This window comes from Lepidochelys kempii, chromosome 2 (genome assembly GCF_965140265.1).
Source record: "Lepidochelys kempii isolate rLepKem1 chromosome 2, rLepKem1.hap2, whole genome shotgun sequence".
Taxonomy (NCBI): Eukaryota; Metazoa; Chordata; order Testudines; family Cheloniidae; genus Lepidochelys; species Lepidochelys kempii.
The window spans coordinates 129386976-129459064 of NC_133257.1; positions in this window are offsets into that span (position 1 = coordinate 129386976).

Consider the following 72089-nt stretch of genomic DNA (forward strand, 5'->3'; position numbering starts at 1 on the left):
TTAGCTGGGCTTGACAAAGTTTTTTGTAGAAGGAGGGAAAAGTAATATTGCTATGCCTGCCCTGGCCATGGGGTTCTAATATATCACCACTTCTGTGCTTTAAGGGACAATGGCCAGTAAATCCACACATAGCAGTCAATCTGGTCTTGTATCTGCTCCTCCATTGCAGCGCCCGGCTGGCCTTGCAAAACCTCACTGTGTGGGAACACATAGGGCCCCATCCCATCACAGGCAGGCTCCTTGCACTGCCTCCCCAAATCTTGCCCTTTCCTGTAAAGCAGAACTGTGCTGCTTCTGTGCCCAGACAGAAGGGGAAGGAATTGCTTCATAATGCTATTCAAGGTTAGGAAGATGATTATTATAATGTATATTAATGAATGAGAGAGACAAGGTGGATGAATATCTTGTATTGGATCAACTTCTATTGGTGCAAGAGACAAGTTTTTGAGCTACACAGAGCTCTTCTTCAGGTCTGGGAAAGGTACTCAGTATCACAGCTAAATAAAGAGGTTTATCTTAAATAGTCAGCAAATATTCTAAGGAACCATTCAAGGTGAAGTGGCCTATTAACACCTCTGTAGTCATAAGACAAAAATGTGGGGTTAGTAAGTTACAGATTGTTGTAATAAGCCATACATCCAGTGTCTTTATTAAGATCATGATTTCTAGGGCTTGTACACACAATCACCTACGTCAGTATAACTTATGTCACTCAAGAATGTGAATAAGCCACTCCCCTGAGTGATAAATTACATCAACCTAAGTGCCAGTGTGGACAGTGCTATGTCAGTGGGAGAGCATCTCCCACCAACATAGCTACTGTCTCTCATGGAGATGGTTTTATTATTCCAACAAGAGAGCTATCTTCACCAGATTGTGCAGCAGCATTGGTGTAGGGCTTCTAGTGTAGACTAGCCTTTAGTGTCTAGCAAAGTTATCACTTTCAGCTCCTGGTTTGATCTTTTGAAGGTGATGTGCAGATTTCCTTTGAGGATGAGGATTGAGCAGTCAGATATGAAGTGATCGTTTATTCTGGAATAGCTATTTCAGTAAAGCCCCTGTGTGGACCCTCTTATTTTGCAATAAGAGTTCCTTTTTCTGATTTAATAGTGGATTAAGCTAAATTGGGAAAGGTTGTTCTTATTCTGCAATAAGATTTTACATCAGGCCTTAAATCTAAATAAATAAATAAAACATCTGAAATAATTATTTTGGTAAATTTCCAATGTACACAAACCTTTAATTATGAGACTTGAACCTATTTTTCCTCCCTTTTACATGTCACATTTAAATATAGCCCAAGACAGGAGGCTAAGTAATTAAGATATATGGTATGTCAACATAATGTGGATTTATAAACCACTTTCATAACCAGAGCCATATTTCTGGAACATTTATGTGTAATAGGTTAGAATATGGTCAAAGTTTTGTATTGTATGAGTGAAAATGCATCAAGCATTAAATGTGGAGAAAATTCCTAACAGTAGACTTTTGTTCATACTCTGATAATCTTAACACTATAAATCATAATGAGAGTTCATTCTTGGCATAATTCCATTGTGAGTAGGTTTTACCTCCATTTTGCAAATGGAAACACATGGCTATGTAAGTTAGGCACCTAAATCCATACTTAGACACTGTAATAAGTGACCTGAACTTCAAGGGGGATGAGCACCTGCAGATCCCATCAGTGTCATGGAAGACTTAGTTGGTCAGCACATCTGAAAACCACGCTATTTACTTCGGTGCCAAATGTATGCAACAAAGTTTGAAAATCTTGTCCTCCTGGAACTGGCATGAGTCACACAGAAGGCATGCAGGCATTGTGCAGGTTTTCCACATGTCTCAGTCTCGATGTGATGCTTAACTCTTGAGGTTCTAATTGCAGAATGCTCTTGAGTAGAGACATGCTGAATGTGGCTATGAAAGGAACACAGAGAAAGACCCTAACTCATTTAATGTACATTTCTATTTAAGCGGAGTGTACTATACTACCAGGCTACCTAGCCCACCCACCATACTATAGTATAGTAAATGCATCTTACCACCAATACACTTTCCCCATTAGATTACAGTATAGTCAGACTCAAGATGGACCTAAACCGAGAAGTTCTGATCAGGATTTTAGAGCTGGGAACAATTTTTTTGCTAATATTTGTGTAAACTTCTTAATGAATTTGCTATAGCTGTATTCATGCTCCTTTTATTTTCACAAATATACCTATGGGTGAGTTTTAAATGTGCTTTTTTGTGCACATTCCTGCTAGAAACCTGATTTAAGGTTATGCTCATCCAATCAGGGAACAGTAATAATATACTCTGATTTGTGTGAGTAGTCCCAACCAAGTGCCTGCATAATCCAAAGGGCAAATGTTTGAGTAAGCGCACTTTATAACACATTTATAGTGAAATTTTAAATAAAAAATAAATTTTAGAAAGTGACAGTCCACAGATATTCCAGAAACAGAAAGAAGCAACATATATCCAATGTATAACTTATTACAAATTGCTCACTCAGTCCTACAGAATCTGAACTTCTTCAGATCCAGCATTTGTTTGTTTGGATACAATCTCTGAGAGCAAACACTTGGCGAACAAAGACCAGATCCAATGTCCATTGATACAAATGCGTGTCATTCCATTGAACACAGTGGGCTTGGGATCAGGTCCTCATCTAGTCTGGTACCTTATATGCTAGTTTTCACCTAATTTTAAAATATTTGCAATTTACTTTAACATGTTGAAATCCACATCTTCACTAATCTATGTTATCCATATCCTGTGCATTTGTAGAGTAACAGCCATAACAGTGTTGTTGCCCTATTTTATGAGGCAATCATAGGATTCTAGCTAAGTGAAAATGAAGGCAGAAAATAAAAGGATAAACGTCCAGGAAAATAATCTCTATTATTTCCCTTGTCCTGACTCTTTGTGAGGGAGCTGATTTAGAAACCATTTTCAGGAAGGGATGCAGGGAGGGGAGGAGAAAAAGAAGGCAAATGTGAAACAAATACAATATGACTCTGAAGGGAACCACTGGATGGGAAAAGGTGAAAATTACATGTCATAAATTCCTAAAGACTCATTTTCTCCAGTGCTGTTTCCAAACTCTCACTGCTTGTTAAAAAAATAGAGAAACAACAACTTAAAGTAGCTGGAAGCTGTCTCTGCCAACAAGGATGCCCGTAATGTTTTTAGAATGGTCTCTTACTACACCATCAGGCTGGTGTGAGTTTGAGGTCCAAATACCAAACCACATGAGACCACATTTGTAACCGAGACACTTCTGAGAATGATAGAATCATTTTTACATTATTTATGTGGTAGATTTTTTCCCACTCTTTAAAAAACAGATTTTTATTCAATGGTTAATAGTATTTAAATTAGCCGGCCTTCCTTCCCATTACCTCCCCAACCCACCATTGGTTGGTACAAATTGATCTTCAGCTGTAAAGGACTTTAGTACCTTGTTTGGAAAAAAAATAGTTGTGACGTAAATGCTTCTCAGATTTATGGGTCAAATGGGAAGTTTGTGTTTTACATGGTGAGTCTAAGAACAGTTCCTAACCAATGCGAATGTTCTTCAGCTGGAGTGCTGAACTCCTGACAAACTGAAATACAGGGAGTGACTTGAACATACCAGCGCAAAACAAATAATGTGGATAATTTAGCAGCAAGCCTCCTCTCAGAAGAAGAGAATCACCAATAGTGCAGGGAAATGAGCTGGCAGAATAATTATGCTCCAGAATCCTGAAAGTTTGACTAGAAAGTTCTTTCACTTTATCAAAGCAAATAAACATAATGAACCTGATAAATTTTCCTATTAGAAGAACTGGGCCATTCAGGGCTAGAATGTGGCACTGAGTAGCACCACCCCACAAGACAACTGGGGTGGCTTTGTGCCTGAGCTCCCCAGCAGGAGTGGCACAAGTCCTAAAAGTGTGGGAGCCATCGCTGCCCAAACCATGGTCCCGCCCCCACACTGCCCCTTCTCCCTGAGACGCTGTCATTATATGCCCTTTCCCCCTTTGTCCTAGGCTCCTGTGCCTACTCTTCCCCTCAAGATCCCACCCCCCCAACTCACTCCTCTCTGCCCTCTCCCCCCTCGCTTGCCCTTACAGCTGGTAAAAAGTGGGAGGACACAGCACCCCATCTTTTAAAAGTGAGGGGCCATAGCCCCCCACTCCTCTGGCAACCCTATTCCCCAGTATACAGGAAAAAACATACAGGGTAGACATCCCTCCTTGACTTAATGTAGCTTGCTCCTCTCATTGTGACTAGTCATCTTCATTGACAAGCTTGGTGGGGGTACAGGATCATGATCCTGTCTCCCTTTTGCAACAGAGTGAGAAGTCTCTGTCCCCAACCCTGGTCTAAGGGCAGTTGTCCCTAGTCCTTGTGTAGGGGAAGATTTTTTTCCCTGTACATTAGAGAAAGGTGAACCAGGTCAGAAAAAACTAAGTCCCCCCCCCCGTCTTTGCATGGAAACATTTTACAGATAATCTGTCATTTTTGTAAGCCTCTTCCTTCTGGATTTCTGCCACAATCAGAGCCAGATGTGCTAAAATACTATGTGAAGCACATCTCATGGTTCATCTGATCTGACTGGAAGCAGAGAAAGATGCAGGAAATAAACTAAAAGAAAATACACAAAGAAAACTTGTTCTTTTTCTGAAGCAAGTCAAAGAGCCATGAAGACATATATGGATGATAAGAAGGAAAAGGTCATTTGGGATCCATAGAGTTGATATTGGTGGCTAGTCTGTGGTCAGAATGACTCTCCATCTCTACAACCATATATAATGGTTACTAAGTATATTTTGGGATTGTGACAAGATGACTAATGTTAGTTTGGTAGGTCCTGCACTTTTCTTGGCAGGGAGCTAAGCTACCACCCCTTGCCCCTGTTCTTGGGGCATCAATGGCCCCACTAGTGGCCCAGGAAGGAGGTAAAGGAGGGAAGCAGGGGAGGGGTCTGGGTTTGCTCCTCACTTTGAGCCTCAGCAGGTTCTTACCTTCTTTCCCCTTGGGTGGGGTACCTACAGTCCTTAGATGCTGGGGAAGGGACTCTCCCTCCCCTACTGGGGCAGGATCCCCCTTACTTCACGTCTCTGATTTTCCAAGTCTTACAACACACCTCCATACTCCAGTCCTCTCTCTCCTTCTCTCCTGGGTGGGGGGGAGTAATTAGGTTCCTAACAGGGCCTTAATTGACTGCCGGTGCTCCAATTAACCTGCAGCCACCTTCCCTAGTCTGCAGGAAACCACGCCTTAATTAGCCTTGAGTTTATATATTTCCCCTCTAGCACTCTCTCACTGTTCCCTGGTCCTCCAGTATCACAGGATCCATAAGCTTTTGTAGCCAAACTATGATGGGTATGGTCCTCCTGTTGCCTGAAGGTGCAGGGAAAATCCCCTCGCTACTTCTATAAGGTGGCATTTTGACCATGAAGGTGGCTGGTGATGTTTCCTATGTTCCCATTTAGTCTTGAGATCAGATCTGAGGTATTCATTGAACCAGAGAGAATTTATGAGTGTTTTAAGATAGAGAGAAAGAGGAAATTAATCTTCAGGTTTTTGTGTCTGTGTCTCTGTTGCTGTGGATGCTGAAATCTCCCAGGATTGCAGAACTTCACTAACGTAACTGTCTTAGTCAGCCCCTTTTAAAAATCCATTGGTCATCAGGGGTGTGACTGCTGGCAGACCATGTGCCAACTTGTGCCAAGGTCCCTGGCCTCAACTGAACAGAACATAGCTGGAAACCACTCTGGCTCAAACATTTATTAATATTCTCAGAATAGATGTTAAGTGTATAAGACTTTGTTTGGTGTTTAGACTTTTTGAAATGCTTGTAAGTTGCTGCGTGTGCTAATCTCACTTATAATATCTGTATCCCATGTTATATAAGGTAATATTTATGTGTTTGCTTTGTAGCTGTAAAACAACCAGTCCAGAAAGAAGCATTACCAAGTGTAAAAACTCTAGTTTTCCACAGGAGCTGTTATCTCCTCTCCAACAAAAGAAGACCCATAGACCCCCAACAAACCATTGTGGAACATCAGAAGAAAAAAGACTGTTAATTGCCTCCCCACCCAACTACAAAGAGGAGAGATGCACATGAACTTGTCCCATCATCTTGAATTCTGGAGGAAGGGACTAAATATCCCTGCAAGAAGAAATTGTTTCTCTGTGCTGCTTTGATTTTGGGAGAGCAAGGTTCTAAGCGTAAACAAGGGATCCCCTGTTGCTTAGCCTGGGTTACCCCTAGAGGACATATAAAGAGCATATAAAGCTTGCCCATTACAACAGTTTCTATTATATTTTGAAATCCTAAGACTGTAACTCATTTATGTGTGTATGTTTATCTGCTTTAACATGATAAATAACTCTGGGTTTTTTTCTTAGGTAATAAATATTTAATTAATTTAATATAGGGGTTATCTTTGTGTAAGATCTAAAGTGCCATTGACCGGGGTAAGTGATTGGTCCTTTGGGACTGGGAATATTCTGAATATTGTTGTGATTTTTGACAATCTATCATAAGGTAAGTTTGCCAAGGTGGCAAGATAGTCCAGAGTACCCAAGAGGACTGTCTGTGACTTCCTGGTTAGGCTACTAGAATGCCTGAGGTGTTTATGCTTGGGACTTGGTTGGTGACATTTAAGTATAGAATTCACAACCAGTTTGGGGTTTGTGCCCTGCTCCTTAACAGTCTGCCCTGAGGTTGGTACTCACACTCGTCTTGAGCCACTCCAGGTAGCTTACGGGAGGGTGGAGGTGGTGGTTGGGGTGGTCGTCTATAAGTGAAGCAGAAAATTCAGATTCCTTTTTCCAGGTTAAATGTAGGAATTCCGAGGATTTTGGAGTTCTTGGTGTGCCTCTTAATTTCAGTTTGGATTGTGTGGCTGAATCTCATAAGCAACTTTGGCTATCTCAACCACTGTTAATAAAAACTAAGTGTGCATGCTTCTTTGTTCTTTAGACAAAGAAAAAAGTTCAGTCCCTTTGTCAAAGTGGTTACAGTATAAAGCTCCAGTCCTCAAGCTACTGCATGTGGGTTAGCCCCAGAACCAAAGTGGAAACTCTTTCAGGATTGTCAGTCTGTTACATTCAGTTGTTTTGAGATCACAAAATACATCACTTTTTGTACTAATTTTCCACTGGGTCAAATTCCACTTTCAACTTACAGTAGAGTGTAAACCTAGAGTAACTTCATTGGCTCAGCATATTCATTCTGAACTTACAGTTGTGCAACCCACAGCAGAATTAGGCTGATTGCTCTGCTGGACTTCCAGGCCTTATGTATACAGAAGCATAGAAGAGAACATGACCCTTATTTAGTTATTGTACTTAATGTAAACTTGCGTATAACAGGTGCATGAACTTATATATAAAATTATATCAACCTTTTTGGAGTAGTGATAACTTGGTTTTGGACAAACCATAGGGTTTTCTATGCCTCTCTATTTGTATATTTGACAGTTACCAGTAGTGACTTTCCAGTTTTAGTAACTACTAATAAAATGAACATGTTTGCCATGCATGTATTGAGTGTATATTTTTCATGTGCTGTGGCTAGAACAAAATGAAATGAACTTTTCCTATTTGAGGGAAGTTTTAAAATATGTATGGTTGCAGATAATGTTTTATGACAGTAATGAGCACTAAAAATAAAACTGCACACTGACAATCCCAGATCAAAGGGTATTAGGCTCATCTTCTGGGAGAAATTCTTTCAGTTTTGATTGCTTTAGGGTGCCTTTCTAAAATAAATACCAGCTTTGCACTTTACAGTCTATAAAGTCAGTGAGAGAGTAGCACGGTCTGTGGCACTGAGTACCCAATCAAAGGAGGGTGGGTGCTCACACAGGTGTCATTGAGATTTGAGCACAGCAGCAATCAGAATCTGCTGTTATCCATAAATTAAGTTTCTCAGGTCAGGGACCATGAGTAAGTACCTTAGCTGGTATACATTAGGGCAGCTCCATTGAAGTCATTGGGGATCTGGTCCATTAGTGTCGCTTATTTGTCTTTTAAAGCACCCTTATTGTGCAGTATAAATAAGTATTAAGATGATTTCTGAACTAATCTTAGTCCAGCATTACATCATGTTTTATGAGTCAGTAATATAACTACATGTATTACTCATGCACCAACCTTCTGGTACACGTCTGTGATAAAGCCAGAAAAAGAAACCAGATGGCCTGATTCTCAGAGCATGCACTAGCAGCAAAACAATCTAACACCATTTATAGTGAAGTAGAATGAAAGTACTGAATTGCCAATACATCCCAATGTGGAATTGCATCCCAGCTATAGTGGGTCTTTGTTTAATGTGGAATTGTACTTTAAATAAAATAATTTTACTATAAGAAGGTTACATTCTCTCTATATACTGTATGCATTATAACCCACATTATTGAGATAAGAAATTGATTAGGGAAGAAGGCAGAGAGAGATTTTTTTTTCATTCATTCTCTTCTTCCTAAGTGTTAACTCAATATTTTGTAGTCTGTCAAAGCTAAATAAATAAATAAATTTGGTCTCTCTCTCTCCCTTCCTTTACACTAGATGGCACACCTTCTCAATTAGTGAGGAACTGTGGAGAAACCCTTCTATAAAATTTCTGCTTTTGTTCCATGGGAAGTTTATTTTTGCTTCATTTACCAAATGTATTAGGCCAATTTAGTATCAATGGAGGGTCCAGCAATGTCAAAATTGTCTAATGTGCACCAGATTATGAGATCAAGGTGTTTAAAATAAATGTGTAATATGTTAAGACTTAGTGAGAATGAGAGTCCTTTACAATGACACTTGTAATTGCAGGATTAGTTAAGGGGTTGTCAGATTTTCATTATAACTCAGCAGAAGTTTATAACTCAGCCATAAATATTTCTACAGTACACCGGGTTTCTAAAATATCGGGCAAGAAAGAAATTTTTCACTTTCACAGTTACGAAAAAATCCTGAGAGCAAAATCCTTAGTTAATTTCTTACACACTGATCCTGTTTCAACAACAGTCAATGACATAACTCTCATAGACTTCAGTGCCAACAAGATTGCACCCTAAAATTTTATCATCTCCTGATTCCTTCCTCATGCCAAATACTTTTTGGCTTCACAAACTTAAATGGAAGTTCTGCCAAAATAAGAATGAGGGATATGGCCCATGATTTCAACATTTGTATATCAAAGGGGAACACACAATCTACTTTCCCCCCGCACCTTATCTGTCCAAATGTCCTGCAACTGCATTTTCAATGGAAAGTTAACAGGGAAGTCTTGGGATGACAGTGCAAATGTACTTATTATTAGCTGTTCCACTGCTATCATTTTAGGATCCAGCTATTTGTAGCACTACGAAAAGAACATGATCAGATTATCACCACTTATTTCACAATTTAAATTCAACCTAAATAGGGTGAATCAAGGAAGAGATTTCAACCTCAAATTGGAATTTCATTGGTTTTACTGGTCTAGGGTCAAGCCTATAACATTATCTTGAACACAGCCCCTCTGTGTGGCTTCACTTTCTGAGCTTTCATCTTTGCTTCTTCAGTGAAAATTGTTTTGGGAAATTTAGAGGATTATAAGACCATAGAGCAGCAGCCAATAAAAAACAACAAAGAAACAGCCTGGTATCTCTGATAGAAGATAGAATTATGAATATGATATGGCTGTAATGTGCAAAGAACCCCTAAACAGAACAGTCTAGTTTTCCCCTGCAGCAAAATAGGCAAACCCTTGAGTGCAAGATGCAGTTAAAATTAAAATGGGAAGCTTATGTCCTTAATCACCTTTTCTACCTATAATGCTTCCCATACTATGCTGCTCAAAAACACTAAGTTCTCTTTCTCTCTGTGCCCATCATTCTTTCTTCCTCGAATGAACAATAAAATATCATTCCCATGAATGCTAAGCAAACATATTCGTTTGTAAATACACATGGCCTCACCAACCTGAAATGAATGAACTAAGCCTGCATGTAACAGTTCAGTATCAGAGAACCTGCAGCAGTTGGAAACAGAGTGAAGCAGGTTGACAGCATGCATTGCAACTTATTAGTCAGGGATTTCAGAAATAACACCATTCTCTGAGCTAAGATCTATTAATTCGATACTGCTGTTAGACTGGAAAGGGAGATGGCAACAGGAAGGGAATAATCCAGAAAACATTAGTCATTTTCCCCCTCCCCTCTCCTCCGGGAAGGGTACACCCAGGCCGCCTTATTCTCCCTCTTCACATCTGCAGTGGGCATCCACCAGGCCTCTTCTTTTCTTTGCCCCCAATAGGATATGGTTGGTGTGTTGCTCACTTCTTGCCACCCATATGTGGCAGCCCCAAATACCAAGAGGACAGACTTTCCATACTTCTCAAGTGTGATTTGGTTCTCACCTCACTGTTTCAGCACAGGGGCTACTTCTCCCTCCTGTCAGTACCTTAACTAGTCTATTTCTCTCCAGTCTCTGAGAATTGAGTCTGGTGTATCTTGTACAATCTTCTTATGCATAGATTGAGTTACAGTTGCCTTCATTTTTTATTCATAGCACGACATCAGATGTAAAGGTTCTTGAATGCTGCAGTCTTTCCAGGGGCATCAGGCAAAGCCAAGTAGCATACAAATGAAACAAATTTAAATAGACATTTATTTGGCATTCATCATTTGGTAACTAGATTGTTTGTAGTCTTCTGATGTTTGGAAGCTATGGTATTGTCAAAATACCTTAGGTCCTAATCCCACAAAGCCTTATCCAAGTACTTACTTTTTACTGTTAAATGGCTTTTGTACTGCATCCTGTGGAACTTAGTTGGTTTATGCATATGGCAGTTCTTATTTAAGGCCATTTCTAGCCATCTCTTTACAGCAGAGATTCTCAAATTGTGGACCACTGAGCACACATAGGTGATTTGCAGAAAGCTGTCAAGCCAACATTAGGCTGGCTTTCCTTGTTTCCCTCTGCAATCTTGCATTAAAAATCTGCTAAAAATACAATGAACACTTTCCTAATATTATTCTCCATATAAGCAAAAGCACTAGATATAATTTGATTGCCAGTGTGGGAGAGGAGCTGTCTGCATGATCATGAATGACAGGGGAGATGTCATGAGAAAATCTGTCTATTAAGATGTGGTTCATGCTATGCAAATATTAGAAAACCAGTGATCTATGGTATTTATAAAGTGCCGGCTACTGCAGTATCTGAGTACTGAACATAAATAATAAGTCTTAAAACAAGAGTAAGCTCTGCTCACAGCTTTCCACTCTTAGCGAACAGTCACATAACACACCATCCTCACTAAAGTCCAAATAGGTATTATCATGAATAATAATAAAATAAATTATTTGCATGTTGGTTGTGCTGCTGAACTTTTACAGTGGCTTTTCAAAAAATACAGTGCTACAAAATATCACCTCTGAAATGTATTTTGTCTCCATTGGCTAAAGCTAAAGCAGCAACAGCCTGTAATCTATTCTGCAATGTAAGTTGCTTCAGTGCAGTCCCACAAGACAGAGAGGTAGATGACAAATTGATACCTCACAGCAAGTTGTGTTCTGTCTGGTTACTGTGTATCACATTAGTTTAATGTAGCTCAATGTGAATATGCGGCACATGTAACCCAGTATAAAAGTCAGAATTTTGAAAAGCATTTTCCTCCAGCACGCTATCTGCTATGAATTCAGATAATGATCAAACCCAATTTACTATAGAATACCATGGAGAAAAATAAAATATGAAAGCACTGTACTGTAAGTATCTGCATTAGGCACATTGCAGTATTTAGGTCCATCTAGATATACTGACAGTGTTAGAGGTTTCATCATTTAAATTTACAGTAAACTATACAATTGATTTGGGAGTTACACTGAAATGCAGATACAATTGTTGCAGTTTGTAAAGTTTGGCTTTACAAATTATTTGTTTGTTTCCTAATCATATCTTAGTGGTGTGTGTTCTCTTTATCTGCCTGCCTTCCTTTCTGTCTATTCCTTATATCCACACCTAAGTTTACATTTTCCAGAAGTGCCAAGTGCCAACCAGGGCTCTCGGAGATGCCAGTTAAACTTACTACTCATTGTAGCAAGCCTCTTATTCCAAATCTTCTTTGTGAAAATCTTGTTTAAAATTACATAGCTTGCATTTGAAATGATAATGCTGAATTAACTACTGATTTACAGGTTTATAGGAATATATAGAAATGAATCTTTCTAAGGATCATCTCTTCCTTTTTGTCTTGAACTTTAGAGATCAGCTGGCTACAGAGGCACAGTCTGTGATCAGCCAGCTGGCGGGAATCCTGAGTTAAAGGATGTCTCTGGCTAAGCGTCTTAGGAGACATAGCAATACGCTTGCACAGCTAATCCAAATAACCAACCTTCAAAAAGATATGACAACACAACACATGGGTTGTAACTTGTAAAAACATCCACAAATCATTATGGCATGAATAAGAACTTTAGCCAAATACATGGTTATCATTTCTGTGGGATTAGCAGGTTCATTTGAAGGGTTTAATTTAAAGGATTCATATAAACATTCTTAAGGCCTGGCATTAAAGCACAAACTACTGTGTAAATCCATGTTTCGAAGTGCTAGGGACAGCAAAAATAGGTTTATTTTTGCTCTTGATAAAACCTTTGCATACATGGCAAAATACCATAACAAGGTTTTTATGTGATTATGACTTTTTAAAATATTTTCATGTGGGAGGGTGAGAGGTAAAACAGAGTCTATCCTCTTTAAGGCAATCCCTATCCTACTCAACTGTTGTCTGATTCATAGTATTTAGCACATTTTTATTGCCTTTTCTGAAGTAGTTTTCCACTTAAGAAACTGAACTTTCTACAGTGACTCTGCCACCCTCTATAGCAATGCTACTGTGTGCTGATCAGTTCCTGTTATTAGTGAATTACAACAGAACAAGCAAAATCCTGCCATGTTGCACTTGAGGAGAACAGGGTGGAGTGTGACTTCTCTCTAGCAGACAGCAAGAGAGGTGAGATTTTAACTAGGGCTGTCAATTAATTGCAGTTAACTCATGCGATTAACTCAAACAAATTAATCATGATTAATCACAGTTTTAATCACATTGTTAAACAATAGAATACCAATTGAAATTTATTAAATATTTTGGATGTTTTTCTATATGTTCATATGTATTTATTCTGTATTGTAATTGATATCAGTGTATATTATTTTTATTACAAATATTGGCACTGAAAAAATGATAAAAGAAATAGTATTTTTCAATTCACCTCATGCAAATACTATAGTATAATCTCTTGGTCGTGAAAGTGCAAATGTAGACTTTGTTATATAACGTCTACATTTGCACTTTCACGACCAAGAGATAATACTATAGTATTTGCATGAGGTGAATTGAAAAATACTATTTCTTTTATCATTTTTTCAGTGCCAATATTTGTAATAAAAATAATATACACTGATATCAATTACAATACAGAATAAATATATTTGAAAATGTAGAAAACATCCAAAATATTTAAATAAATGGTATTCTATTATTGTTTAACAGTGTGATTAATCGCGATTAAATTTTTTAATCTCTTGACAGCTCTAATGTTAACCTAGCACTCTGTTGATAACCAGACTGCCTAGCTAATATGCCTAACAATGCTCCAAAGCATTGAGGGAATGTATTGCATTGATCTGGATGCATGGCTGGCTACCCAGGCCTCTGCATCTATTCCTCTGCTCCTGCCAGGTTCTAGTGGGAAAGGACACATGCCACTCTTCTTGCCTTCATGAGCTCTATTGTCTTGCACTAACAGAATGGCTCTAGTCCCTCTTCCCACCCTGCATTGCTGCTCCTGTTCCAGTTCTCCCTGGCAGCACAGCAGCAGTCCCTCAGTCGGGAAATGAAGCTATGGTAGGCCTCCAGAAGCAATAGCATATGTGATCATTCCCGCCACTGCTGACCAATAATCAGTAGACCTAGAATTCTGTAGCATTTCAATGCCCCTTTTTGAGGCAAAGATGAGAAATTTTAGACAGCACTTAATTAAAAACTAATAAACAAATCCAAAGCATTTCTGTGGCAGAACTGAAATCATTCTGCCATCATTGGATGTGTTAGGGCTTGACTATGCCAGCAGTAAATTTGTGGTAAACTGAGGTGTGAAATCTACCCTGCACTTGCCTCCTGCAGATTAACTGTGCATGTGGATGCTGCTGAGACTAATTAACAGTTCATTAATGCACTTTGATCCAGTGCTCTTTGAAATGGGGCTAGATCAAAGTGCATGATCAAACTGTTAATGTGCCTCAACAGGGTCCACATGGACAGTTAGTATACAGCAGGCTAGTGTGGGGTAGATTCACACCCCAGCTTCCTGCAACCTACACAGTCATGTACACAAGCCCTGTCTGTGTGTGCATGTGTGTGTGTGTAAGAGAGAGAGAGAGAGAGAGAGAGAGAATGTATATTTAAAATGGAATACCCTATATCCATAGCCAATTAGCAGTAACATTAATATTTTTTCTATTCCAATATCAATAGAACATTGATCCATGACTTTGGAAATGAGTTTTAATAATGCTTACTAGCAACTGCTTTAACTAATTTAATTTAATTTAATATTTAATTGTAATCTTAAAAACACCAAGTTAGCCTTTTTAAAACAAAAAAAAAACAAAAAAAGTAAATGTTGAAGGCTCTTGTCTACCCTGGATATCTTTACAAGGAGAAGAAGGGATGATCACTTATTAACTTGTACATTTATAATTAAATCTTCTATCCTTGCTGATATTTAGCCCTCCCATCCCCTTTAGCCTTCTTTTTCTTTCCTCTTCCTTTTCAGTGGCTGAATAGTGTTGCCACTTTTTGAACTTCTGTGGCCAATCCTGAATGCATTAATGTACCCCTTATGGAAAAGCAAAAATGTAATAAAAAACAGTAACTTTTCTATAAGATTTTTGGACCATACTATTGAGTTTAATACAAAAATATATCCCTTCAGTTATGGTTCAATATGCCTAAAGAAAATTTAAATAAATAGAAACTGCTATCCATGTGTTTAACATGTTATCTTCTATGGCACCATCACCATCTTTTTAATTAATTAAATCTGTATTTTGAGGTTCACACTAGATGGCACAGAGTTTTCTCTCATCCATGTTAAGAGGGAGTTTTGCTTGAAGTGTGTGAATAGTGTTAGCACTTTTGACCCAAGTGGCAAGCCAAAAACCTGGGAACCTTGTAGGTTGTTCCAGGTAGGAGAATAATTTGATGATACTTGGGTATATCTTTGACACAATTTTGTTTATTTACAAAGAATGTACAAAGTCCTGTGTCTCTGAAAAGAGTGGAGGACTCAAAACTTCCTTGCGCACAGCACTAAACTTGTTTAGCCCGTATATCTACATACCATACTTCCAGGCTGTGTCTCCTTTGCTCTTTTCCTGCTCTGTCTCTCTCCCCAGCATGGTCTATGCTACAAAATTTGATTGACATAAGTCACCTTGCGTCAACCTATTTGTGCATCTGTCTACACTCTAATTTGTCTCCAGGTGTACTAAGTGCCCTGTTATGGTGACACAGTAAAAGAACATCCCTGAATGGCATTGAGCCCTAGTCAATCTACTGAGGCTGACACAGTGTGAGTGTAGACTCTGCATGACTTATGACGACCTTAACAGTCCTCTAGCAGCTATCCCACAATGCACCATGCCCTGTAATAGTGAACACTGCTGCCCAGGGGGATCTCGGACACTGGAAAAATACCGCTCTTATTTTTTAAACACCTTTTCCTGATTGGCCCAGCTTCACAAGCACACCTCGTAGCTCACCCTTGTCATTTGCAGTTCTCCAACCGACCATGCTGCACCCACGCATTGGATGTGCTCCTGCCAGGAGTAGACAGAGGTAATGGATCTCCTGGGTTTGTGGAGAGAAAATGCTGTGCAAGAACAGCCAGAGACCAGCTGTAAAAAATATGGACTTCTATGAAAAGTTTGCACAGGGGATGCAGGTAAAGGAGTGTGAAAGGGATCCTGTAAGAAACAAAGAAATGGCAGCAGGTGTACCATAAGCCCAGGGAGGCAACAATCGATCTGGTGCTAAGTCACAGACATGCTGCTTTTAGAACGAGCTGCATGCCATACTTGGCAGAGACCACTGTGCACACCTCAGAGGAGCCTGAGACAGAGACCTCTACTATGAACAGCAAGGAAAAGGAGGGAAAAAGGTGGGGGAGGGAGAGACATGGCGGGTGGGTCCAGCTATGCTATGAGGCAGAACCAGTTTGAGACTCCACCATAGTGTAGCCTTGTCTTGCCAGCTGAGCACAGATGAGCCCAAAGCAGGGAAGGATCCTCAGTTAAGTGTGAATGTGCATTCTGCCTTAAAATCGTTAAATAAAACGATGGCACCCAGCCTATCTCCAAGTTAACAAGACACAGGTATCAACTTTTCACTGTTTTACTTGTACAAGAAGAGGTAGCAGTAAAACAGAGGTAGAGTTATCTGCTTTTCATTCCCCTGTCAGGTTTTGGGGGAATGCAAAGCAGTTTGTTTGTGTACATAGGGACGTCCCTTGTATCCTCCTGAGAGATCTCACTGAAACTTTAATGGAAATGTTCTTCAATTCTCTATCAAAGGTTTCTAGGGATGTCAGCCTTAGTTCTTCTTCTGTGGTAGGACACTCTCCCATGCCACACAGTGATGACTTTGGCAGGTACCATTGCACAGAACAGGCTAGCAGTATACAGACCTGGGTGGCTTTGGCATACAACCAGCAGCTGTGCTCTCTGTGCCTTTGTTACCCTCAGGAGTGAGATAACAGCTAAAATTACCACAGCCTGTGGGAAATAGTGCCAGTATTCAGTACCATTGCCCTATACGCATGCCCCTGGGAAAAGGGACCATGTTTTATTGTGTTATGCAACCAAAAATCTTAATGCCCTCCTCCTTTCTGCCACCTCCAACCCCAGTGGGCCATACTCACCAAGACTAGGGCCAGAGAGTGATGCGGGGCAGAGGCACTCAGAAGCTGAAGTGTCAATAAGCATGTCTTATTACAAATTTTCTTGAGAAATCCGCTGAGATATCTGTGGGTTTTTATCTGAAGCTGCTGCCATTGTAGCCTTGAAGGGTGCCCCCTCCTCACCCTGAATGCCTGACCCCCATGAGGAGGAGCAGGGCCGGCTCCAGGCACCAGCTTTCCAAGCAGGTGCTTGGGGCGGCATTCAGAATGGGGCGGCAGTCCGTGTCCTGTGGTGGCAATTCGGCGGCAGCTTCGCCACTCCTCCCACCACAGTGGCTTTTGGGCGGCAGCTCCGCTACTCTTCTGGGTGCGGTGGCAATTCAGCTGAAGCTCCGCCCCGTTGCGGCAGCGGGAATTCGGCAGCGACTGCTTGGGGTGGCAAAATTGGTAGAGCCGCCCCTGAGGAGGAAAAAGAAAACTAGGGAGAATAGAGTGACCGAGATCCAGCAAGTCATCATTGCATGAAACTGCAAACAAAGGGCCAGGAGACCAACACGGCAGATGGTCTGGAGAAGGGCAATGGAGACAGACGCAGGAATCCCAGCAGGAAAAGAAAAAAGTGAGTGAGATGCACCAGGATGTAATGGGGCTTCTCAGGCAGCAAACACAAAAACTGCAGACTCTAGTTGACCTACAGGTCCCACAATCATGGACTCGCCACCCTTTCCAATCCTTGGAGAACTCCATGGTAACAGGTTCCTACACCCTCCAACATTCCACTTGCCACCATGGGTCGCAACCCTACCCCTACCACTCCACACTGGGAGACAGTAAGGGCAATCACAGCTTCATATATACTGGTGTGTGAGAGCCACAGCTGGTGTATTTGTAGCCAGAAAGGACATTTGTGCACTGAAATAGACAGAAATATTTGCTGCCTTTCTAATTGTAAAGTTCTGTTCTGTTAATATGTCAGAGGTTTTCATTATATTGTCTTTTTTTATTTGAACATTTTTGCACTGATTTTGCCACTGAATAACCTTCTACTTGTTGAAAATAACCTCCTCTTTATTATTTCACAATACATACTGCATAGTGCATGCATAGTGGTACTCAAAGCGCTCAGTACATGTAAGGATATAGCACCACAGAACTCATAATTCAAGAAAACACTAAGTCATATGCGTACATTTACAGCAAACTCCATATAATTTGTTGGTTCAATGAAACACATAGTGTAATATTTATAAATGTGCACCAAGCACCACAAAATTCTCAAGCCTTCAGGGCTAGAGCACAGTCCAGCACTGCAAATTAATGAGGCTGTCTTGTAAAATGCTCTTTCAAAGCCTCCTTCAGCTGCACAGAAACAACAAGGAGTCCGGTAGCACCTTGAAGACTAACATATTTATTTGGGCATAAGATTTTGTGGTTCAAAACCCATTTCTTCAGATGCATGGAGTGAAAATTACAGATACAGGCATAAATATATATTGACAGATGAAGAGAGCTGCATAGCTCCACCCTGAGCTCTTGTAATGGCCTTTGTGTTTGGCTGTTCAAACTCAGCAGACAGTTGTTCTATTTCCATCCTGGCAGCAAATTTTCACCCTTTGCCTCACAGATATTATACAGGACAGAAGCGGCAGTTATAACCATTCAGAAGTTGTTGTCACTGAAATCCAATATTGTGAGTAAACTCCACCAGCATCCCTTCAATCTACCAAAAGTACATTCAACAGTTATTCTGCACCTGCTGAGCTGGTAGTTAAAAACATAAGAACGGCCATACTGGGTCAGACCAAAGGTCCATTTAGCCCAGTATCCTTTCTTCCAACAGTGGCCGATGCCAGGTTCCCCAGAGGGAACGAACAGAACAATTAATCATCAAGTGATGCATCCCCTGTTGCCCATTCACAGCTTCTGGCAAACAGAGGCTAGGGACACCATCCCTGCCCATCTTGGCTAATAGCCATTGATGGATCTATCCTCCATCAATCATTCTATCAAGATAGCCAGTATACAGCTTTATGAGCAAAGGATACGCTGGGTCCCCCAGAATCACTGTGGGCATTTCAATGTTGCCAACATTAATCCGCTGAGCAGGAGAGAATGTACCTATTCGCAGCTTTCTGAACAGTCCTGTCTGTGTTCCTAAAGGTGTGAGCATCATGCACCTTCTCTAATCTAACCATGCTAATGTCAGTGAAGTTTTCCAATGACCACCAACGCTTGCATGACAGAAAAGTAGCTCTTTCTGTTGATGTACACTGTAGCAAGGTGGGCTGGTACCAAAATAGGGAAGTGCATGCCATGTATTCCCTCACCACAGTTCAGGAACTCCATTGCAGCAAATACATCCTCTATGTCCTGCACATTGTTGAGTGTCAGAGTCCTGCATATCAGGAGATGATTAATGGTGCTACATATTTGCATAACAGCCCCCAGAGTGAATTTTCCAACTCCAAAATGATTTCCCTTTGGCCAGTAGCAATCCGGCATTGCAATCTTTCACAGTGTGGTTGCTACTTGCTTCTCAACTGTCAATGCAGCCCTCATTCTGGAGTCTTTGTGCTGGAGGACTGGGGCGAGCTCAGCACACAGAGCCAGCAACATAGTCATTCGCAGCTCAAAATTCTACAGCCACTGCTTGTTGTCTCAAACAGTCATAATGTGATTCCACCAGTTAGTGCTCATTTTCTCAGGCCCAGAAGCAGCAGTCTACCATCTGCAGCTGCTCCATGAACACCACCAACCACCTTGAATTGTTTTTTGCTTTGTCCATGAGCAATCTGTCCTTGAAGAAATTGTCATATCCTCTGTGGGGTGGTTCTTCCTGTGGCTCTGGAAATATTGGAGTATCATGAGTCTTGTATTAGCAAAGCTAATGAGAACAGTGCAGCGCTGTGTAGGACCCACATTTCCAACCAGGATGACGGACACTGAAAAGAGCCACAGGCTTGTGGCTTATAAAAGAAAAGCATGAGAATTATAGGCCCTGGATGGCATTATAGGATGGAGAAAGTTACATCAAGGACATTTGATCCCCACCTCCCACAAATTCCTACGTGACTCATTTCTACCTCTCAACACATTGCAAAGATTTCCCAAAAGCCACTGTGACAGATGGTGGTGTGTGCAGGACACTTGGCATTGACACAAGAATTCCTGGTAAGTATGTGCAGTGCTGATGGAAGCAGCTAAGTATGCATATACAGGAGCAATACTTACGTCACGGGCTGTACACCATCAAAACTTGTGTCAACCAAAGTTTGTAGTGTAGACATGGACTTTGTATGCATTTGTCCAGCTCCCCATACTTAACTCAAAACAATACTTAGCAAAAACCTCTCTATAAGGTGGTCACAGATGTTCCTCCATCTGTCAGAGAAAGAGGCCATGACCACTCGCTACAAGTCCTCTGGAAGGGCACTGTTCGGGGGGAATTAGCACTGGGGTCTCTGCCACTTGGCGATGTGGTACAGTACTGAGTCGAGGACCCCCAGACCTCCAAAGGGGCAGGGCATCAAACAATTAGAGGACTCTAGCCTACAACCGTGGTAGAGCAGCAATGTCTATAAGCCCTGGCCCTCTGGCAGGGTGGGGCGGCAAGCAATTAGGAGGCTCTGGCCTGTATTCAGTGCAGAGAAGTAATGAGTCTGTAAGTCCAGACCCTCAAACAGTGCAGGGTGCCTAAGTACAGAAACCCAGGGCCTCAGTCAAGGCAGAGCAATAAAGTCAACAGGCTATGGCCTGTATCCAGGTCAGAGCTGTAGTGAGTCTATATGCCCAGACCCTCAAACAGGTCAGGACAGCAAACAGTCTGTGGTCCTGGCTCTGGCAGACCACCAACAAAGGCAGGCCACTTGGCCTATGGTGGGGAGGCTGCCATCCTAGGGGTAGGGTGGCTGGGGTCGGGGAACACGGGCCCACCCGACTCCACTGTGTCCCAACTCGGGGACCTAACAGTGGTGGAGTGTTCTACCACTGGGACAGTGGGGAAATCCAGCTGCAACACGCTGGCCAGCTGTCAGTCAGCAACACTGACAGATGATAATCGGCTCCCTGGGCTACACTACATTTTCCTACACTCCCATAAGAGGGAGTGACCTTGGTCCCGGGGTTGTTGTTCATTTCACCAGGGTAAACAGCTAATGGCAATCCCACCAACTCCTCTGTGTCTCTGATGACCAGCCTTGGCAGTCTATCCAGGTCTCAGGCGTTGTAGCAGTCAGTATTGGGTCCAAGCTCCAGCAGTGGGTGGGAGACCTCCTTCTCCTCCACCAGCTCATCTGCAGCTTAGTTGGAGGGCCTGACTTTTATAATTCCGGTCCAGTCCCACCCCTCTGCTTCTGGCTGGGTGGGCATGGATGTTCTGTCTCTGTCCACCAGGGAGAGGTTGCAGCTGTTCCATCATCCATCTGTGAGGGAATCCACGCCCCCTCGCTACACTCTCCAACCAGTTGTTAGAATTCCTAAATGGCCTTAGGCTGGCCTTTATTTTGGAGGCCTCTGTTGTTTCTTATGTCTAACCTGAATGAAGGGTGGCTGTTAAACTCACCAGTATAAGGAGTTTTAATCTAATCCATAACAATATCATTTAATCATTTCAATTATAATGAGAAAGCTTTCTAGGTCTTGCAGCATTCTCTAAACATGGTCAGAATCTGGATTAGTCTGACAATATCTCTGTCTGGATGAATTTGATAATATCCTTTCACAAGCTTGTGTTCTACAACCTTTAGTAATGAATAAATTTCTTATGACACTCCTGTGCTATCCCCTAGCTTGGTCCATCCAATGGAACATCCAGACTTGCCACATAATCCAAATCCATGCCCTGTACCTAAATGGCCATGCAGTATGCTGCAGCTGCTGCTATTCTAAGACTGCTCTCATTTCATGGTTTTTTTTAATAATTTTGCTCAGTGTGTGAGCTTCACTGGTCTGTAATAACAATAAAAATTAAATCACCAAAATACATTATGGGAGATGACAAACTGGTCCACCAGTCTGCAAGCAATACAAGTATTTTAGTGCTTGTCTTTTTTTCCCTGTGAACGCTTGTTTTTAAATTTATGATGCATCACAATTCCGAAAATCTTCATGCTGCACAATATGCTCCAGTGCTGTATCCAACACAAGTTATGAGCCAAAAGAAATCAATAGAAATATTTCATAAAATCTTTTGGGGTTTTGTACAAATGTTGTAGGGAAGGTATTTCAGTGATAAAAATGCAATTTTATGCAACCAAATACACTATTAAATACTTAAATATGCCAGTATACAATGCAGAGGAAAATACTAACAAGTACAGTCCACATGTAGGGAACACATGTAGGGAACACAAACAATATCATCGGTCACCACTCAGACATTTGTCTGGAGATAGCAGGTGTTTTAGGATATTAAGCATCAAGTAATTTTATCTCAAAAATTACTGACAAAATTATTCTGTAGCGAAACTAGAAATGGCATATCAAATCTTAATGAATGTCTTCCTTTATGCCAATTCAGAGTTGTAACCACTCCTTCCCCTGCACACACGCTATTTTAGTTTCATAGAATTTTTGCCATGCCTTATGGAACACTATGATTACAGGAAGGCAACATACAAATATTACCTACAAATATTTTATTACTAAAGAAGCAAAAAGAAAAAAGAAAAAAAAAGACAAAACAAAAGAGAACACAAGTACTAAGCAATGGTTACTTCCATTGTAATCTTTTCGGTCAACCTCAACAAAGATTACACTTTAAGAGTGGACCCTGTCTCTTTAGGGTAAATTAAGATACAATATCTTATTTCTCAAATCAGTAGTGAATCCTGCTTTAGTGTATCATAGTTAACTCAATAGTTTAGGGAGGGGCAAAGGAATTTTGTTTAAGAGGATTGGTGAATCCTGTTTGATTTATTATGCATAACCTAATGGTATAAAATGGGGAGGAGAACTTAAATTCTGTGAAACTGAAGAAAATATTTAACTTAATTATTTAATTAAATAATTTAATTAATGAAAATAAGCTATTCAAAGAACAGTTCTGAGACTGGCAAATTAATGAATTCTAATCTTAAATTCAAATTAAATATCACAATTTATTTCTGTTAATCAAGGCTAGCCTATATCTCTTTTCCAGGAGTATTAAGTCTGAATTAGCTGGTGTCTAAGAGGAGAAGGGTTTTAGTACCTTATATTGTAACAGTATTTCAATATTTCATTAAAATTATTACAAGAACAGTTTAAGGGCACATCTACAGTACTACAGAAGTCGGATATATCTCTACATTAGCAGAGTTACAGCGCCGGCAGTTACAACGCTGTGTAGGGGTTGGCTACAGTTGCGAGTTAGAGAGCATTAAAGCAGCTCCGTGCGCCCTACCCTGTCCACACTGGCAAGGCACATAGAGTGCTCTGACTCCATGGCTAGAGTGCTCCTGGTACTCCACCTCGGCAAGAAGATTAACACTTGGTGCACTTTGGCTGAAACGCCCGGGCATCAGTGTGAATGAGGTGTTGCATTACTGCACCCTGATCAGCCTCCAGAAATGTCCCATAATCCCCTTAAATCAAGTGGCCACTCTTGTCATTGTTGTGAAATCGGCTGCAGGAATGCGGATATGCCCTTTGAATGCTCCATTTCTGAAAACTGGCTGTCAAGGTTCCTCCCCCACTCTGAACTATAGGGTACAGATGTGGGGACCTGCATGAAAAACCTCCTAAGCTTATCTTTACCAGCTTAGGTCAAAACTTCCCCAAGGTACAAAATATTACACCCGTTATCCTTGGACTGGCCGCTACCACCACCAAACTAATACTGGTTACTGGGGAAGAGCTGTTTGGACGCGTCCTTCCCCCCAAAATACTTCCCAAAACCTTGCACCCCACTTCCTGGACAAAGTTTGGTAAAAAGCCTCACCAATTTGCTTAGGTGACTACAGATCCAGACCCTTGGATCTTAAGAACAATGAACAATCCTCCCAACACTTGCACCCCCCCTTTCCTGGGAAATGTTGGATAAAAAAGCCTCACCAATTTGCATAGTGACCACAGACCCAAACCCTTGGATCTGAGAACAATGAAAAAGCATTCAGTGTTTTACAAGAAGACTTTTAATAAGAAATAGAAGTAAATAGAAATAAAGAAATCCCCCCTGTAAAATCAGGATGGTAGATATCTTACAGGGTAATTAGATTCAAAAACATAGAGAACCCCTCTAGGCAAAACCTTAAATTACAAAAAAAGATACACAGACAGAAATAGTTATTCTATTCAGCACAATTCTTTTCTCAGCCATTTAAAGAAATCATAATCTAACACATACCTAACTAGATTACTTACTAAAAGTTCTAAGACTCCATTCCTGTTCTGTCCCTGGCCAAGACGACTACAGACAGACACAGACCCTTTGTTTCTCTCCCTCCTCCCAGCTTTTGAAAGTATCTTGTCTCCTCATTGGTCATTTTGGTCAGGTGCCAGCGAGGTTACCTTTAGCTTCTTAACCCTTTACAGGTGAGAGGAGCTTTCCCCTGGCCAGGAGGGATTTCAAAGGGGTTTACCCTTCCCTTTATATTTATGACACGCCCCCCAAATCTCAGCTAGGGTGAAACACTGGCTGGGATTTCTTCCTGGAGCTCTAGGAAAACAGAGTTAATAAGACACATGCATCTCTAAATATACTACCAAGTACATAAAGACTAACAATATTTTCCACATCTCAAGGACGATTTTAACCAGTTGATTCTGGGAAACTTTCACGGGAGAGTGCATCAGCCACTTTGTTAGAAGCTCCTGAGATGTGTTGGATGTCGAAATCAAAATCTTGAAGAGCTAAACTCCACCGAAGAAGTTTTTTGTTAGTTTCTTTGAGGGTGTGAAGCCACTTTAGTGCAGCATGGTCGGTTTGCAGGTGGCAACACCGTCCCCAAACATATGGGCGTAGCTTTTCCAGAGCGTAGACAATGGCATAACATTCTTTTTCAGTGACTGACCAGTTGCTTTCCCTCTCAGACAGTTTTTTGCTGAGAAACACTCCAGGGTGGAATTCTTGATCAGGTCCTTTCTGCATTAAAACTGCTCCCACACCACGCTCGGATGCATGTGTGGTTACTAGGAACGGTTTGTCAAAGTCTGGGGCCCTTAGTACAGGGTCAGACAGGAGTGTCGCTTTAAGCTTGTTAAAGGCCTTCTGACACTTTCCGGTCCACTGAACAGCATTTGGCTGTTTCTTTTTGGTTAGGTCTGTCAGTGGGGCAGCGATTTGGCTGTAGTGCGGTACAAATCGTCTGTAATAACCGGCCAAGCCTAAGAAGGATTGAACCTGTTTCTTTGACTTTGGGACAGGCCACTTTTGGATAGCATCCACTTTGGCCTGTAGGGGGCTGATAGTTCCTTGACCCACCTGGTGTCCAAGGTAAGTCACTCTGTTTAGGCCTATTTGACACTTCTTAGCCTTAACAGTTAGTCCTGCCTCCCTTATGCGCTCAAGGACTTTTTGTAGATGTTCCAGGTGGTCTGCCCAGGAATCCGAAAATATGGCCACATCGTCAAGGTAGGCGACTGCATATTCTCCTAATCCCGCTAGGAGACCATCTACAAGTCTTTGGAAAGTGGCGGGTGCATTTCGCAGCCCGAAAGGGAGTACATTAAATTCATACAGCCCGAGATGTGTGATGAAGGCTGACCTTTCCTTGGCAGATTCATCTAGCGGTACCTGCCAGTACCCCTTGGTTAAGTCCAAAGTAGAGATGAACTGGGCCCGTCCCAGTTTCTCTAATAGTTCATCTGTGCGTGGCATGGGATAGTTGTCTGGCGAGTTACAGCATTTAGCTTACGGTAGTCCACGCAAAAACGTATTTCCCCATCTGGTTTGGGAACTAGAACCACTGGAGATGCCCATGCACTTTCAGAGGGGCGGATTACACCCATCTGTAACATATCCTGGATCTCCCGTTCTATAGCAGTTTTAGCTTGAGGAGACACCCGGTAAGGTTGGACCCTAATTGGGTGAGCATTACCTGTGTCAATGGAGTGGTATGCCCGTTCAGTCAGTCCTGGGGTGGCTGAGAACGTTGGCGCGTAGCTAGTGCACAGCTCCTGGATCTGCTGTCACTGCATACGCCCAAGGGTCATGGAGAGGTTCACCTCTTCCACACCACCAGCACATTTCCCTTCGTAGTAAACACCTTCAGGCCACTAAGCGTCGTCTCCTCCCTGGGCTGTAAACTGACAAACCTTTAATTCTCTGGAATAAAAGGGCTTTAGAGAATTAATATGGTACACCTTAGGCTTTCGGTTGGAGGTGGGGAATGCTATGAGATAATTAACAGCTCCCAGGCGCTCCTGGACCGTGAATGGCCCTTCCCACGATGCTTCCATTTTATGGGCCTGGAGCGCCTTTAAGACCATGACCTGGTCTCCTACTTTGAAGGAACGCTCTCTGGCATGTTTATCATACCAGGCTTTTTGCTCTTTTTGAGCATCCTGTAAGTTTTCTCTTGCAAGGGCTAAAGAGGTTCGGAGGGTGTTTTGTAGGTTGGTTACAAAGTCCAGAATGTTAGTTCCTGGAGAAGGTGTAAATCCCTCCCATTGCTGCTTCACCAACTGCAATGGCCCCTTAACCTCACGGCCATATACAAGTTCAAATGGGGAAAACCCTAAACTGGGATGTGGTACAGCTCTGTAGGCAAAGAGCAACTGCTGCAATACTAGGTCCCAATCATTGGAGTGCTCATTTACGAATTTACGTATCATGGCCCCCAAAGTTCCATTAAACTTCTCCACCATGCCATTTGTTTGATGGTGGTAAGGAGTGGCAACCAAGTGATTTACCCCATGAGCTTCCCAAAGGTTTTTCATAGTTCCTGCCAGGAAATTAGTCCCTGCATCTGTGAGGATGTCGGAGGGCCAACCTACCCTGGCAAAAATGTCTGCTAGTGCCTGACACACACTTTTAGCCCTGGTGTTGCTTAGAGCTACTGCTTCCGGCCATCGGGTGGCAAAATCCATGAAAGTCAGTATGTACTGCTTTCCTCTGGGTGTCTTTTTCGGAAAAGGACCCAGAATATCCACAGCTACTCGCTGAAATGGAACTTCAATGATGGGGAGTGGCTGGAGAGGGGCTTTGACCTGGTCTTGGGGTTTTCCCACTCTTTGGCACACCTCACAAGACTGGACATAGGTAGAAACATCCTTGCCCATTCCCTCCCAGTGGAATGATCCCCCCAAACGGTCTTTGGTCCTGTTCACCCCAGCATGGCCACTAGGGTGATCATGGCTAAGCTCAAGAGCTTGGCCCGGTATTTAGTTGGAACTACCAACTGTCTCTGAGGATGCCAGTCTTCCTGGTGTCCCCCAGAAAGAGTTTCCTTGTATAAAAGTCCTCTTTCTACAACAAACCTGGATCGATTAGAAGAGCTGAGAGGCGGTGGGTTGCTCCGTGCCGCCGTCCAAGCTCTCTGGAGGCTTTCATCTGCTTCCTGTTCGGTCTGGAACTGTTCCCTTGATGCTGGAGACATCAGTTCCTCATGGGATTGTGGACCTAGGCTTGGTCCCTCTGGAAGCGATATAGGGGATGGAGCTGTTTCTGTTGACTGTGAACCGCTCTCCGCTGGTGCACTATGTTGGGATTCAGGCTCCGGCTGAGCCTCTTGTGTAGGGTTATCGGCTGCTGCCAGTTCAGGTTCGGTGGGGCCCTCTGGTGTTGAGGTTGCAAGTACTGGATTCAGTGCTGACACGGGGTCTGGTGTTGGTTGTTCGGCTGGTTCCGGTTCTGGGACTGGTTCCGTCTGGGTCTCTGGGACTGGATCCACTACTGCTGTTGCAGACATTGGCCTGGGGTCCAGGTCCATCACCTCTGACTGGGTCCTGATAGAAGTTTCCGGAGCAGAGCTAGGCCTCACGGCTTGTTTAGCCTGGCTGCGGGTGACCATTCCCACCCTCTTGGCCTGCTTCACATGATTGGCGAAGTCTTCCCCCAACAGCATGGGGATGGGATAATCATCATAGACTGCAAAAGTCCACATTCCTGACCAGCCCTTGTACTGGACAGGCAACTTGGCTGTAGGCAAATTGAAAGAGTTGGACTTGAAGGGTTGAATCGTCACTTGGATCTCTGGGTTGATTAAATTGGGGTCCACTAAGGAAGCATGGATAGCTGACACTTGTGCTCCGGTGTCCCTCCACGCGGTGACCTTCTTCCCGCCCACACTCACAGTTTCCCTCCGCTCCAAGGGTATCTGGGAGGTATCTGGGCCTGTGGACCTCTGGTGTGATTCCGGTGCAATGAACTGTAATCTGTTGGGGTTCTTGGGGCAGTTGGCCTTTACATGCCCCAGCTCGTTACACTTAAAAAATCGTCCAGCTGACGGGTCACTGGGGCGAGGAGGGTTGCTTGAGAACGGGGTGGTGGGACGATAAGGGGTCTGGAGGGTTCTTTGGGAGGTAGGTGGGGCTTTGGGCGGCCCCCGGTAATAGGGTGTGGTCTGGGGTGGTCCCTTCTGGTCTCCGCTCCAACTGCGACCAGTTTTCTTCTTCTCTGCCACCTCCACCCATCTGGCTCCAATCTCTCCTGCCTCAATTACAGTTTTGGGTTTCCCATCTAGGATGTATCTTTCTATTTCCTCAGGAACACACTCTAAGAATTGTTCCATTTGCATTAGGAAGGGCAAATTTACTGGAGATTCAACACTTGCGTCTGATATCCAGGCATCCCAATGTTTTACAATGTGGTAGGCATGTCGGGTAAATGACATGTCTGGTTTCCACCTTAGGGCTCTGAACCTCCGACGAGACTGCTCGGGTGTTATCCCCATTCTGACTCTCGCCTTGGATTCAAACAGTTCATACTTGTTCATGTGTTCTTTAGGCATTTCAGCTGCCACCTCAGCTAAGGGTCCACTGAGCTGCGGCCTCAGCTCTACCATGTATTGGTCAGTAGAGATGTTGTACCCATGGCAGGCCCTTTCAAAGTTTTCTAAGAAGGCCTCAGTATCATCACCTGCCTTGTAGGTGGGGAACTTTCTGGGATGGGAAGTGGTACCTGGAGAAGGATTGCTAGGGTTTGTTGGTATATTCTGCTGGGCCTTTATCCTCTCCATCTCCTCCACATGCTTCCTCTCTTTTTCCTTCTCCTCCTCCACATGCTTCCTCTCTTTTTCCCTCTCCTCCTCCACATGCTTCCTTGCCTCCATTTCCCTCTTGTGGGCAGCCTCTTGGTGTTGTTCTGCCTCCCTTTCTTGTTCCTTCTTCAGCTGCATGAGTTCTATCTGTCTTTCATGTTCCCTTTGTTTTTCCTCAGCCTGAAATTTGGCTAATTCCAGCTGTAGTCGAGCTGAGGATTTGGCCATTCTAACCTCTCTGTTTTTAACTAACTTTACACCCGTGGTTTAGAAATAAACAAACAAAACTTGGCTGTAAAATTTTGCTGTGCTGGAATAGAATACCTATTCTCTGATAGTGATTGTCAGCCTACAGAAAAAGACAATTCCCTTGTCTCTGCTCTGGGCCCAAATTAAAGCAAAAAACCTCCAACTACTTGGAAACCTGCTTACCCCAGCCCAAAGGAAAAAAAAAATCTTTTCAAACCTGTGCTCCTTGTAAAACAAACAAAAAAAAATCAAAATCCTAAAAAAAACCCTGCCACTTTTGTCTCCAGGCAAATGGGTAGAGCACACACCCCCTATTTACTTTTAGGAAGAAAAGAAAAAAAAACCTCTGGGTTGGAAGACTGTGAATTTCCCTGCAGGAGTTAAGTACCCTGCCTCCAGGCAAAGAAAACCTGCAATTCACAAGATAATCCCCTTTTGTCTCTGCTTGGCCACAAAGCAGAGAGAAACCAAGCTGCTTTCAGTTTCAAAGCTGCTTTCTGGACTTTCTTTCCAAAGAAAAAAAACATTTCCTTTTTAAAATCTGTATTTCTAGTTCAAAAAATCTCAACTGGATCTCAAATGATTTCAGGTTAATCCCACCACTGTGCCACCATGTCAAGGTTCCTCCCCCACTCTGAACTCTAGGGTACAGATGTGGGGACCTGCATGAAAAACCTCCTAAGCTTATCTTTACCAGCTTAGGTCAAAACTTCCCCAAGGTACAAAATATTACACCCGTTATCCTTGGACTGGCCGCTACCACCACCAAACTAATACTGGTTACTGGGGAAGAGCTGTTTGGACGTGTCCTTCCCCCCAAAATACTTCCCAAAACCTTGCACCCCACTTCCTGGACAAAGTTTGGTAAAAAGCCTCACCAATTTGCTTAGGTGACTACAGATCCAGACCCTTGGATCTTAAGAACAATGAACAATCCTCCCAACACTTGCACCCCCCCTTTCCTGGGAAATGTTGGATAAAAAGCCTCACCAATTTGCATAGGTGACCACAGACCCAAACCCTTGGATCTGAGAACAATGAAAAAGCATTCAGTGTTTTACAAGAAGACTTTTAATAAAAAATAGAAGTAAATAGAAATAAAAAAATCCCCCCTGTAAAATCAGGATAGTAGATATCTTACAGGGTAATTAGATTCAAAAACATAGAGAACCCCTCTAGGCAAAACCTTAAATTACAAAAAAGATACACAGACAGAAATAGTTATTCTATTCAGCACAATTCTTTTCTCAGCCATTTAAAGAAATCATAATCTAACACATACCTAGCTAGATTACTTACTAAAAGTTCTAAGACTCCATTCCTGTTCTGTCCCTGGCCAAGACGACTACAGACAGACACAGACCCTTTGTTTCTCTCCCTCCTCCCAGCTTTTGAAAGTATCTTGTCTCCTCATTGGTCATTTTGGTCAGGTGCCAGCGAGGTTACCTTTAGCTTCTTAACCCTTTACAGGTGAGAGGAGCTTTCCCCTGGCCAGGAGGGATTTCAAAGGGGTTTACCCTTCCCTTTATATTTATGACACTGGCATACTTATCTGCTCTGAGACAAAGCAAGACATTAGTGTGGAATGCTGTGTGTAAGAGAGAGAGGCGGGGAGGGAGGGGGGCGTCTGCTGCTGTCTGAATTTATAAGACAGCATACTGACATGCTCTCAGCCCCCCAGAAACCCATTCTCTCTCCCCCCACATATACACAACACACTCCCTGTCACACTCCACCACCACCCCCCATTTGAAAAGCACTTCGCAGACACTTGCATGCTGGGATAGCTACCACAATGCACTGCTCTCTGTGGCCGTTGCAAGATCTGCTAATGTGGTCACGCCAGATTACAGCCTACTGCGCTCTACGAAGACTGGTTTAACTCAAAGTGCTCTACATCTTCAAGTGTAACCATGCCCTCAGAGAGTGCTGAAGAGAAACTGCTGTTGTGTGTTCACACTGTCAGCTGCCTGCATAATAGCGTGTTCAAACTTCTGGCACTTGCAGCGGTATTCGGAGAGGTTCACTCTGGGCAGCTAGCCCACAGAGCACCTCTTTCTCTTCTGCCGCTAAGACTTGTTGAAGGCAGAGGGGCTTGCGTGGCATCCTGAGTCAAGTCCCAATGTCCTGTGATGCATTGCTTCACATCCCAGCAATTCCTGTGCTTCCATCTGCATTTGGCGCCATCTCTCAATGGTTTGTGTACTGCGCGCCCTGCCTCTTTGGGCTGTAGGAATGGATCCTGAACTGTTGACCATAATGCTGCTCACTCTGACCAACACATCACGAGTGGCAGTGAAGTTATTCCTTAAACTACAGAGGCAAGAGGAGTGTGACATTGATCTCATCACACATACTAGCTACGACACGAGATTGCTTGTGGCATTCACGGAGGTGCTGACCACAGTGGAACGTCGCTTTTGGGCTCGGGAAACAAGCACTGAGTGGTGGGATCACATCGTCGTGCACATCTGGGAAGACGAGCAGTGGCTGCAGAACTTTTGGATGAGGAAAGCCACATTCATGGGACTGTGAGATGAGCTCACCCCAGCCCTCCGGTGCAAGGACACGAGAATGAGAGCTGCTCTGCCATTGGAGAAGTACGTGGCGATTGCACAGTGGAAGCTGGCTACTCCAGACTGCTACTGATCAGTTGCTAACCAGTTCGGCGTGGGAAAGCCAACTGCTGGAGTTGTGTTGATGGAAGTGTGCAGGACCATTAATCGCATCCTGCTACGAAAGACTGTGACTCTGGGCAACATGTGTGACATTGTGGATGGCTTTGCACAAATGGGCTTCCCTAACTGCAGAGGGGTTATTGATGGCATGCACATTCCAATTCTGGCACCAGACCACCTAGCCACCAAGTACATTAATCACAAGCGGTATTTCTCAATGGTTCTCCACTGGCTTGTGGATCACTGTGGGCATTTCACAGACATTAACACAGGCTGGTCCAGAAAGGTGCATGGCACGCACATCTTTCGGAACATTGGTCTGTTCAAGAAGCTTCCTGAACCAGAAGATCACCATAGGGGAAATCAAAATGCCCACTGTGATCCTAGGAGACCCTGCCTACCCCTTAATGCCATGGCTTATGAAGCCATATATGGAGCAACTTGACAGCAGCAAGGAGCAGTTCAACAACAGGCTGTGCAAATGCAGAATGACTGTTGAGTGTGCTTTTGGACATTTAAAAGCTGCCTTTATGGGAAGCTGGACCTGGCCATGACAATATTCCTATGCGTATAGCCGCGTGCTGTAGGCGCCATAATATTTGTGAAGGGAAGGGTGAAAGCTTCACTCAGGGGTTGACTGCAGAGGCTCACCGCCTGGAGGCTGAGTTTGAACAGTCAGAGACCAGGGCTATTAAAGGGGCACAGCACGGGAACATAAGGATCAGGGATGCCTTGAGGCAGCAATTTGAAGCTGAAAGCTACTATTATTTGTTGCTACGCTCGGGAGTGCAGTGCTTGTAATGCTAGGAGGTGATTGGTGCACATGATGTAATAAGAGGGTTTAACATAATTGTATGTTGCTTTGCAGTACTCTTTTTGCTTTCAATTAATAGAATAAAGATTGATTTCAAACAAACACAATTTGTTTATTAAAAGACAGAAGCCGGAGGAGTCAAACACACAAAAAAAAAAATCAGCAGTGAGGGGGTGGGGGAAGAGAAGGTCCCAGGAGGAGGCGGGGTCCCAGGATGCCTAAAGATTTGTGTATATCTAGGGATAATATCCAACCTTCTCCTCTGGAGTACAATGCAGTGGGTACTGTACTTCAGCAGGGCCAAACTGCAGAGGGATGGGTATTGAGTGCAGTGGCTAGTGGGAGTCCACAGTGCTGGACTATGAGGAGGGAGGAGTGGAAAACTGTGGGTATAGACTGGAGCCAGAAGGTTGATAAGAGTGTGTTGGTGGTATGTGTGTGGAGGGCACATGGGAAAGAGTTTTGCGACAGTGGCTGCAGGAGTGGGCGGGCACGGAGCTGCTCGGTTTGAAGAGCTGGTATCACCTGGAGCATGTCTGCTTGGCGCTCCATAACCTTTAAGAGCCATTCTCGCATGTCACGTTCTCCTTTTGGTCCTGATAATCATTCTTGTCCCCCCACTTTCCACAGGATGTGATCATTATGGAAGATATCTCACTTCTGAGGGTAAGCAGGGAATCAAGGGAGGGTCTTCTCCAACCCTTCTGCCCTGGCCCCTACGCAGCTTGCCTGTGTGCAGCAATGGTCCCCCCTCCAGTGACGGCAGAGTGGCGTGGGAAAGTTACCCTTATTGGGGCAAGAAACAGAGCAGCTCTGCTGAAGAACCCATGGCAACGGATTGCCCAGTATCTCCACAAGAGTTTCCTATAGATCTCTGAGGGAAATTCCCGTGAAGTGAGGGAGTCAATCAACAGCCTCTTCCACCTCTTTCGATAGTCTCACTGAAGGCCATGCCTCTTTCAGGGGCTTCTCTAACTTCAGATATCAGCTGCTGTCACCTTTCAGCATCTTTATGGGATGATCTTGATAGCATCTTCAGTGAATATTCAATCTGCTAATGCAATGTTACAGGCTTGTAATGCTTCTCCAACTTCACGGTCACACTGCTTTTGTCTATGAGAAATTCTCATAACATCTTTTAAAAAAGAGTTTTAATGCTTTCTTTTGTTCAGATCATTATAGGAGTAATTCCTTTTAGTTCTTAATAGGAGTTGAAAATCTGTCTCAAATGAGTCCAAACTTTTCCTATAAAAAATATTTGAGATCTTAAAATAGTTTCAAAAATCCCCCCAAAAACAAAACACCTAATTTATTCGTAAAGAGAGTCTTCAACATAAATGGTCATCAAAAAAAGTCATTGTCCTTTCTTACCATCCAAGGTTCCTCTTGTCGTTTTGAGTTTGATAAGGAGTTGCCTGGGCACTGCAAGATAACTAATTCCCCAATTAATACAAATATTCTTATTATCCAGTGGCTCCTTTATTTAATAATCAGTTACAGCATCAAATGACCTTGTTATATTTATACAAAAAACAACTTATTATTCATATAACAATGGTGTCACACAATTATTATATTAAAAAAAACATTTTCCAGTAAATGTTTCAAAAGAAGCTTATGACGTCATAAGAATTTGCAGCAAAACAAAAGTTTTCACCTTCAACAGGAAACAAGTTAGAAATAAGCAAGATCTTGTGTGAGACATTTTCCAATGATAAATATTCTCAGTTTATCAAATGAAGACTTTAGAATGTTTATAAAAGAAATCAGTTTCAATATGTGTATTTCTAAAATTCTTTGTGTTTAAAACTAAATATTTTTCTCTTTGGAAATAGCAGGAGTAAGGATACCCACTATGCATTAGTTTATAGCTTTGATAACACTTCCTAAGTATCACTCATTTTTGGAATATTCTGAATTGAGAACATCCTCTCATTCTTTTACATAACCAGGTCTCTTTCTTAAACATAAATATGCTGAGAAGTTTGTCTTCTTGAGCAAAAGATCATGTCTGTACAGGACTGGTGTCTTGCAAAGGGAAGAAGTGTACTATCCTTTGAGAATAAATTCTTGTTGATTGTTTGCCTTTTGACCAAATGGCTTCCAGATTTGCAACTAGATTTGTTAGTACATTTAGAATTTATAGTTAGAGATTTTGATTATGTAAAAAACCACAGACATTCTATACCAGGTACCAATCACAATAACTAACCCATCTTTCAAAATATAGTATAAAAGAAAATAATAATGTTAAAGAAAAATAGAAGATATGAAGATGCATTCTAGTGTCTCTCATATCTGGAGGTGATGAATATGGCTTTATGGCTAAAGTGATGTCATCCTCTTTGTCATTTTTGGTGTTGGTTACTGAGTGACAGAAACTGGAGATTTCCTAGGAATTTCTTTATTTAGCTTGAACATTTTATTTAATTAAATAAGCAACCAAAACATAAGCATGTGAACTATAATATTATCCAAGCATCATAAGTATGAAAATAAAGGAATCTCTGAATCAACAAAAATGAAGGCACGTTTGTAATAATCTAAAATTTGAGTTAAAATTATAAATTATTAATAAGATAATTGGATCTTGGATCAATATCAATGTCTATCTCCTATCGTCCAGTTCACAAAATGACAAGGGATAAAATTTATGACACAAACTATTCTCGGAACAACTGATAATAACAATCCAATATATTAAAGTCAGAAACTGTAAACAGATAATTGTGAACAGAAGAAAAGGTTACAGTCAGATAAATTATGTTCAATTAATAATTTGACTATTTACTATTTATGCCCCAGTATGCCCCAGTATTTGAAACGTATTGGTTTAGGTGTTGTTGTTTTCCAGAGTCCCATGCAACCCCCTATCTTGATGCTTTATTGTCTAGCTCATGACAGAGAGGCTACAAGAAGATAACAAGCATGAAGCATAACCTAAATTATAATGTTGTGACTAGCTGTGATCCTAGTTGTTGCTTCTTATTTATGTTAGGACAGGAGTTCTCAAACTTCATTGCACCACAACAGCCTTCTGACAACAAAAATTACTACATGATTCCAGGAGGGGGGGACCAAAACCTGAGCCTGCCCGAGCCCTGCTGCCCTGGGTAGGGGGGTCGGGGAGAGGGGAGCAAAGCCCAAGCCCCACTGCCCTGGGTGTGGGGCAGCCCAAGCCCAAGGGCTTCAGCCCGAGGTTGGGGGTCTGTAACCTGAGTCCCACCCCCCAAGGCTGAAGCCCTCAGGCTTCGATCCAAGGCTGTTGGGCTGAGGATTTGGCTCAGTGACCCCCTTAAAATGGGATCATGACCCACTTTGGGGTCATGACCCACAGTTTGAGAACCGCTGTGCAAGGAGTAACACAGATCAATATAGGGTGCTTAATAGGACACCAGATCTTTCCTCCTACCCGAAAAAACAGAATTGGGACTTGGTTCTGTAGGTGCTAAACACTCTGACCCTGATTGAGTAAAGCATATAAATGTGTGCTTAACTGTGAGCACATGAGTAGTCTCACTGAAGTTCCAGATGTTGCAGCAAGACAAGACAGAGCTTATGTTGTTTAACTTGGCTGCAACATAGTAATTTGACACATAGAGGAAACTAACTGGCAAAAACTCAACCTTTCTTCAGTCATCAACAGTACCTGAGGAGAGCTGCTAACCGTCCTCTTCTCTCCATCTGCCATTTCTCAAACCCTTACCTTGGCACAGAAATAGTACTGGGACTCCACCAGACCTTCCCTGGTACAAGGATTGAATGTATGGGGGAAAAGAGGGCTCCTCACTGACTTAGACATTAGAAGCCCCAGTCCCTTCCTCTCTCTTCTTTTGGGGAAGCCCTCCTTTAATCCTGACTGCAATGTCAGGAAACCTCTCCTCTCCTAAAAATGAATTCCTGCACTAAACATCTTGCAAGTTGTGAAAACATGAATCCTTAAACCAGGCCCACTGACCAGGTCTCTGGAGTTCTGAAAGGAACACAAAAAACCCACCACTATCTAGGCCAGTCTGACAGCATAGGTAAAATGTAGACAAAAAGGTACTGTCTAGAAAAAGGTCATTTTTCTATGGGCTAAACAGTCCAGTATGGTTATATAGAGTAGAAAATATATATAAATGTATTAATAAAAATATATAAACATTTGCTACTTACAGCATTGTGGTGAGTGGCAGTCAAAGTCTACAGTCATAGGTGCCAGCATGTGTACTTGTTCCTCTCCACTTTCATCAGTTTTGTTGTGGAGAGGTGTTTCTGTAATCAATCTCTTTATTTTCTTCTTCCCTCTCATGTACAGGAGCCATTGTTGTGGTTTGTCCTTACACTTCCCATCCACTAAGTTTTATTTTCAATTGCCATCACATCAAGTCTGCTCTATCTATCATGCAAAGCTGGTTTCATAATTTCAGAAACTATTTCACTGTATTCTTTGCTGCTTGAAAAGAAATAATGAGACAACTTTCTTGAGGTGCTGATCATTTTCTGAATCTAATGGTCATGTTTACATTGCTTTGATGCATTTTGTCACCTGAGACATTGTCGGGGAACTGAATAAATCATTTACCACACACAGTGCTTCATGTATTTGATCCATATCCACACTGTTCGCTTTACATAAAGTTACTTCTTTGATGAATACAATAAATGTGCACTTCTTCAGTAGGAACAACAATTTCTTCTGCAACTTGTTGGGACTTGAGTCATCATTATGGTTGCTGTGCTTCTGGGAATATTCACAAAAGGCAAGAAAATCATTCACCTTTCTTTCAATCATTGAGTTTTTTTTTTATTTCTCTGTTTGGAGGGTGGTGAAGAATCTGTCCCTTGTGGTGGAGAATCTATCTCTGTATCTCTTGTCTAACTCCTTGTCCAAACCAGATGTCTGTTTATATAAGTTTCTTAAAGAGAATTTGTGCATCTCAAGTGCCTCAGGATAAAACTTCCAAGCATAACTGAGAAAGTAACACAGTTTCAGGCACATTCAGATATCATTCTTCTCTGAATTAGTTCCAGATTACATCTGGCATCAATCCTCATCTAGACTCTGGAGTATTTTATAAGAGGGAGACAAGCTGCTCCTAGTCTGATAATGGCTAGAAAAGTGATATCTGTCTCGTGCCAGCATGTCAGAGAACTGTGCATGCATCTGTTTTGACAACACTTCCATAAATGCCTTGCTTCTGCCCTAATCCTACCCAACAGCTCCCAGGACAGAGGAAGCATTGAAGCATAACAGCAGGTGTGGGAGTTAATGAAGCATGTTGCTGTTCAAGGATTCCCAGTTGTTGATGGCCTCTTGGGGAGTCATCGCCAGTTGGCATAAATTACAGCAGCCCTTAGGCTGCTCTAAACTACACCAGGGCTGGCCTCAAAATCAAGAAAATGCAATCAGCTTCTTTGCACTCCTTACATCTCTCCTCACCCCACAATCATGCTGTGCTTAATAGAGACTGGGTACAACATTTTTAAAGGTACAAAGTCCAGCTAGGCACCCAGCTCCTGTTGGTGCCTAACTACCCTGGCTGTCTTTGCAAAATGCCCTCTCTGATTTCTGATGTCTACATTTAGTTTAGCTCATGCATGCCTTGTTACAAGTTTATATGTTATAATTGACAGTTATTGTCTCCTGTATATTCTCTGACCTTTTGTACATCCAGCCGTTGTCATCCAATTTCCATAAAATATTAGCAACAATGGTTTGGAAGGTTTCATTAGGGTCACCGTAAAAGTCAACTAAAAAATGCTTTATGTCTTCTTCTACACTGAAGTATCTTGCAACTAATGGAAAACACTTTGTAGATCCCTTATTAGATGATTGTTGTAGCTGAGTAGTACAATTCATTCACTTTTATATAGACTTTGTGATTTTAGAAGAATAGGGAGCTAATACTTTTTTTTGTCGTGATTTTTTTCTTTGTTTTCTCACAAGAGATAGAAGGATTCATGTTTTTCACCCTCCACAGAGAAGTCCGAGCTTTGCCAGGACAGAGCACATTTCACTGAATAAGTGAAGCACAATCCTGCTGTCATATGGTTTGCACGAGACAATGAAGAAGAGGTTAAAAATTAGTCGAGATTTGTTCACTAGTTTAATAAAGGCTAAATCTTCACTGCAAAAAAGATGTGTTTTTACAATCAAAGTAGCTATCTTGGCATAAATTCCTAGTGGAGACAAGGAACTGTAGTTTCTGTGCAGCTAGTGGAGGTCAGTCGAAGTGGGGGTGAGTTTAAGGGGACTGACGTCTACTAGCTACATCAAGATAAACTATGTCTGACTTGACTCACTAGGACTCATATAGGAAGAGCTATACCTTTTTTCTGCAGTGAAGACAAAGACAAAGTTGTTGGTCCCCCACTAATCCCTGCCCTTCTGGGAAGTGGAGCTTTTAAAACAGAAAATGTTTTCATGCTGCACTGAGTGTGGTACCACAGTATCTCCTATTTAAAATATAAAAGGATACTGCAGTTACTGCAAGTGCTTAAGCTGGTAAATGGTGGATTTATAAGTAGCACCATCCTAGAAGGTAAAGATACATCTTCCGAATCCAGTTATTTACTTTTTTTAAAGCAAAAGTCATCATCTCTATCCATCTCAGAGGAGAAAAGAAAACCAGCCTTTTCTTCTCAACATTCAGGAAAATTTCCTTATGTGGGCACTTGGGAGGTGGTGTGTGTGAGTGAGTGGGAAAGGCTAAGCCAGGTGTTCTCAAACTAGGGGTTGGGATCCCTCAGGGGTTGTGAGGTTATTACACAGAGGGTCATGAGCTGACAGCCTCCACCCCAAACCCTGCTTTGCATCTAGCATTTATAATGGCTTTCAATAGATCTAAAAGTGTTTTTTAATTTATAAGGGGGGAGCTCGCACTCAGAGGCTTGCTATGTGAAAAGGGTCACCAGTACAAAAGTTTGAGAACCACTGCGCTAAGCTGTAGCCTTGCATTATATGGAAAGGGTTAGGCTATGGCCATGTTTTGTCCACCTGCCTGGTGACAACTGTAAATGGACATCTAACAATGGAGGTATGTCCAGTTGAGAAGCTCACACTCATGTAACAACCTCAGTGCAAGCCCTGTGGTGTGGGGTTTTCAAAAGTTCTCCTATTGACTTCAATGGGGACAGAGTAAGGCTAATGCTGAGCCCTTCTGAAAATCCCGTGCTAATGCAGTAGCCCTTCACTGACATGAAAGTATCTTTATAGCAGTGTAGCTTAATCCTGTAATTCCTTAATATAGACAGGGCCTGTCATAAATATAAAGGGAAGGGTAACAACCTTCCTGTATACAGTACTATAAAATCCCTCCTGGCCAGAGGCTCAAAATCCTTTTACCTGTAAAGGGTTAAGAAGCTCAGGTAACCTGGGTGGCACCTGACCAAAAGGACCAATAAGGGGACAAGATACTTTCAAATATGGGGAGGCGGGGGGGAAGGGAAGGTTTTTGTCTGTCTTTCTGTGTGCTTGCTGGAGACAGATCAAAAGAAGCAGGCACTCCATCTCCATTAGAATTAGTAAGTACTGGCAAGGAAATGTGTTAGTTTACTTTTCATTTGGCTTGTGATTTTCTCTGTGCTGAGAGGAAGGCGTATTCCTGGTTTTCTTTTTGTAACTTTTTGCCCAGAGGGAAATCCTATGTGTTTTAAATCTGATTGCCCTGTGAGGTTAGCTTCCCTTCTAATTTTACAGAGGTGCTTCTTTTACCTTTTTTCTTTCTAATAAAGTTCTGTGTCTTTTAAGAGCCTGATTGATTTTTCTATTATCCTAAGACCGAGGGGTTTGGGTCTGAGATCACTTTGTAACCAATTGGTTAGGATATTATTCTCAAGCTTCCCCAGGAAAGGGGGTGTGAGGGCTTGGGGGGATATTTTGGGGGAATAGGAACTCCAAGTGGTCCTTTCCCTGATTATTTCTTTTTTAAATCACTTGGTGGTGGCAGCGTACCCTCCAAGGGCAAAGAGTTTGTGCCTTGGGAAGTTTTACCCTAAACTGGTAGAAATAAGCTTAGGGGGTCCTTCATGCGGGTCCCCACATCTGTACACTAGAGTTCAGAGTGTGGAGGGAACCCTGACAGGTCCTATGGCAGCACAAGAGTGTGCTGCTGTGTTAACACTAACTCAAGAGTACTGCTGTAGGTAGAGTAAATATATTTGGAACATATAGTTCCCTGCAGGGCTTTTGTTAAAGTACTGTGCCTGTGAAGTTGATGATGCAGCAAGAAAAATCTGCATTATATAACAATTTTCCAGAGATTCCTGAACAGAGATTGGCAGGCCCTGAAGAAAGCATAGCACTTTTCAGCTGTCTCCAGGTGTCAAAAACCTTAATTTGCTTAGGCGTAGTGTGTAATCTGGTACCAAATGACCTTATCAGATTTTACTGAAAGGAAAAGCAATACAACTGAATTCCCTCAAGAAAATTCTTTGAAGTATTTTTAATATACTGTTCAACGAAGACAATTTTTAGCACATATTATATAAATGCAGCTCCAGCTTAGACTGAAGGAAGTGCATTTTAAATTGATGTAAGAACATTTTTCATGTACAGTACCCAAAATATTTATTTTGTCCACTTAAAAATACGTTGATCTTTATTAAAAAAAAAACTATGTAAAATGAATTGTGCTCCATGTTTTCCCCTTGTCTTGATTCTTAGTACTAGCAGCATCTAGATGAAAATGAAACTAAACAGTCCACATAAAATGGATCTGTTGTGAATGTAAAACCTGCATGACAACAGGAATGTAGATTTCTTATCAGTTCTCTATCTTCGTGTTTGTCATCCCCACCTGGTGCCGGAATCCTATGGTTGTGATGTCTTCATTGGTTGCTACATAGTGACTGTAACACATTTTATCTTCAAGCTAATGTTCTTAGTAAAGTATTAAACAACAAGGGAAAAGAAAGCACTGTAACAAAAGTGGGAAAAAATAGAATTCTTGCTTTTAATACAATACAGTTCTATACAAGAAGGTAAAGAGGCTGCAGCCAAAGAGTTATAACAATTGCCAATGATCCCAACTTCTAAGCAGTTTCAGTACTTGACAAATAAACACTTAACAGAGCATTGTATTTTGTTCAGAGAATGGCATTTTGCAAAAGAATGGCCATCATTGACAACTAAAGTTCAGATGGCATTCTTTGGTATTCTACAATCTCAGACAGAGACTTCAAGGCCAGCAATTTGAGAGGTAAAAGTGTATATGATCTTTGTCCTTGGCTACGCTGGGAAGTCTCCAATTGCATACCTTCAGTACTGGTACTTATGCTGATGTAGATTGGCCTTGGGCACTTTTTTTAGTCATTGTGTTGTCACAAGGGTAGATTGCCTGGTGTTAAAACTGATGATCTACAGTATATTAGGCCACAGTTGGAAATACAACACTGGCAATTGTTAAGGAAACAGCCAGTGCAGAAAAAAATCTGTGGAGGAGGAATTAGAGTACACAACTTTTCTGCAAATTAAATGGGACAATTACATGCAGACTGTAGTGTTACAGGACTGAGAGTGTATGCACAAGCTGGCTGAGGAGACACACCTCTTGCCTGAGGAAAACTTTGCTGTTTGAAAGTGCATAGGCCTGTGACATGGTGGTTTCTTCTTTCATATTTATCTCTGTTCAAAACTGTAATTCCATAGAAACCATACATATTGTAAGTAAGATAGACTAGATAATGCATAAATTCTTCTGTGCATTCATTTCTTCCGTAATAAGGAAATGACCTACTTCTTGGTCCATAGTTTTCTGTTTGGATTTCAGGAAGATATAGGTCAAAATTTCAAAGTGGATGCCTGGACATATGGACATATTTGCTTAATTTAGACACTTAAATGGGTGGTTTAGTTTCCAAAAGGAGTTGAAAACCCACAACTCCCACTAACTTCAATATGAGCTGTAGATACTCAGCACTTCTGGAAATCAGGTCATGCACTTAAGTGGTTATCTTTAGGCAGGCAAGATGGGTAAGATAATATTTTTTACTGGACCAACTTCTGTTGGGGAGAGAGACAATCTTTTGAGCTTCAAAGAGCTCTTCTTCAAGTCTGGGAAACTAAGGCCTTGTCTACACTACACAGTTTTGTCAACAAAAGAGTGGAGGTGTACATACTACAATGCCACTGTTTGAGACAAAACTCTCCTGTTTTGCCAACAAAATAAAATCACCTAAACAAGAAGCACAGGGATTTTTGTGACAAAGCATCAGTGTACATGTTGCTGCGTGTTATGTCGCCATAACTGGCCTCAACCAGTATCCTACAATGCCCACCATGACCACTCTGCTCACTGTTTTGAACTCTGCTGCCCTGCAGCCATGCACCCCTCCCCTTTGAAAGTTCCTGGAAGCTTTGACATTCCTCAATGTGGAGAGCTCATATGCTGACCATGCCCCTCCCAGCAAGAAAACAGCACTCTCCTGCCTGGACTATAGGGGAGAGGTGGATCACTGGCCTGTGGGCTGTGGAGGATGTGGGAGAACTCAGAAGGAATCTCAGAAGCATTAACGTGGAATCCTGCTCTCCCCAGCACTAGGAACACAGGTAGGACCACAGTGGCATGCAGGGCAGGTTGCTACTGTGGAGGTGGGGGCAGGGAAGAGACTGCTGTGCTGTGAAGAACCAGGGAGGGAGGTGGGGGCTGATGTGGGTGGGGAGTGTCCCCTTCATTTGCCTCAGGATTGGTTGGTTCTGGCTGCTGTCTGAACTTAGAGACAGCATGCCAACACATTCACTCTCCCCCAACACACACTCTGTCTCTGTCTCTCCCCTCCCATCAACACACACTCCTTGTCACACACTCTCCCCTCTCCCTTCCCAGACACACCAGTTGAAAAGCAGCTAGCAATCTGCTAGGATGCCCATGGAACAATAGGATTGAAAACCTGCATCATGTGATGCTGTACCTGCCCCATGAGGCAGTGCAATCCTTTCTCAAAGCATCCTGCAGCCAGCTGACCAAAGGCATAACTTCCCATAGTTCACTACTTTCTGTGTTGGTGCAAGAGCTGCTAGTATGTATGCGCTCTGCTGACACAAGGAGCATAGTGTGGACATGCAATGGCAGTTTAATTGAAGCACTTGCTGTATGTTGGCATAACTTTTGTTTGCAAAAATCTGTAGTGTAGACAAGGCCAAACTCAGAGAGGAGATTGTTTCCCAGATCTGAGGAAGAGCTCTGTGTAACCTTGAAAGTGTGTCTCTCTCCACAATGGGAGTTGGTCCAATAAAGGTTATAATATTACCGCACCCACCTTGTCTCTCTAATATCCTGGGAGCAACACAGTTACAACAACATTGCATATTGCTTTAGGCAAACATATTTGAAAAATTTGGCCATCATCTGGAAGCAGATTGGTTACTCAATATGTGGGTTTAAAAAACAAAAAGTAAACAATAGCAACTAACAGTTTAAGTATTAAAGAGTTTAGAAAGATAGCAAAATTAGAGCTGGAGCGGTGGCCCTGTTGCAGCTTACACAGTTTAATTCCCAGAAAATTAAAATAAAATTAAGGTTGAAATACTGAAGAACGACAAAGTTTCACACAATTTGCTTCCAAAATATTTAACTAACCTAGGCTTGGTCAAAATGTGACCCAACTTTATTTAAATCTTGACTTGGGCTGATTGAAATATTCAAATCTCAGAAGCTTTTGGTGAATCTGGTCCACATTTCAGATTTCAATAAAATAATATCCGGTAGCTTTAGTTAATGCACAGTTCAGTTTATTTTTGTGTTTTTCTTACGTGCTTTTTAACTCATTCCTTTTGCTTGTTGCTGCATTTGACCTTATTGCAGTTTAAGGATCTCACTTAAGTCAATGGGAGTCTATCTATTGACTTCAGTGGGTCTTAGGACACTGAAGTAAGTCCATGAGAGCTTGCCATTGAGTTAAATGGGAACAGGATTTGGTGCCATCTTTCTTCATGCTTATTTCCCAGTGACTTTTTTTTTTCACTTTAGATGTAAGTACAAAACTGATACACTTCCAAATGACTTAAGTAGACTCCTTGCTAATCCAAATACTGCAGAATTCCTTCTGTTGCTAAAAGTAATTTTTTTAATTGTTTCTTAATATGAAATGTAACCAGTGGAAAAAAATATCAGCTTAATTATGCTATAATCCTTCATTACAGAAAATGATTTCACTCAACATTAGTTTTACCCTCATATTCTCAGCAGAAATTATGCAATACTTTACCTCAAGGTAAACTTCTTTGTAGGGTGTGGACCACATTGTAACAAAGTCTGTATCTCGTGGTTAACTCCTAGTCACAATTATGGGGACCAGTTTGCCTTCCATGAGCAATTACATGACATCCCTGTGACACTAATCTATTGCTTACATGGAATAGTTATATCAGAAGGCAATTTAAGGCACAGCAATTTCTACAACAATCAAAATAAGCATGTGTATTTTAGAGCAATTAGAAAAATATGTTGTTAAACAATAAGCTAGTCCCAACCTTAACTATAGCAGAGCTTCTGTCTTTAATGAGATGCATATTTTGGCCATTTTGAAAATGGCTAATCCCTTTATTTTTGTTCGTCATCATTTCCCAAAGACGTGTTCTGCATCTCTCTCATCAGTGTTAAGCCTTGATATCCCTATCTAGAGGATCCATGAAGATCCCTCCCCTACCACCCTCTTTCACCCATTCTCATTCTAGAGCCTCCATCAAATTTATCTTTTTAACTTAGTAGGATTCAGTGCATCAACCCAGCTCCTTAGCTCCTCAGTCTCTCAACAGCACTCTTAGGGCAATTTCAAGAGTGAAGGTCTAACACTAGTCCAACAAAAACTATTTTTTTATATTTTGGGGGTGGGGGCTAGTGTTTTTTTTTTCTCTCTACCTGTACTATTGCACTATTTGGTTTCTTCAGCCTTGCTCTGTTAAAGGGTTACGTGGTGAATCACTGACAACTAACGAGACACATTGCTAGTTTTGCCACAGTGGCAGACAGGTAAACTGCTGGTAGATTGTGAAAGCAGTTGAGAAATAAAAGTTTGTAATGGAAATCAAATTCAAGAAGATATTTTAAGATAGCATCAGCATGGGGAGGGAGGGAAGAGAAAAGGAAAGGAGTTACAATGGAGCAGGTTCAGATATATCCAGTAATGCTGTTCCCCCAGTATCTTCACTGTTGGCAGATCCTAGCGCTGCTACTGACAAGTGGTTAGGGTAAAATTATGGGCCTGACCCTGCAGTTTCCTAAGTGCGTCCCCATGGTTTAGAGCATTCTCAGCTGTTATTGACTACCCTATGGGAAAATTTCCTAGGAGTTGGAGGCCCCCCCATCCCAAAGACCTTCATACTGCACAATGGCATGACAATGACAAGCATATCTCAGCACATAGTGAGTTTTTAAAAAAAATGTTCTTATGTAACATTGAAAAATGCCTCTGGTTTGACGATCAGAGTCTTTCAAAAATGGTCACATACATTGCCCCTTGCTAAGTGTGTATGCCTATGCCTGTTGTGTCTGCACAACCTAAATGCATGCATATAACATTGGATACATATATGAATATAGGACCAATTCAGGAAAGCATTTAAGCATGAGCTTAACTTCAAGCACATGCCTAGATCTCATTGACTTAAATGGGACTTAAATGTGTGCTTAAGGGCTTTTTCTGAATATGGATTCTTTTGCAAATTGGGGCCAGAGTCCTTTCAACTTAAAGTCCTCCTCACCAGCAGACTATATTTTTCAAGAACTCAGTGCTGATCAATAAAATTCATACTGTTAATTAGGAAATCTCCTGCAGGAGAGGGCAGCACTGTAAGTGCTTATTTGAGCATGCAATGCAAATTATGGTTATGTGCAATGGCCATGCCTGGTACAGTTTAAATGTCCATCTTTGAAAATCTACAGGTATATTATTTGTGCTGAAAAGTTTTATATGACTCCTTTACCTATCTATGGGATGTCAACGATGTTCTCAGTCGACTAATTCATTTAAATAAAAATAAGTTTTAAAGCTTAATAAAAATACATTGAAATACACATTTAATTTGTAGATATTAAATAAATCAGGTTTTGGGTGAAATGGTTATTTTCTAACTGATCACACTTGGCTCTTTTTCTGGACAGCCTATCAAGCTTGGGACATGTAGAAATACAAAGTTCACTGAAAACTTCAGTTGAAAAAATCATGCTTTTCAGTTTGATCAAGACTAAGCAATTTGTACTTTAGAGAGTAAAAAAACATTTTGAACCTTTCTTCCCTGGCCCTTACCTGCTGTTCTTCCCTTGGATGGTGTTAATTTCAATTTCTTAAATAAGGAATTCCAGCAAATTAGTGAACCACCACTTTGGCTTTCCAGAAACAGAATGTTGTATAAAAGGTGGTATTTTAGCATCTGATTTTAAAAATCTTTCCTAAAAGGTATGTATTGATTATGCCTGTCAAGATTTCTCCGAATACCTTCTTCATCTATTTTATAAATCTTGGATGTGTGTACTGTATAGTGTCTGATCCTACATCTTTCAAGATATGTTTTCAATAATTTTAAAGCAATCATAAACTGATTTTCTAATTTCCTCTGTAACCTTAAAACTAACCCTTAATCTAGGTAATTTTAGTAGTATCACAGAATTCTTAAACAAAGAAGTTGCTCATGGTAATTTATCTAGTTCATGCCTTTATTTTTCATAGAACTCCAATACCACCCATCATTTTAGTAATTTTGTCAATAGCTTCAATCAACCAACAACTATTTTCTCTGTTTAACAATAGTACTTTTATTTTTGTTAATATTTTCACTAAAACAGACTTTTTTGATTCACTATCATTTTTTTAGAGGGACATTTTCCTTAATCCAGCATTTCTGCAGTTTGTATATAGCTAAAACAGTCCAAATAGAGGATAGCTAATTGGAACAGAGGAGAAGCAGTATGTAAGATGAGAAGAGGAAGAATACGTCACACCATAATCATAACTTCTGAGAATCCTTCCCTTAACTTAGTAATAACCATATTCTGGCATAAGGAAGACTTCAATCTTCTACCTTAGAGTTCATTACTTAGAAACATCATGACTTTAGCCTAAGAGTTTATTTCATTAAGGGTATGTGTATTTTCAGATATGACGAATAATTATTAGACAATTATTTATACAAATAATTCTGCCATCACTTCTGCTTATGAATAAATACAGTAGAGATTTTCTCTGATATGGTCACCAAAATGCTTTCTATGAATTATTGTTAGGGCCAGATCCTACTAATGTATCTGGTCGAGCAGCCATGTAGAGCCTTTGCAGTCAGTGCTGCTGTGCCTGTGTGTAGGGATCCACCTGTGTGGATCCATTTGCAGTATCTAGCCCTGGGTCTGTAGACTGTTTCTAAGCAGTATTTGATATCTGAAGTATCAAAGTATGTAAGCATTTGAAGTTGAGGTTATGCTATAAGTTTTGAACAGAAAGGTAGCCACATGCTGTTTGTTGCAAGAGTTTTTGTTATATAGATAGTGTATGAAGTGCACCATATAGTGGCATATAGGTATAAGGTATGTTGTATTGTTCATGGGTCTATAGGTTCAGTAAAGTTATTGTACAATACAGTGGCTTCCTGCATGGTATCCTCTTAACAGTATTGTTTATGTTGTTTGTGTAACTCAGATTCAGTTTATCATTTTAGCAACTGGATATAATCCCTGCACTTTGGCTCTGATTTTTCTGTGAAAATAAAGTAAGTAGGTTTCTATTTCAAAACAAATGGACCTAGGACTTTGGAAGACTCCAATGTATATGTCTCTTTTGACTTCAGTATTTTAAAAAAATAAATGCTACTGAATCTCTCACAGAAATATTGTTTTTATAATAGTGAATAGTGAACAGTGGGGAAAAAATTGGCACCTGCAAATTTGCTTTTTACCATGATTGGATGACCTTTCCTATTATGCTTGTCACAATACTCAAGTTTCCTTCTGAACAGTTTCAAAGGCTTGCATTTCAGAAATAACTACTAAAAATTTAAAAACTGTCAAGTAAATACAATATCTTCAAGTAAGAATTATATATATTTTTGCTCATGTGCAATACGTATTCTGATATATTGTAAAACTGGCAAATCATGTGTTACATATCCCTCACCCCTCCCTCCCCCAACCCTTTGTTTCATGCAAAATGTTTTGCACAAGTGTAGTTCCCAAACTTAGCTGTTTATTGGGCCACAAAGTTATGGAACACAGTCCATTGGTGCTATGGAATGGGAACTCCAGTGTAGTAGAGACTTTTATTAAATAAACCACTGAATTTGCCAATAACACGCATACCCGTATATTTTATATTGAGGCCATGTGGCCAAAGAAGAAAGCAAGCAAGGTGAAAACCCATGCACTTCCATCCTCACTGTCCCCCTCTGGTGAAAGACCACTCACACCTCCCCTTGCCTGTTAGCAAGAAGAAAGTAAAAAAAAAACAAGCAACCAATCTAATGGCTGTTACAGCCTTAGCTCACATATTATCTCTCACATGAACACTGTAAAAGGGTGAGTAGATAGTTTTGATCAGGATGTGACTCAGACTGGGAGCTCTAAAGGAAAAAAAAAGAAGGGAAAAAGCTGATGTGTGCTAATATTTTTATAATCAACTTGCATGTTTTTTTCCCCATAGAACTAGCCTTCGAGTATGTTAATTGGAAGGGGTATTTCTTGATGGTTCTCCAGGCGCTTGTGGATCAGTGTGGGCGTTTCACTGACATTAACGCAGGCTGGGCCGGAAAGGTGCATGACGCACGCGTCTTTCGGAATGCTGGCCTGTTCAGGAAGCTGCAAGCTGGGATTTTTTTTTTCCTAGACCAGAAGATCACCGTAGGGGAAGTCAAAATGCCCATTGTGATCCTTGGAGACTCTGCTTACCCTTTAATGCTGTGGCTCATGAAACCCTACACGGGGAGCCTTGACAGCAGCAAGAAGTGGTTCAACAACAGGCTGAGCTGGTGCAGAATAACTGTGGAGTGTGCTTTTGGCCATTTAAATGGCTGCTGGCCCTCTCTGTATGGGAAGCTGCATCTGGCTGATGACAGCATCCCTGCAGTTATATCCGCATGCTGTACCCTCCATAACATTTGTGAAGGGAAGGGTGAAAGATTCACTCAGGCATGGAACTTGGAGGTTCAACGCCTGCAGGCTGAATGTGAACAGCCAGAGAGCAGGGCTATTATAGCGGGGCTGCAAGGATTAGGAATGCCTTGAGGGAGCAATTTGAGGCTGAAAGCCACCAGTAATGTCTGGCGCCCTGCACGGAAGTGAAGTGTGCAGTGGTTCCAATGTTAGTAGGAATCTGTGTTTACTATGCTGACTTGCAGTGCCTGTTTCTTTCAAGGGCTAAGGTGTCTTGTACTTCATGCAATAATAAAGAATGTTTTCAAAGCCAAAAAATCCATTTATTGAAAAGAAGATTCATTTATTGAAAAGAGACACAACTGCTTGGGAAACAGAAAAGGCAAGGGAGTGGGGAACAGTACAATCACAGATTTGCGTATGTCCTGTCTGGAGTGCTGTGCAATGAGTGCTGCACTTCAGGCTGGCTATACTGCATGGTGATGAGGGTTGAATGCAGTGAGTAAGAGTCATAGTTTTCAGGGCTGGGTGGTGTAGCTACAGGTGTTGGAGGCAGCTGGTGGCGGTAAGAAACCGGATGTTGGGGAAAGTGGGTTGGAGGTGACATGGGGGCACAAGGGAAAGAGTTTTGGGACAAGGGCTGCAGAGGGCGGGGGCTGGGCAAGGTAGTGCTCCACCTGCATTGCTACGAGCACCTGTATCGAGTCTGCTTGGTGCTCCATGATGCTTAGCAGCCGGTCCATGCTTTGGTGCCGGTGATCAGCATTCTGCTGGCAGATCTTCCTTTCACACTCCCACCACTCCTGCACTTTTTGATGTTCATTGCTTGAATGCTGCATTACTTCATGCAACATGTCTTCCTTGCTTCTACGTGGCCTCTTTCTGATTCTTTTGAGTCTTCCATCCGGTGATAACATGGACGGCTGAGATCTCAAGGTTGCATCTGTAAAGGCAAAATGCAACACTTAACAGAAGCAGCATGTTCACACCAGACAGAGCAATGATTCCCCTCTACTTAATGGCAAGCACAGTCCACACAGTAGCATAATTTGCCCATCCCAAACCGAGCGCACCTAACCCACGGGAGCCCCAAAATGGCGAGTAAGCACAGGCTCAAGCGTGACTGACTGTTTCATGGCAGTACTGTCCTCTGGGTTTCTGTGCCTTGGGGAGAGCCAACAGCGGCAGGGGGCCCCTATACTGAACACTGTCCCCACATTTTCCACAGGAATTCATCCTGGAATATATCTCACTGCTGAAGGTGACCTGGGAAGCAAGGGAGGGTCTTTTACTACAATGCGGCTTCCGTCCTGGCCCATATGCAGCTTGCCTGTGTGCAGCAATGGTCCCCCCGCCCCTCACAGCACAGTGGCACGGACAAGTTAGCCTGACTGGGACAAGGACCACAGTGGTTCTCCCGAGAAACCTGTGCAAGCGCATTGCCCAAGTTCTGGATGAGACCTTTGAAGACATCACTGAAGCCGATTACCATGATGCGAGAAAGCACATCAATGCCCTATTCTGCATCTAGGTGTGCATGCAGCCCACACCGAATAACTTCTTTCCCAAAATAAAAGCTGCTTACCAGGAACCTGCTCTGGTGTTTGTCCTTCCCCAAGCACCGGCCGCTGCGACTAGCTACCTTCCTCCTGGCTTGAGAACAGCTCCTGGCTGCATGCATCTAGGGGATTCCGGGGTGTCTTCCTCCGCCTCAGCACCCTCGCTCCCACTTTGCTCCTCCTCCTCCTGCCTTGTTGTGCTGGGCTCTGAAGTGTCCATGGTGGTCCCTGGAGTTGAGGTGGGGTCGCCCCCAAGCATCGTGTCCAGCCCTCTGTAGAAATGGTCGCGGGGCAGCACTGGAGCGGCGGTTTGCCTCACAGGCTTTGTGGTAAGCATTCCGCAGCTCCTTCACTTTAATCCTACACTGCAGCGCGTCCCGGTCATGGCCCCTTTCCATCATGTTCCTTGATATCTGCCCAAAGGTATCGTAATTCCTATGGCTGGAGCACAGCTGGGACTGGACAGCTTCCTCCTCCCAAAAACTGATGAGGTCCAGCAACTCGCCATTGCTCCATGGTGGAGCTCGCCTGGTGTGTGTAGGTATGGTCACCTAGAAAGATTCACTGAGAGCACTCCACGCCTGGCTGAACAAACAGGAAGGGATTTTTCAAAATTCCCAGGGAATTTAAAGGGCGGGTCTGATGGTTGGTCACCTGAGGGCAGGGAAGTAGAGTTCAAAGTGATGGCCAGAGTGGCTAGCACAGGCATTGTGGGACGCTTCTGGAGGCCGATTAGAGCGCACTATAGGACCAAAGTGTCCACACTGGCACCGCAGCACTCCAGTGGGGGTGCAGCAAACCTTATTCCACTTGCCGAAGTGGAGTACCAGCAGCGCTGTAGCTGTAGAGTCAGCGCTCTCTACGTGCCTTACCAGTGTGGACGGGTAGTAAGCTAGTGCACCGCGAGCTCCTTTATTGCACTGTAACTCGCAAGTGTAGCCAAGGCCTCAATCTTCTCACTGAGGTGGAGTACCAAGAGTGCTCTAGCCATGGAGTCAGAGCACTCTATATGCTTTGCCAGTGTGGACGGGTAGTGAGGTAGGGCTTTAATGTGCTCTAACTCGCAAGTGTAGCCAAGCCCTTAGTCAACAGGAGAAGCTCTCCCATTGACATTCCATTGTCTACATGGGAGGTTTAGGTCAGTATAACTACGTCGCTCAGAGTGTCTGTGGATTTTTCACACCCCTGAGTGGAGTAAATATACCAATATAAGGCTGTGGTGTAGACCTGGCCTGGGACACATACATAGAATCATAGAATCATAGAATATCAGGGTTGAAAGGGACCCCAGAAGGTCATCTAGTCCAACCCCCTGCTTGAAGCCGGACCAATTCCCAGTTAAATCATCCCAGCCAGGGCTTTGTCAAGCCTGACCTTAAAAACCTCTAAGGAAGGAGATTCTAATACCTCCCTAGGTAACGCATTCCAGTGTTTCACCACCCTCTTAGTGAAAAAGTTTTTCCTAATATCCAATCTAAACCTCCCCCACTGCAACTTGAGACCATTACTCCTCGTTCTGTCATCTGCTACCATTGAGAACAGTCTAGAGCCATCCTCTTTGGAACCCCCTTTCAGGTAGTTGAAAGCAGCTATCAAATCCCCCCTCATTCTTCTCTTCTGCAGGCTAAACAATCCCAGCTCCCTCAGCCTCTCCTCATAAGTCATGTGTTCTAGACCCCTAATCATTTTTGTTGCCCTTCGCTGGACTCTCTCCAATTTATCCACATCCTTCTTGTAGTGTGGGGCCCAAAACTGGACACAGTACTCCAGATGAGGCCTCACCAATGTCGAATAGAGGGGAACGATCACATCCCTCGATCTGCTCGCTATGCCCCTACTTATACATCCCAAAATGCCATTGGCCTTCTTGGCAACAAGGGCACACTGCTGACTCATATCCAGCTTCTCGTCCACTGTCACCCCTAGGTCCTTTTCCGCAGAACTGCTGCCTAGCCATTCGGTCCCTAGTCTGTAGCGGTGCATTGGGTTCTTCCATCCTAAGTGCAGGATCCTGCACTTATCCTTATTGAACCTTATTGAGTGCAACATGGAATAGATTGTTTAGCATATGTAGTTAACATATATTCTAAGGGACCATTCAAGATGAAGTGGTTCATTAACACCATTCAGTCACAGGACAAAAAAAGGGAAAGGGGATTAGTGAGTTGCAGAGTGGTGCAATATGCCATAAATCTAGTGTGTTTATTAAGACCATGATTTTTAGTATCTAGCAAAGTTATGAATTTAAGCTCTCACGGTCATCTTTTGAAGCCGTTGTGCAGGTTTTCCTTGAGGATAAAAACTGAAAGATCAGATATGGAGTGAAAAGTGCCCTCAGGTGACATGGTGGTTTTGTCTGTTATCAGTTTTCTGTGAGTGTTCGTTGAGAGCATAATGATTTTTTTGGTTTCACCCTCACAGATATTATTAAGCTATTTAGTGCACTGGATGAGGTAAACCACATGTTGTGACAGGCATGTGTAGGACACAGGATCTTGAAAGGTGTGCTGTGGGAATTACTGATCATTGTGCCACTGGAGGTATGTCTGCAGGTTTTTGCATCTGTTGTTCTGCAGGGTCTGGTGCTGCTTTGAGTTGGTGGGTCCTGTTCTGTAGGGAACTTGCTTCTGATAATGAGCTTGATGAAGTTGGTGGTGGGGAGGGGACTTGAAGGGCAGAAAGAAGGGATTCGGGAAAGTTTTATTTCACACACACACACACACACACACACACACACACACACACACACACACACACACTTTGAGTCAGACTTTGATTGTCATGATACCTATGTAAATGCCAGACTACCTGACGTACAGGAATAAACATTTGCTGTTGGACTGTTTATTTCATTTGCAGTCCTAATAACCTAAATCCTTTTTTATATTATAACTTGCAGACCTTAAACGATTTTGCACAAGAATAAACAACTGTATTAAGAAATTCTTTTAAAAGAAATCTTCTCTTTGGGGTGTCTTGGAGTGGAGACTGTTAAATACTCCTGGATCTATACGTGAAAAAAAATACCGTTTGAAATGACGAATTCACGCCTCTCACTTTCAGAATGTCTGTTTACATCCAATTGTGGTGTTGCAGAAGTTCTCACTCAGTCTAGAGCCCTCTTCAGTTGTTCTGGTAATTCAACTGTCTGTCATTGTATGTGGACTTCCAGCCAAGGTATGTCTCAGTTCATTCCCCTTTTGGGGTTAGCACAGAAGTCGGAAAAATAAGAAAACCCAAAGTACAATTTACTTTTGGACCCATCCTTCAACCCCAACTGGGGCTTGTAGTTCTCAGTCTCTTCCATTGCTGGTTTTCATATATTTGTTTTGCTCTGGGGGAGGAGAGGAGAACCCAGGCCTACCCTCTCTTCTGCATCCAGACCAGGGACCCTGTTTTAAGGAGTTAAGAACTGGTTCTTTGATTACTCTGCTACTTCCCTGAGCTGCTCTTACTCATCAACATCTTCACCTGGACTCTGCTGTCCTCCCCCCTCCCCCCCCAATGGATCTTTGGTTTCTTACAGCTTCTCCTTAGCCAGCTATGAAGGTATTTTCTGGTAGACCACTCACAGCCCTTCTCTGTAGCAGCTAGGATGTAATGCAAGCAGTCCCTTTGTCTCGCCTTTACAGCAATCAATAACTACTTCTTCCAGACAGGAATTCCCCCTCGCTCCTCTGTCTGGGGCTGGAGGTTGTGTCCCAGGCCTCTTGCCTTGGAATAGTCAGCTGCAAGGCTTTTGCCAGCTTTCTTCAACTGAACACCCTCTCCGCGTAGCCTTCCAAGCTGGAGGGTTCAGCAGGCCAGCCTTGTCCTATCAGTGTCTGTCTGCTGTGAGGAAGGAGGCAGCTTTTATGCTGGTCCCCTTCTCCCAACTTCTTCCCAACTGATGGGTGAGAGGGGAGTCTTTTCCTGCCCTTTCCTCTCTGCAAGTCTTTGGGATCTTAAAGGTACAGTGTCAGGATTCCTTCCTCAAGCCACCATTCATTCCCAGGATCCTTAGGTCTCTCTATAAAGCTAACAGACCCTTCTGAACCCTTAAAAGGCCATGGGATGGGCTGACAACTAGGCAATACTGTCTTCAATGACAGAATACCTGATCACAAAAGAGTTCCTCTGCTCATGTTCATTTGCCACTTTCCACAGAATTAGGACTGAACTACTCACTGGGAGACATTTCAGGACAAGTCCCCGAGGACATGATCCTGCTAATATATATGTGTGTGCTTTACCTAGAAGTTAAGGGACCATTCATGTGTTAAAGTTAAGGGCATATTTATGTTAGAAAAACTTACATTAGAGTTGTGAAATAACTCCAAAATTCATTTATTTTCTAAGAAAAAGGAGTATATTTAGGGAAATACTTTCCCATTTTTCAAACAAATATAGTTAGAAGGGTTAACTAACATAATGTTTAACACAACTTAGCACTCAATATCGACCTGGACTTGTCATGTTTAATGTTGTGTGATCTGGTCATGGTTAATGACAGTTAGCTGCCAAGATGTTAAACAAATTGCCACATCCACATGTTTAATTTCATGTTGGGTCACAGGAGTTAACATGACAATTTTCCATGCTAAACAGAGCCTCAGTGTTTGCAAAATTCATGGCCTAAGTTGTGTTTGCTGCTTTTCCACACAGGGTTTTAGTGTGTGCAAAAATGTTCACTTATGCAATCAAACATGGTAGTTTCCCAAACCATGCTCAAAAATTGAATGACGTTTCTGCATCCAAAACTGCATGAGAAATTTGGATGCCAGACTGAGGCCTTTCTGGGAATTTGGCCCTTAAGCTCTTGTCTTGTGATGAACTGGTCTGGCTGGCCTCTCTTTATTCTCTCCACTGGACATGTAAGTTGAACTTAAAGTGGTGCAAACTGTTGTATTCCTTCTGATGTAAAATTCAGCATGAACACTGCTAACTAGTGATCTTGTATATCATGGAAACTTTATACTGCAAATCTTTTTCATAAAACTTTGATCTTCTTCAAAGGCACTGTTCACATAATTTCCAGCTCAATAATTTTGTTGCTGAAATCATCCATTTGTATAAACCAGACATATTCTGAAGGAATGAAGATGCTGTATGTCTTGATTTTGCCACACAGAAAATTTTGACAGATGTGTTACTTACTCCCATTGGCAATATATACCTTCCATATTCACTCAATCACATTTTAGTTTGAATAGGAGTTGAACAACATCTGCTTAAAAAAAAATCAAGTTCCATAATAAATGTAAAAGAAAGAAAAAAATCAAACATTGAAGCAGTTACAAAAATAGTAGATTGACAAATACAGTAAAATTAAAATAAAGCAAAATGTCAAATAATGAATTAAGATGTAGTCTTTTGAAGTAGTATTGTTTAATATGCTTATTAAACAATTGCTAACTAGTGAATATCTCACAGTATTACTTCAAATTATTACCCTTTAATTTATTAAAATTATTTAGTATGTTTTTTTCTATATTTTTAAATTATGCTTATTTTTTGTTAACCTCTGCTACTTCTGTGATGGTTTCAATGTGTTTATTCCTCAAAAACCATGAATTATATTATTAAAGTAAATTATTAACCCATGAAGTATGAAATATCGTTAATAGTATTGCAAAGGTGCTAAGAAAAGATACATGCATAGATGTTTAATTTTTAAGTTGATAAATAAAGAATTTATCTTGTTTTCAGTAGTAAACTATATTAGCACAAAAAGAAGCAGAAGATTTGTTGTTAATTACATGGCACATACACACTGAGTTAGATATCATATGTCTCATATGGCCATACAGGGGCCTAAAGAAATGGCCACCCTCCACAAACAAAATTCAAAGGCGAGTGCTGAGCTGCAGTGTTTGAGGGCAAGGCTCTGACCTGGTCCTTGGGTTCTGGTCTTACATGGAGGAGCTTCTCCTCTGTTCCAGTCTCTCTCCACACTGCCTAGGAGAAGCCTTCTTAAATGGCCTGCTGGCTCTTGAATGGTCAGCATCTTCTCCTGGTGTTCCAGGCCTCTGGAAGACTAAGTCAGAGTGAGTTTTTCTTGAGTAGGGTGCTAGAGGGCTGAGAAGGCCTGTTACACCCCATCACAGTAGACTATACAGTAAATGTTAGTGTAGAATATTTACAAATACTTAACCATATATTGTCTTACATCTCTTTACTATGATGTCTGAGACACTTGACCCCACATTTGAGGCAGTATATTTCCAGTCACATGGACTGAGGGTATAAAATAATTGATGGTGGCACAATGAGATCATCTCTCTCCACCCACCTACACTGAAGACAACAAGAACACGGGGAAGACAAAGACTTTGAACTGGGGAGATTGGTCCTAGGCTGAGAAGGGAATTCAACCTGTGTATTAAGAACTGTAATCTACTGGGAACATGCAATGGGGTGATAAAAGCTGTTTGATTCAAATCTTACTGAGTCTGATACAGTTTAGGCTTTAGAATGTGTGTTTTCTTTTTATTTGTTAGGTAACTATTTCTGACATTTTTGCCTACACTTACAATCTATCTTTCTGTAGTCAATAAACTTATTTTAATGTTTTATCTTTACCAGTGAATCTGTCTATAGTGTTTAGGGAATCTGCTCAGATTACAAAGTCTGGCACATGTCCACTATCTTTTGACAAAGTGATGAACTAATTAATGAGCTTGCACTGCTCAAGAGGGTCTTGAGCAATGTAAGACAGTAAATTTCTGGAGTGTAAGCCTGGGGACTAGGGAGATTTCTTAGTGTTTCCCTGCAACTGAGCTGGGTATGTCTCTACATGTCATTGACTGAGTGATCACAGCACCTGGGGGGCTTTGCTGTTTGTCAACTGAAACCTGAAAGCTTCTGGGTGCGACAATTATTTTATGCTATCTTATTAAATACAAAACAAAAACACAAGCTTTAAACTGGTGATTTTTATCTGGGACTTGTAAAGGTTTCAGTTCTTGAAAGCTGTTGCTATTGATTTCTAGACAGCAAGTATAATGGTTATTTTCTATTCCAATAATACCTATTTTACTAGAGAAATAATAATACCTTACAATAGTCTTACAATGTTTCCTCATTTTAGTGTTTCCCAGTGGAACTAGTTCCCTATCATAAAGAAGTATTTGCTAAAATCTATTTGAAATGAGATTTCTCTTGTAAAAACAAAACTTGCAATTTAATTGATTTCGAAAGTAGTAGACTGTGTACTGAAAGGAAGCACTATGAATTTTCTAGTTGTTTTCATGACTTTTATTGTGTGAACTTTCAATTACGTTGGCCACCTCACCACTGCATCCCTGAAGCAATGTTGAGTCCACTCCATATTTCAATGAACAATCCCTGTCTTTAGAGGGAGAGAAAACGCATCTCCAGAGTACTTGTTCAGCATGTTGCAAATCATTGATATAATTAAAGCAGGAAGAGTAAGAAACAAGAGGGAAAGGAGGGAAAAGAAATGAAAACAGGGTAAGGGAGAAAAGTAAAGAAGAATGGAAGAAGGAAAGGCAGGAGAATAAGGAGACAGGATAAATAAAAATAGAGAAGTGTCATTGAGGAGGACACAGAAAAAAGGGGAAGATGACAGATGGGAAAGAGGACAAGAGGGGGAAAGAAAGGAAGCAATGAAGAAGAAATGGAACAGAAACACTGAAAGGAGGGAAGGGATAGAAAGAGGGGGAGGAGATAGGTAAAGGAGAATGTAAAAGGCAATGACAATGAAAAACAAGTTTGGGTCACTGGGTTCTACGACAACTCGGCAATGTCCTTTGCCCTTACTCTATATCCTTTGCTCTACATTAGGGAAATCTTCAAGGGGCACTTAAAGATGGATTTAAGACTACTTTGTGCTGCTGGAGTAGTGTGAAACTGTTTGAAAATCTGGCCAAGAAATCTCTTTGGTAAATAAGTGGTTGCATATAGAGTTTACTGTATGACCACTGAGAAAACAAATTGACTGATCAGGATAAAAATATTAAACACCTGCCTCAGTCAGTACGCATCATTCAATCTGCAAAAAAAAATGATAGCACACAATAAAATACTTTGATAATTTTCGAGAAGATAGAGCTAAGTTAAAATTGATATTTCTTAACTTTTGAGTGCCTCATTTTGTTGCATAAATATTTACAACTCTGTAGTGCTTTGTATGTAATCATCCTTTCATAATACTTCTATTATATAACATGTATTTGACGTTATTAGATTAATGTACACAGTGTGGTTGAAATCCTGTCCCCACTGAAGTCACTGCAAAACTACCAGGCAGAGACAGATACATTCTGGAGGTGAATGCCTGGCTGCAAAGACAGTTTCACCAGGAGGGCTTTGGCTTCCTTGACCACAGGATGCTGTTCCAGGAAGAAGGACTTCTAAGCAGAGATGGGGCCCACTTATTGAGGAAGGGAAAGAACATATTTGGATATGGACTGGCTAACCTAGTGAGGAGGGCTTTAAACTAGGTTCAAAAGAAGCAGGTAACCAAAGCCCACAGGTAAGTCAAAAACATGGAGACTTGGGAGAAGGGTCAAAAAGACAGAACTGGGGTGGGGGGGAAATCAAATCAGTATCTTAGATGTCTGAATACGAATGCAAGAAGTATGGGTAATAAGCAGAAAGAACTCAAAATGCTAGTAAATAAACACAACTATGATATAGTTGGCATTAGAGACTTGGTGGGATGATACACATGACTGGAATATTGGTATAGACGGGTACACCTTACTCAGGAAGGACAGGCAGGAAAAAAAGGGAGGAGATGTTGCCTTATATATTAAAAATATATACACTTGGACTGAGGTTGAAATGGAAATAGGAGACAGACTTGTTGAAAGTCTCTGGGTTAGGATAAAAGGGGGGAAACAAGGGTGATATCAAGGTAGGGGTCTACTACAGACCTTGTTGTGTCCTTGGGGGCAGCAGTTTTAGGAAGAAATCACTTGAGACACAAAGAGCTGTGAGTCATGAAAGGAGCCATTTATTTTCACACAGTGAACTAACCAAACTAGCCAAAACTGGCTGGGCTATCCCCTAATAATCTAACGCAGTTGCCATAGCAACAACAAGGTGCTATTACCACGACAACCAAATGCACAACATATTCCTCCCCCCTTAATAAGAACATCCCCTAAATAAAACAAACACTAAACTACAGAAGGAGGGTAGACTGCCTCCATTCCCGGCTAAACCCCCGGGATTATTTTGACCAATAACCGTGGGTTCGCCCTAGCTAAAGATCCAACCATTGAGGAGGTCTTCTGTTTCTAGGTGGATTACGGTGAACTTCTGGTGTTGTTGCACCCAAAAGTACCTTGGGCACAGGCCTGACAATGGGCTCAGGATTCGTAGCGTGAACGGGTGAGGAGGTGGTATCAGCTTGTTCCAGGCAAGGGGGTATCTCAGCCACTGGCAGTAATAGAGGAGAACGGTCAGGAATAGGTGATTCTTGATTCGGTGTTTTGCTGGAAGAGGTGAAGTCAGACAAATCAACTGAAGATGTGTCCTGAGGACTGGCATGACCGGGCAACAGCTGATCTGCATGTCTGCGCCAGGTGAGATTCTCTGCAGTCTGGACTGTGTAGGAAACAGGTCCTGTTTGAGCGAGGATCATGACAGGGACCCATTTAGCTCCAGAAGTATAATTCCGAGCCAAAACTGGCTGTCCTGGGCTAAAGGTTTGGTCCTTTGCGCTGGGTGCACGTTTGATGACTTGATATTACTACTGACATTGCACAATTTGTCTGGGTTCAGAAGGTTTCAGCAGATCAAATCAAGTGCACAGCTGTCGTCCCATCATTAGAAAGGCCGGGGATGCCTTGGTCCTAGCATGAGGTGTGTTTCTGTAGGAAAGTAAAAAGGTGTCCAGATGCTTTTGAATGGAGTGATGTCCCCTTGCTGATTTCAAAGCTTGTTTCATTGTCTGCACAAATCTCTCAGCTAATCCACTGGTGGATGGATGATATGGTGCTGAAGTGATGTATCCCATTTGTTTTCATAAAATTTTGAAACTCCTGAGAGATGAACTGCGGTCTGTTGTCGCTCACAAGTTGTTCTGGCAGACCAAAACGACTAAAGAGTCCCCGTAGTTTCTGAATAGTACTCTCTGCAGTAGTGTACTGCATTATAGAGACTTCTGGCCATTTAGAATGGGCATCTACCACCACCAAGAACATGCTTCCTTCAAAGGGGTCAGCGAAGTCAACATGAATACGTTGCCACAGGTTTTCAGGCCAGTCCCATGGATGTAGGGGCGCCCACTGGGGTGCGTTCCTGACACCCTGACATGACATACAAGCTCTTGCCTTCTCTTCAATAGCACTGTCCAATCCAGGCCACCAAAAATAGCTTTGTGCAATTTCCTTCATGCACACTATTCCACAGTGACCAGAATTTAGCTGTTCTCACATCTGTGATCTCAGTGGTGGTGGGATAATGACACGTCTCCCCCACAACAACCAACCAGATTGGATTGATAACTCCGTCCTCCTGGACATGCAGGTAACATCTCGGGTGAGACCGGAAATGTTCGTCGAGATTTTCCATGCATCACCAGGGATGACTTGGGACAATCCTGGGTCAATGCGAGTTGTCTTCTTTATCTAAGTAGCAGTGATGGGTGTATTCTCTACGTGTTCAAAAGTAGAAGATTTCCTTTTGGGCAGTATCTTGATGTTTGACTGGCAAAGGCAACCTTGAGAGACCATCTGCATTGCTGTGCAGAGTGGATTTCCGATATTTGATTTCATATGTGTGCGCTGAAAGTAACAATGCCCAAAGTTGCATACAACTAGCAGCTAATGGGGAAATGCCTGTGTAGGGTCCAAAAATTGACGTCAGACGTCGATGGTCTGTAAGAAGAGTAAACTTCCTCCCAAACAGGTACTGATGAAACGTCCAAATTCCAAAAATGATTCCCAATGCCTCACGTTTGATTTGGGCATAGTTAGTTTCTGCTTTGCTAAGAGCGTGTGAAGCAAAAGCAATAGGTCTCTCTTCTCCCAAAGGCATAATGTGTGACACAACTGCTCCCACTCCATAAGGGGAGGGATCGCAGGCCAATTGTAGGGGTAAGGATGGATCAAAGTGCATTAGAACTTCAGAATGTAGCAATGCATCCTTAGCTTTGTTAAATGCAACATTACAGGCTTCAGTTCACTTTCAGGTCTTGTTCTGCCCAAGGAGTTCGTGAAGTGGTTTTAGCAGTGTGGCTAACTGCGAGATGAACTTTCCATAATAGTTCAATAGTCCTAGAAACAAGTGCAGCTGGCTAACATTTCTAGGCGGGGGAGCCTCCACAACAGCCTTAACTTTTGCAGGGGCCTTATGAAGATCTGCAGCCTCAATGGATGTGTCCCAAATATTCAACAGAGGGCTGGAAGAATTCACACTTGTCTTTGCAGACACGTAGGCAATACTCTTCCAGTTTTTGTAGGGTAGCCTCTAAATTCTTTAAGTCATCCTCTTTATTCCTTCCAGGGACCAGGATGTCGTCCAGAAAGCACTGAACTCCTGGCAAGCCACACAAGATCTGGTCCATAGCTCTCTGGAACAGGGCGGGAGCAGACGTTATTCAGAAGGGTAGGCGACAGTATCGATAAAGCCCCTTCTGAGTCACAATAGTCAACAGCTCTTGGGACTTATCAATATGCATTTGTAAATACGCTTGAGTCAGATCAATCTTACTGAACTTTTGTCCCCCAGCCAGGCCCGTGAAGAGGTCATAGATGTGAGGAAGCAGGTATTGCTCTGCACACAACACTGGGTTGACAGTGACTTTAAAATCACCACAAATCTGAAGGGAGCCATCTTTCTTCACTATTGGAATGATAAGAGTGGCCCATGGGCTATGAGTAACTGGTATTGGGACTCCATTGGTGACCAGGTTTTCCAAGTCCACTTCAACTTTCGGCCTGATGGCATATGGCACAGTTCGGGCTTTCAGATATTTTGGTTGACTGTCAGGTTTAATGTTCAATGTCACAGTGATTCCCTTCATACTTCCCAGATCCTCTCCAAAAACAGCAGCATGTTTTCTTAGTATAGCGGTCAGGATGGTTTCTTCTCTAGTCATTCGGAGCACTTCTGCCCAGTTCAGCTGAATCTTCCCAAGCCAAGACCTACCCATTAAGGCTGGATAATTACCTCTCACCACAAACAGTGGCAATTTAGCAGCCTGTCCATTGAGCTCCACCTTAACATCAATAGTGCCCAGCATGGGCACAGCTTCTGTCATATACATCTTCAGAACAGTTTTTGTTGCCTTAAGCATAAGATGCTGTAGCTTTTCTTTATACACAGTCTCGGAGACCAGCGAGACGGCTGCACCGGTGTCCAGTTCCATGCGTATCGGTTTGCCGTCCAACAACGGGGTTACCCAGTATTCATGTGAGCCCACTGTCAAAGACAAAACATGCAGGGGCACTTCTTCTTGTGATGATGACCAAGGAGACTCCTCCTGGGTCTGCTCTAGGGTATGCAGGTTCCCCTTCTTGGTCAACCAGACCACAGGCCTCTTTTTCTTTTGTTTATAGGCACACTCAATGTGTCCCTTTTTGTGTCGACACCAGGTCCTTACACCAGCATTCTGAAGCCTGGTGACCTGGCTTACCAGAGCGGTGACATTCCTGACCCTGCACAATTTTGTGGGTAGGTTCTTGTGACACTTTTTATGCACCCTAGGGGATGCACTGATGTATTGCGCCTCCTTTGTAGCCAGTTCCATGGAGAGTGCAATATCAACAGCCTTCTGTAAGGTAAGTTGAGCCTCTATCAATATGCGCTTCCGTATCGCTTCACTGTACAGGCCACACACTAACCTGTCACGCAGGGCACGATTTAACATCTCCTTAAATTCAGTATATTCTGCTAGCCTTTTTAAAGTTGCTACAAATTGTACAATTGTTTCATCTTCTTTTTGGTCTCTTTTGTGGAACCTATCTTTCAGCAATTACCAGTGGTTTTGGGGGAAAATGGGACCCCAGGATTTCCACAATGTCACTGTAAGATTTGGTCTCAGGCTTAACAGGGTGTAATAAGCTGGGTAGCAGGGAGTAGATTTTAGCCCCTACAACACTTAAGAATATTGCCACCTTCTTCTCTTCTGTAATGTCATTTGCAATAACAAAATGCTCAGTATATACATGCTATTGCACCACATTCTCCTCAAAACGTTCCACTGGCCCTGTAAGTGCAGCCATGGTTTTAGTTTCAGGTTTCACAGTCAGTGCCAACAAACCAGCACAGTCAGTGCAAACAAGCCCATTCTCAACCCCTTCCAACAGCTAAAAGATTTTGGTTTTTTTTTTTTTTCTTTTACCTTGACTTCTACTTCCTTCTGTTGCTGGGGCAGCACAGGGATCCCACCCTCATTGCCACTTTGCTGTATCCTTGGGGGCAGCAGTTTTAGGAAGAAACCACTTGAGACACAAAGAGCTGGGAGCCATTAAAGCAGCCATTTATTTTCACACACTGAACTAACCAAACTAGCCAAAACTGGCTGGGCTATACCCTAATAATCTAACACAGTTGCCATAGCAACAACAAGGTGCCATTACCATGACAACCAAATACACAACAGACCCCCTAACCAGGAAGAAGAGGTGGATGAAGCTTTTTTAAACTAACAAAATCATCCAAAGCACAGGAATTGGTGGTGATGGACTTCAACTACTCAGACATCTATTGGGAAAATAACACAGCAGGGCACAGATTATCCAACAAGTTCTTGGAATGTATTGGTGACTTCTTTTTATTTCAGAAGGTAGAGAAAGCTACTATGGGAGAGGCTGTTCTAGATTTGATTTTGACAAATAGGGAGGAGCTGGTTGAGAATTTGAAAGTGGAAGGCAGCTTGGCTGAAAGTAATCATGAAATGATAGAGTTCATGATTCTAAAGAATGGTTGGAGGGAAAACAGCAAAATAAAGACAATGGATTTTAAGAAGGCAGACTTTAGCAAATTCAGGGAGTTGGTAGGTAAGATACCATGGGAAGCAAATCTAAGGGGGAAAACAATTGAAGGCAGTTGGCAGTTTTTCAAAGAGACATTATTAAGGGCACAAGAGCAAACTATCCCACTGTGTTGGAAAGATAGGAAGTATGGCAAGAGACCACCTGCCTTGACCAGGACATCTTCAATAATCTAAAAATAAAAAAAGATTCTCACAAAAAGTGGAAACTAGGTCAAATTACAAAGGATGAATAATAACACAACACAAGTATGTAGGGACAAAAGTAGAAAGGCCAAGGCACAAAACAAGATCAAACTAGCTAGAGACATAAAGGGTAACAAGAAAACATTCTACAAATATATTTGAAGCAAGAGGGAGACAAAGGACAGGGTAGGGCCTTTATTCAATGAGGGGAAAAAATAACAGAAAATGTGCAAATAGCAGAGGTGCTTAATGACTTCATTGTTTCAATTTTCACCAAGAAGGTTGGTGGTGATTGGACGTATTACATAGTGAATGCCAGTGAAAATGGGGTAGGATCAGAGGCTAAAATAGGAAAAGAACAAGTTAAATATTACTTATACAAATTAGATGTCGTCAACTCACCAGGGCCTGATTAAATGCATTCTCAAATATTCAAGAAGCTGACTGAGGAGATATCTGAGATATTATCTTTTGAAAAGTCATGCAAGACAGGAGAGATTCCAGAAGACTGGAAGAGGGCAAATATAGTACCAATCTATTAAAAGGGAAATAAGGACAACCTGGGGAATTACAGACGAGTCAGCTTATCTTCTGTACCTGGAAAGATAATGGAGCAAATAATTAAGCAATTAATTTGCAAACATCTAGAAGATAATAAGATAAGTAACAGGTAGCATGGATTTGTCAAGAACAAATCATGATAAAACCAACCTGATAGCTTTCTTTGACAGGGTGTGACAGGGCGTCTGCCCCACACTGACCCTGATAGGGTTAAAACCCAGCCTGGAGGGTTGCAAGGAAACAGCCAATTTTAGGACGGTGGCTGGACCAACCAATCAGGGCCCAGCTGGCCCATATGATAGGAAGCTGCAGCCCAGAGCAAGGGACTCTGGTGCAGGAAGCCCAAGGGAGGGGACTGGCTTCCTAGGGGGCTGCAGAGACTAGCACCGTTAACAGGGCTGCTAGGCCCTGGGAAGAGGATGAGGGAGCCAGAGTCAGAAGCCAAAGGTGCTGGGGCTGTGGTGAGGTGGTCTAGGGAACTGAGACAGACTGGTGGAGAAAGAAAGAAAGAAGGGGCAGCGTGAAGCTGTTGTTTACAGGGTCCCTAGGCTGGGACCCAGAGTAGTGGGCGGGCCTGGGTCCCCCCACTCACCACTGAAGATGTGGCCAGGCTATAGACTGCTGAGCTGCTGTTAGGAGTGGCTAGAATGTTACAGAAGGAGTCCCCTGGAAGGGGGAAACCCAGATTGTGACCCAGCCAGAGGGCTGTGCCATGAAGCAGAGGCAGTGAGACTGGAACCGCAGTAGATCTGCAGGCAGAGATGAGGATGTGAGAGCCACCACCACCAGAGGGCACACCTGCTGACCAGAGCTAATTCCCCAAACAGGCAGAAGGAGTGCCAGTGTGGTGAGCGGCCCCATGACACAGAGTAACAATCCTTGTGAATAGGTGTGTGGGGGGGTGAGTGGTAGACGTGGTATATCTTGACTTTAGTAAAGCTTTTGTTACTGTCTCGCATGACCTTCTCATAAACAAACTAGGGAAATGCAACCTAGATGAAGCTACTATAAGGTGGGTGCAAAACTGGTTGGAAAACCATTCCCAGAGAGCAGGTATCAGTGGTTCACAGTCATGCTAGAAGGGCATAATGAGTGGGGCCCACAGAGATCATTTCTGGGTCTGGTTCTGTTCAATATCTTCATCAATGATTTAGATAATGGCATGAAGAGTACACTTACAAAGTTTGTGGACAATATCACACTTGGAGGGGTTGCCAGTGCTTTGGAGGATAGGATTAAAATTCATAATTTGGATAAATTGGAGAATGATCTGAAGTAAATAGGATGAAATTCAATATGGATGCAGTATTCCATTTAGGAAGGAACAATCAGTTTCACACATCCAAAATGGGAAATGACTGCCTAGGAAGGAAAGGGATCTGGGGGTCATAGTGGACTACAAGCTAAATGATTCAACAGTGTAACGCTGTTGCACTAAAAGTGAACATCATTCTGGGATGTATTAGCAGGAGTGTTGTAAGCAAGATACCAGAAGTAATTGTTCTGCTCTGCAATGATTAGGCCTCAACTGGAGTATTGTGACCAGTTTTGGGTGCCACATTTCAGGAAAGATGTGGAAAAATTGGAGAAAGTCCAAAGAAGAGCAACAAAAATGATTAAAGTCTAGAAAACATTACACGTAAGGGAAGATTGGAGAAAAAATGGTTTGTTTAGTCTGGAAAAGAGAAGACTGAGAGGGGACATGAAAACAGTTTTCAAGTACATAAAAGGTTGTTACAAGGAGGAGGGAGAAGAATTGTTCTTCTTAACCTCTGAGGATAGGACAAGAAGCAAAGGGCTTAAATTGGAGCAAGGGAGGTTTAGGTTGGACATTAGGAAAAACTTCCTAACAGGGTGGTTAAGCACCGAAATAAATTGCCAGGGAAATTGTGGAATCTCCATCATAGGAGATTTTTAAGAGCAGGTTAGACAAACTCCTGTCAGGGATGCTCTAGATAATACTTAGTCCTGCCATGAGTCCAGGGAACTAGACTAGATGATTTCTCAAGCTCCCTTCCAGTCCTATGATTCTATAGAGCCAGGATTTCACTCTGTACTTCTACAGTAATTGGTCCACATTATGTCATGCAGAAAAAGTATGTCCAGATTAATCCCTGCTTTAATTCAATTCAAATCAATGGAGCTATGCCAGGATGAATTTTGTCCCATGATTTGACAGCCATTCATAACAAAATGAACATAAAGTCCATTGAGTTGAAATTAGGAATAATGGGACATATTGCGATTATAAAATAACTTAAGAACTGCCATACTGGGTCACACCAAAGGCCCATCTAACCCAGTATCCTGTCTTCCAACAGTGGCCAATGCCAGGTACCCAAGAGGGAATGAATAGGACAGGTAACTGTAGTGAAGCGATGACTCTCAGGTGCGGCGTCTCCTGCTGGTGATCCTGGGAAACAGCTAATTTACACCCCATCATTTTATATGTATAGTTGGGATTATGTTTTCCAATGTGCATTACTATGCATTTATCAATATTGAATTTCATCTGCCATTTTGTTGCTCAGTCACCTAGTTTTGTGAGATCCTTTTGTAGCTCTTCACAGTCTGCTTGGGAGTTAATTATCTTAAGTAGTTTTGTAGCTGTAAATTACTTGACCTCATGTTTAATGGCAAAATGTTATGAGAGATGACTAAGAAAAGAAATTGTTACTGATTATTCCTTTTTGAATAAGTTATTAGTCTATAATTTTACCCCATATTGAACAGAAGCAACAGTAAGATTAATGAACCAAGGAATCACTCAGATTCACAACCTCCTAACCTCCAAGTCAAAAATATCTCACCTAATCCTTAAATTACAGGTAGCATGTCCTCTCAGAGTGGTCATCAGGTGAGAAACTGAGCATGTTATTGAAATTAATGATTAGGGATTTCTGTAAGTAAGAGTGAGTGTGTGACGTATAAGAGATAGGACTGAAACTGACTTTCTTAATGAGTGGAACGTTAATAACTCATTATAGAAACAATACAAGAGGGACTGTGTTACTGTATTACCATTGTACATATCTGCTGAGGTGAATAAATTGAAGCTGTCAGCAGACAATGGTAACAGAGAATAGCAATTAATGTTATGGAGTAAAATGAAGACTTGAATCCATTAGTGAAAAACAGCAACAGGAGAGCTCCACTTATTTAGAAGGTTCATCTTTGCCCATTATCATAACTATTCATAGCTAGAAACCCCTCCATCACCCCTCATTTCTTTTAAGAGCCCAGTAAGACACGCTTACGAACATCCTGAGTATACACTGACTTGTAAATAAAAATATCTAAGCCAAATAGTTGTATATGTTACTTTGTTTCATATACAGGACTAGCAATAAATCATATTCCTAGAAATCAGCATACCTGTAGATGATATATTGATGAGTAGTTTAAGCAACCTTAGTACCTTTGAGTCACATTTATTATACATCAGTGCAGCATTAATACTGGGGGGGGGGGTGTTTTACTTTTAAATAAGCATTGCAACAATGTTGCTGAATCAGCTATTTCAAAGTTACAAATATGAATGTTATATGTATGACACATCCTATAGTGAAGTCTCCATTAAAAAGTCAACATTTGCCAGATTGCCACACAGTGGTATCAGAGACATCCCAAGTTATTCCTATTAGAGGCCATCAGGAATTTTCCATCAAAATGTTTTTCAATGGAGAATGCAGTTTTCCATAAAATATGACATTTCAGGTTGTGTCATTCTGAATCAAAGCATTTGTTTGGTAGAACCAAACTGCAATAGGATTTGTGGGTTTTAAGTACTTTTGAAAATAATGCCAGTTCATATATAGCTGCCTAAATATAGAATTAGAAACGTAGCTTTCGGCATCCATGTTTAAAAATCTTGAATTACTTATACTTTTATAAATACTTATACTAATCAGCTAGTCATGCTAAGTATCTCCAGCTTGGGTCATTTCTTATTAAAACTAAAAAAAAAAAAACATTTCTTTTAAAAGGGAAGGACATAGGGAGTAATCTGATTAATCAAGTGAAATTCTGATCCTATGATATTATTGGTATATTGATTTTGCAGCTTGAAATTACTTAGCCTTACTAATTCTTTTTTTTCTCTTAATAGAGCAGTTGTGATGGTAATACAGCTCTACAAGTATTACCCAAATGAACTTAATTCCTATGCTGATTCATAATATACGATTCCAGAATAGCTCATACTGATTTAACTGAGCATCTAAGCTTTTTCCATGTCCCACAGCAACTATCCATTTTACAGAGTATTTCATCCATATTGCTTTCACATCTATCAATTTATAATAGATTTAATAATATTAGGTTTATTTGAGCAAAGCAATTTTCTACCTTAAATTCTATCCCCTTGATACACAAGTGTAAGAATCTATAATACATGCATGGATCTATCATGTGTCTGTTTTCTTTCTATATGGAGTATCATGCATAGTAGCACGCATCTAAAAACTAAAAATACTAGCAAAAGATCAGCATGAGAACTAATCATAAGGTATCCTCTTTAATCTCTCAAAAATGGGGAATATAATTTTAAAAAAATAGACAATTGTGGAGTTTTTAATCAATTTCTATGTATTTACCACTGCTAGTACTGTCAAAGAACTCCTATTTTAGTAGCAATTTATTCTAAGGAAAAAATATTTCCCTGAACATTTTATTGCATACAAATTCAACCTGATATAGGTAAAGTAAGAAGTCTTAGCTTCTATGAAGCTGTTTTATTACCTCCCTGATAGTCTAGGGTTCCAGCATATGATGTTCTGTGTAATAAGAAACCTGCCTATATACAAAATATGTTGTTATACTCATGGTTTATAGACTTTTTTTTTTAGTTTCCAAAAAAGTCAGCATCTTTTGAACATTTTTGAAACCAAATTCTGAAACTGATGGACTTATAAATATGCCTAACTGAGCTATATAATGTCACCAAATATATATTGGCTTTTATTTGATTTTTTTTAAAGGAACTAAATGAAAAACCAATGATCCAAGAAGGGCTGGAGATAATATCTCTAAAGCAAGGTCATACATGGGTTTCTAGGGGAAAGAACCCCGCTAAAATTTTGTGAGCCTTAATAATAAGGAATTGGAGCATAAAATCTCTCTTAAAGTGAAGCTGTCAAGTTAAAAAATCATAGATCTGATTTACCATTTCATCACTCCAGCTTTCCACCAGTGTAGCTCCATTGCAATCAGTAGACAAAATGTGATTTGACAGTGTCCCACTTAATTAGAATCATTTAAAATTTTGTTGATTTCCTCCCCCCAGAGCAAAAGAAATCAAATGAATTTTCCATCTACCTCCAGGAGTGAAATTCTGGCTCCACCAAAATCATGGGAGTTTTGCCATTTACTGCAATAGGCCCAGGATTTCACCCCAGATACTTAAAGTATATTGGCCTTCCCACTATCCAATTGCCCCTTCCTCTACCACACAGCCTTTTCAGGTACAAGTCATTTCCAAGAAACTTGACTTTCCAGTGCTACCAGAGGTACTTGATACATATTAATGTTCTGTTTTGGAATCTGAAAGGGATAATATCAAACACATAGAAAGAACAGTTTTATTGCTCACCTCTCCTTCACTTATGTTTACCCTTTGAATGAGATAATTGCCTATTTATATTTACACAGAGAATTATGTTATACGAACATTAAGATTGCAAAGTCAGTCACACTTAAGTTAGAAAATGCCAGAATTGAGGTTGCCTGTGCAATCTTAATTCAGCTCCCTTGTGTGTATGCACTGTGCTAAATCTTTAATGAAGTGATTACATACTATTTTTTCTACAGGGCCCGTGCCTCATTCAGTGCACAAGCTGGATCTCATCTGGGGATGAACCAGGGTTGTCTAATAGAGGAGGCTGTTATCTGCAGGATCCCGGCTAATTTTTTTGCAGAATTTGGAAGGTGTGTAGTGAATGAGCCCAGGAGATTCAGGAAGAGTACAGACG